The 71,341-nt window shown below is 38.2% G+C and overlaps 6 protein-coding genes across 9 annotated transcripts in view; 3 read left to right on the top strand and 3 right to left on the bottom strand.

Moving 5' to 3' along the window:
• Positions 1 to 4,364: 4,364 nt before the first annotated feature.
• LOC143881270 (UPF0481 protein At3g47200-like) lies at positions 4,365 to 5,784 on the top strand. Its single transcript, XM_077384256.1, has one exon. The coding sequence runs from the start codon at positions 4,372 to 4,374 to the stop codon at positions 5,782 to 5,784; it is 1,413 nt and encodes a 470-aa protein (XP_077240371.1). The 5' UTR covers positions 4,365 to 4,371.
• A 7,215-nt stretch (positions 5,785 to 12,999) lies between these two features.
• LOC143880845 (UPF0481 protein At3g47200-like) lies at positions 13,000 to 14,703 on the top strand. The gene has a single exon (XM_077383823.1). The coding sequence runs from the start codon at positions 13,036 to 13,038 to the stop codon at positions 14,437 to 14,439; it is 1,404 nt and encodes a 467-aa protein (XP_077239938.1). The 5' UTR covers positions 13,000 to 13,035; the 3' UTR covers positions 14,440 to 14,703.
• Positions 14,704 to 15,409: 706 nt separating this feature from the next.
• SWN (SET domain-containing protein) lies at positions 15,410 to 46,264 on the top strand. Of its 4 annotated transcripts, XM_077384664.1 has the most exons (17): positions 15,410 to 15,567; positions 17,497 to 17,592; positions 18,513 to 18,832; positions 27,860 to 28,021; positions 28,857 to 28,941; positions 29,166 to 29,321; positions 29,452 to 29,499; positions 29,592 to 29,663; positions 31,064 to 31,635; positions 33,877 to 34,030; positions 37,223 to 37,443; positions 37,682 to 37,813; positions 42,573 to 42,663; positions 43,659 to 43,706; positions 43,834 to 43,962; positions 45,688 to 45,765; positions 45,834 to 46,264. In XM_077384664.1, exons 1-17 carry the CDS (start codon positions 15,529 to 15,531, stop codon positions 46,017 to 46,019), a joined length of 2,589 nt encoding a protein of 862 aa, XP_077240779.1. In that variant the 5' UTR covers positions 15,410 to 15,528; the 3' UTR covers positions 46,020 to 46,264. The 4 variants fall into 4 exon arrangements, 3 of the variants coding, with proteins under 3 accessions (XP_077240779.1, XP_077240780.1, XP_077240781.1); XM_077384665.1 differs by lacking the exon at positions 17,497 to 17,592 and having other exon boundaries at positions 15,423 to 15,567; XM_077384666.1 differs by lacking the exons at positions 15,410 to 15,567; positions 17,497 to 17,592 and having other exon boundaries at positions 18,673 to 18,832; positions 27,855 to 28,021.
• Positions 46,265 to 48,060: 1,796 nt separating this feature from the next.
• Positions 48,061 to 52,463, bottom strand: LOC143881549 (uncharacterized). Its single transcript, XM_077384667.1, has 2 exons — positions 52,260 to 52,463; positions 48,061 to 48,811 (listed from the first exon to the last, which is right to left on the bottom strand). Exons 1-2 carry the CDS (start codon positions 52,330 to 52,332, stop codon positions 48,192 to 48,194), a joined length of 693 nt encoding a protein of 230 aa, XP_077240782.1. The 5' UTR covers positions 52,333 to 52,463; the 3' UTR covers positions 48,061 to 48,191.
• A 1,587-nt stretch (positions 52,464 to 54,050) lies between these two features.
• Positions 54,051 to 65,762, bottom strand: LOC143881550 (uncharacterized). The gene is made up of 8 exons (XM_077384669.1): positions 65,290 to 65,762; positions 62,768 to 62,979; positions 61,927 to 62,208; positions 61,113 to 61,235; positions 55,793 to 55,943; positions 55,471 to 55,703; positions 54,961 to 54,997; positions 54,051 to 54,341 (listed from the first exon to the last, which is right to left on the bottom strand). Exons 1-8 carry the CDS (start codon positions 65,618 to 65,620, stop codon positions 54,211 to 54,213), a joined length of 1,500 nt encoding a protein of 499 aa, XP_077240784.1. The 5' UTR covers positions 65,621 to 65,762; the 3' UTR covers positions 54,051 to 54,210.
• Positions 65,763 to 66,729: 967 nt separating this feature from the next.
• Positions 66,730 to 71,341, bottom strand: part of LOC143881551 (uncharacterized) — a 12,565-nt gene continuing 7,953 nt past the window's right edge. Inside the window, exons 5-8 of the mRNA XM_077384670.1 lie at positions 69,863 to 70,013; positions 69,541 to 69,773; positions 69,031 to 69,067; positions 66,730 to 67,020 (exon numbers count right to left, since the gene is read on the bottom strand). Of these exons, the coding sequence (XP_077240785.1) occupies positions 66,890 to 67,020; positions 69,031 to 69,067; positions 69,541 to 69,773; positions 69,863 to 70,013 (552 nt within the window). The 3' untranslated portion in view covers positions 66,730 to 66,889. The remainder of the gene's footprint in view (positions 67,021 to 69,030; positions 69,068 to 69,540; positions 69,774 to 69,862; positions 70,014 to 71,341) is intronic.

The following is a 71,341-nucleotide window of genomic DNA, read 5'->3' on the forward strand; positions in this document are numbered from 1 at the left end:
AACAATGCTGTCCGATACCTGCGACTTTCTTTACCGCCTATGTGACATTCATGTACTACTTCATAAACACCAGTGATGATGTACAAATACTTGTGGAAAAAGGTATAATTGAAAACGTGATGGGGAGAGAGAAGGAAGTCATCGAGTTATTCAATAATGTATGCAACAATGTCATCTTCAATGTCAGAGAGGGTTACCTCGCAGAATTCTTCCAGGAAGTGTCAATATATTGCGCTAATGACTGTCACAAGTGGAGGGCAAAGTTGATGCATGATTATTTCAACAATCACTAGTCTTTTCTTTCTTTGGTGGTTGTAACTGTCCTCCTCATCCTCACCCTATTTCAGACCTTCTTTTCCAGCATTCCCAGTCTTCAAAGATTCACCATGCCCACCATTCCCACCCCCCAGATTCTAACCTGGATGCTATTCAGGTAAATAATCTTTGTTTTCTATCTGTCTTATTTCTAATCCCATTCTAATGGGTTGGTATCCAAATTGTAATTTTGATGAAATTTGTGCATAGAAAGACCCAAACTACACTTGAATTGCAATTTGGGTGCACATCCATCCCTACCCTTTTCAATTAATTATGTTTTCTACCCTGTTTCTAATCCTGTTGCAGTGGTTTATTTTTTGTTTGTAGAGTTTAGTGCTGTGTATGAATTATTGTTGCGAATAAATGGTGTGAAACCTTTTGTTTTCTTCACTCTCATTCAGTTATTTTAACATGTTTTCTTGATAAATTGTATGGACACTTTTGAAATTAGGCAATTGTAAACCATGCCATTTGTCTTTTTAACACATCCCAAACTGTCATGCCTAATTTTAAGAGTGTCATTACAATTTGCCTTTCCCATATTCTAATTATGGCTTAATTTTTATTTATTTATTTTTTGGTTGAGAAATGCTATGGGCAGTCATACAACACCCCAAAGGCCGAAGGTTTTGTATGTTGAAACAATCGCTTCGTTTTATAAATAAGAGAGCAATTTGATCCCTATAGCATTATTCTTTTTTGTAAATAAATTATTAGAATTTACAGGATGTTACACCTCCGTTGTGACTAAGTGCTACCTCCATCGTGACTAAAGTATGTTCCCCAAAATCAGCATTTCAATTTTGGTGAATAGTTGAGATTAATGTCACTAAAAATCAAGCATTTCAATCTCATCTCTTTACAAAAAACAAAAATCTAATCTCAAGTTCTCAACTGTTACGTGCTTGTATGGTCCCACATAGGCATGGTCACGTTAGAAATTAGCTAGATTTTCTTTGTGTTAATCTTTTCTTATTTTGATAGGATAATAATTAGCAGTTATGACAGCTATAGAAGTAATTGCTATTTGATAGGGATTTGATAAGGAAGTTACCTATTTAATAGGTGACTAGCCTATTTCGTTGGGAGGGAGCGCCTACTTTCATGATGAGCATCGCGTTTGTAAACATTTATTTAAATCTTGTAAACGGCATTGGAATGAATGAAGAAAGTTATCCCAAATTTGTGTTTTTTGCACAGAAAGGAGGAACGACCCTTCCCTCGAAGTAGGTCAAGAGGCCGACTTCCCTTTGAGAAGATCAATCCGTTGCGATCCGAATCGGGTTCGTAACAAAGTGGTATCAGAGCCAGGCATGGATGATCTAAGGATCGGACGGTTGGAAGCTGCGGTGCACTCTCTTGCTGTGGGACAAGCAAGAATGATCAAAACAATGGAGGAGATGTTTTCTACTGTGAATGCAAAGTTCAACAAGATGGAACTTTCGTTTGGCATGAATACAGAAGAGCCTCTTTGTTTGAAAGAGCTAAATGAAAAATTCAATGAGAGCACCGTCAAGAAGGCTTGTATGACGAAAAAGAAAAGAAGAACTAGGAAAATGGGTGGAAAGAAGAAGAGAGAAAGAAATCAGATTGAAGAGAAAATGCCACAAAAGAAAGGCGTCGCTGATTTTCAGTATCATCGAGTTCGCCGCCGAAAAATCCGTCATTCCTCTCCATCTGTCCAACGTCACCAAGAAAATCCGCATCCACGAACATCAGTGCGTCAAAATTCTAATAAAGCTTCGATGGAGCCATTGATGAAGAGCTTGCTCAATCGGTCACAGGATCATGGCATCCCACTTTGCCGAGATAACAAGCCAATATCTCTAAGGCCTTATTGGTACCCTGACTGTCCAACGTTGTGTGGCTCAACAAAATCATGTCCAATACGATTTGGGATCCCGGTGGAGTAAATTATTTTTTCCAATTAATCCAACCTTGGGGACAAGGTTGATTTCAAGGGCAAAGGAATGTTACGTGCTTGTATGGTCCCATATAGGCATGGTCACGTTAGAAATTATCAAAATTTTCTTTGTGTTAATCTTTTCTTATTTTGGTAGGATAATAATTAGCAGTTATGATAGCTATAGAAGTAATTGCTATTTGATAGGGATTTGATAAGGAAGTTACCTAATTAATAGGTGACTAGCCTATTTCGTTGGGAGGGAGCGCCTACTTTCATGGGAAGCATCACGTTTGTAAACATTTATTTAAATCTTGTAAACGGCATTGGAATGAATGAAGAAAGTTATCCCAAGTTTGTGTTTTTGCACAGAAAGAAGGAATGACCCTTCCCTCGAAGCGGGTCAAGAGGCCGATCTTCCCTCTGAGAAGATCAATCCGTTGCGATCCGAATCAGGTTCGTAACATCAACCGTTCACTAAAATATGAGGCAGATTATTGGGCAACAGTCCTCAATTCTTGGAGATTAAGTGGTTCTTGGAGTAAATATCACCCTTTTGATAGTGGAGGGTGACTCTTCTAATGTAATTGCTTGGGCGAATAATTTGGTTCCCGGTCCATGGAAATTATCAAACATTATTTTGGAAAACCGGGATTGTTGTAGGATCATCCAACCTCAATTCTCGCACATGCTTTGTTTGGATAATGCGGTGGTGGATGATGTTACGGTCCTGAGTGGGGGCCCGCTTAGGTATGGGACTGGGTGGGACCCAGCCTGGTATGGGACAGGTTTAAAGGGCCTTGCTTAACACGTTCCATCAGCTCTGGAGTTTTTGGCGTATTGGTAAGGTACCTAACATTTGGTACAGAGCAGCTACCACGTCCCGTGTTCGTGAAGGGGCGACCTGTGAAAAGGGCTACTTGGAAAAAAAGGCCAGAGTGAAAGCCATCACAGAGTGGGCCGCCGAGGACGGCGGGTGCGGAAGCTTGGTGGAATGTTACGGTCCTGAGTGGGGGCCCGCCTAGGTATGGGACTGGGTGGGACCCAGCCTGGTATGGGACAGGTTTAAAGGGCCTTGCCTAACGTGTTCCATCAGCTCTGGAGCTTTTGGCGTATCGGTAAAGTACCTAACATTTGGTATCAGAGCTCCAGAGCTGATGGAACGCGTTAGGCAAGGCCTTTTAAACCTGTCCCATACAAGGCTAGGTCCCACCCAGTCCCATACCTAGGTGGGCCCCCACCCAGGACCGTAACAGATGACCTCACCAAACATGGTGTGAAGAATTAGGGGATGAAACCCATGGTTAAAATTCTAGGCAATCACCACGATCTTGATGCATAGGTGCTTTCATTAGGTTCTTCTCATATTGTACTTGAGCTAGGAGACTACTTGTTTCCCGCTCAAATCTTCGTAGCTATTTATTGGGATTAATATATTTACAGTTTCTCAGAAAAAAAGAAAAGAAAAAAAAGATCCATATTTTGTTGCAGAGTGAAAAATTGGATATGATTATCTACCCTATCATGGTGCTATTCTATGTTCCAGTAAATTATATTAATAGAAATGACAGTCATTTTTATCACTTAAACAACAGAGCCGTGGGGAGTTTGTCTTCTTCAAAATTCAAATCTGCTTTTGTGATTGTCCTCATAATCGATGGGCTGAGTCTATGAGACTGAATTATGCACTGAAACCGTGGGCACTTTGGTAGGTATTTGCCAAACAGATGGCGTTAAGGATAGTTCCTTCTCTTTTTGTTGGCTGGGGAGACTCTCACTTAATCTCCCAGGAAGTAGTTTATATGGAAGGAATTCTGCCGTCTGTTTTATACGACATGGTGTCTATGGCTTATGACCAAACACATGCACCCACAAAAATAAAAACAAAACTGAACAGCGATGATAGCATTTTATGGCGCTATTCTAATAATTAATTTCTTTTCCTTTCCTTTTCAAACATAGAGGATATATTCCTTTAGATTTGTAAAAGGGATTTCTTGTATAGTATCTGGGCCCCACTAGTTTATCACCCATTTGAGCATAGTAATGTTCGTTGAAAATAACCTCGTATGTAAGTGCCAAACACCATTAGATGAAGCAATCAATCCATCAATTATATCTATTGCTACCCATAAGAGGAGAAGGGGAAAATGGACGAAAGAGGAGGCAGACCTACAGAGCTTGCAGAAGTAGAAGGCTTTAATCTGAGACCCATGAGAGAAAAACTGGAACTGTTTGGAGGTCAGGAACGGCGAAAAGAGCCACCCACTATCTACAGAGTCCCCCATTGGATTCGCAAAGGCCACGAAGATGCCTATGAGCCACGTATAGTCTCGATTGGCCCGTATCATTATAACAACCCAAGACTTGAAGTCATGGAACAACACAAATGGCGCTATCTACATGATTTCCTCTATGGAAATGACATAAGATTAGAAGATTGCATCAAGGAGATGAAGGAATTGGAGGAGAAAGCGCGAAGCTCCTATGCGGAAACCGTGTGCCTCGTGAAGGATGTCAAGACATCGGAGGAGCAAGCTCGAAGTACGGAAACCACACTCCTCACCAAAAGCGAAAGTAATGCTTTCGTGGAAATGTTGGTATTAGATGGTTGTTTCCTCATTGAGTTCTTCCTCAAATTTAAAGATCGTAGGTTATTTAAAGATCCCATGTACATTGCTAACTGGGTCATGCCTTCTGTACTTCATGACATGATACTCCTCGAAAACCAGCTTCCCTTCTTCATCCTACAACAGTTATTTAACCTAATCCAGAATCCAAACTCTTCTCTAATGGAACTCGCTGACAATTGCTTCATCAATTGTTTCAAACTAAATGGAGAAACCCGACCCAGAGAAGTCTTCCATTTGCTCCATTTGTTTCACTTAAAACATCGGCCTAATGAAATTGAGCACACTAAGAAGAAACCTTCATCATTTTACTCTCAACTGTTTCCAGCTCCGAATCCACCGCAGCCGCGGCTCGAAATAACCATCCCTTGTGCCACTCGGCTCAAAGAGGCAGGAATCAAGTTTAAGAAAGGCGTAGAGAAGGATAACTTCTTGGATGTAAAGTTCATAGAAGGGGTGTTAATTCTCCCACCTCTGGCAGTCGAAGATGATACCGAATGCCTCTTTCGGAACCTTATCGCCTTCGAACAATGCGGTCCGATACTCGCGACTTTCTTTACCACCTACGCTGTTTTCATGGACAGCATCATAAACACTAGCGATGATGTACAAATACTTGAGGAACAAGGGATAATTGAAAACTTGCTGGGGAGCGAGAAGGAAGTCGCCGAGATATTCAATACTATATGTAACAACGTCTTCTCCAATGTCGAAGACAGTTACCTCGCGGAATTCTTCAACGAAGTGTCAATATATTGTGGTAATGACTGGAACAAATGGAGGGCAAAGTTAATGCATGATTACTTCAACAATCCCTGGTCTGTTCTTTCTTTGGTCGCTGCCACTGTCCTCCTCATCCTCACCCTCCTTCAGACCGTCTTTTCCGGCATTCCTGTCTTCATCGATTCACCATCCCCACCACCCAGATTCTAATCTGGATGCTATTTGGGTAAATAAACTCTGTTTTCTATCTGTCTTAGTTCTAATCCTTGTTTCTAAACATGTTGATGTGGTTTATTTTTTGTTTGTAGAGGTGAGTGTTGTGTATGACTTATTGTTGGGAATAAATGGTGTGAAACCGTTTGTTTTCTTCACTCTCATTCAGTTATTTCAACATTTTTTCTTGATAAATTTTATTGAAATTAGGCATTTGTAAACCATGCTATTTGTTTTTTTTATTGCTTCTATTCGTCTCCTTCTCAATAAATCTAGTAATTGGTTTGTTTCCCATGAGAAGTGAATATCATGATACAGTATGGAATTACCAATATGTAGTGATCAAGTAATTGGTCCCAAATGGCATGGTTTGAAATTTGTGGGTTTCGGAGGGTTATCTTGTTTCTACTCTTAGGATTATATCCCTGGGCATTTAACACTTAGAATTGGAATATCTAATGAAATATACTTCCTAGATGATTCATGTATGGTTGAATGTGAGTTAGCCTTGTTTATGAAGATCTCTCTCTCTCTCTCTATCACAACCATTTGCTGTTATACATAAATCTTTATGGTTGGATCCCTTTAGATCTTTGGCAATTAAAATCAAAGAAAACCATTTTCTTTGAGAAGGTTAAGAGGTATATCGTTAGCCATGATGGGTCTCTCCTCGTCAAGTTTTTTCCCTGGATGTGTGTCATATCCTTCCCCAAACTACTCTTAGCTCAAGTGAGAAGCGCCCAGAGTCGTTTCTCTCAGTGTAATTTGTGGTGTTTTGATTTTTATTTCTAATCAACCTCTAAAAAAAGCAAGTAATTTTGTAAAACCCAATTCTTGTTAGATTTTGATTTTCAAAATCTTAATTTTTGGTCAAAAGATAGTGTTTGGAAAATGTTTTCTAAGTGTGTTTTGAAAAACGAAAAACTTTTCTTTGGAAAAAGTTGCTTTTTGCAAGAAAAAGAGAAGAGTGCAAAAGTAGTGTGAAAAAGATAGTCCCATACCGACTCATAAGAAAGAAAAAGTTGGGCTTATAAAGCCCTACTCTTTTCTCTACTTTATTATGGTACTCAATGGGTCTTAGCCTTGGGTTGAACCGCGGGACGGTGCAACCGCGGCGTGGGCAATGGGCTATATGACGCATGGTGGCACTTTTTTAGGCGCACTGTACAATTCGAAAATACCCATTCTACATAGAATTCGGATTTCTACTTTGGCATACCCAAAATTGCTATTTCCAGCACAATTCTCTCTCAACCACTACACAGATAATTTCCAACAATTCACCCCCCTCTTGGGTTGCCCCTCAACTGGGATTTCAATTTAGTTTTTACACTCATCGCCATTTGATATTGGATAAACAGAGAATAGGACTAATGGGAGAAAGAAACAATGGCTGGATTCGGATACTTCAGATGATTAAGTAAAGAGAGGGTCAAAACAGATGTTGAAGATGGAAGACAAAAAATTGGGAAAGGTGAGCTTCAATGTGATTATGATGTTATTTAAGTCGAGGCAATAGTGTCATATCATTGAAGGATTGTTAAGCATGGGAATTGGTGAACCGTGCCGCATCTGCAAAAAAAAAAAAGCTTATTTTTAGCAGGTAACAAAATTTATTCCATCAAGAAGCGATTACGAGATAGGGACAAGATGTCCCCAACCTGGGACGAAGCCCAAACAGAAACTAGAAATGCCCGTCCGTCAACCCCATTTCTCGCCAAACCATCAGCATCTGCAAAAAAAGCTTTAATTACTAGTTTCTTGAAAGAAATCAAACCATCTTTTTGTAGGGGTGCAACTTGGGTTGGGTTGAACCTGAACCCGAATTTGGGTTGGGTTGGGTTGTGTTTTTTTTAAAATCGAGTTTGGTTGGGTTGGGAAAAATCAACCCGAATTGGAAATCGGGTTGGGGTGTCGGGCAACCCGACCTAACCCGAAACCCGATTTCCAATTCAAATATGTATACAAATTTTACTTCTATGTTTGTTTTGTCATTATATAACTCAAATTTAGAAAGAAATAAAAAACTTGCTGAAAGTTGTCGTAATTAACCCTCTTGTTGGGGAACATCTAATGACTAGGATGAGATGGAAATACAAGAATAAAATGGAGAAATAAAACAAATGGTGAAATCGGGTTGGGTCAGGTTGAGAAAATTACAAATCGGGTTGAGTCGGGTTGGGTCCAGTCTGGTTGGAAATCGGGTCGGGTTGGAAAAATGGGTTCCTCGGGTTGGGTCGGGTTGGCCTCAACCCGACCCAACCCGACCCGAGTTGCACTCCTATCTTTTTGAAGGATACATGTTAATTCAGGGGAGCTTATCTAGAAATCACTGTTCAGATAATATCAGAATAGTAGTGGGGTGCAATGTTTACACCCATCATTTAAATTTCAAAAGGGAAAGTTAATAACACATACAACCTCAAAACTTTTCATTATGATTAAGACTCCGATTTAGGCAATTGGCATGATTCATAGCATAAAATCATGAAACAAGAGAAAGACAGATTTCGCAACACCGGAAAATCCTCTCCTCAAATAGTGAAACCAAAGTTTACACTAGCCCAAAATCAACAACCAAAGTAGAAAAAGAACAATGCCCAAACAAGATGTAATCTAATATATATGATGGAAGAACACAATACAAGACAAGAACAAAAAGAGAGAAGAAAGCTTCAAAACTAGTTTGCACACAAGAGCTTCAATAGCTTCAATGGAGGTCTAGGTAGATAGTTGAGAATCTCTACCAAAAGGAGTTAATTAAAATATGCTTGATCAAGGAAAGTAAAGAGAAGTAATAGCTTTGGTAGGAGATAGTGGGTATGGAAAAGTGGGGACTTTAATACTAGAATAGTGGGTTTAGAGTTTCAAGTAGGGTTTGAATTTGAAATAGGAAGTAATGGGAAAAGTTGTAGCAAACATGTGTGGCTCACACATGTGCAAGGTAGGCCAACAAAAGACCAAAATGCCCATGGACACAAAATACATATTTCTCCTCACTACATCTCTCAAAATAAAATTAAAATAAAACAACCCAAAAAATACTCTTTAAAAATTAACAATATGGTTGGCCGTAAATAGGTATATAAGGAACGAATCGAATTTAAATGTTCTCGAAGCACAAGTACTCTACTAGAAGCGGTTCGATTTAAAACTCGAATACCAACTACTGTTTGATTTATTAATACTTGCAGTTTTCATTTTATAATTTCCCCTATTTGCGACAACAACTACCAAGGATTCGAGGTGAATGGCGTCAATGACTTATACATTAATTGGACGCCATGAAAGATATAACTATTTATACCAAAGATTTAGATTATTTGGCTCAAATGTGGAGCAACACACGATCTTAAGTTTGAAGTGGAGATCAAAATACCGATTGCCGCTTGATGCACCATAACCGCTAGATATTCAAATTCAAAGCACATAAGGAACTCATATTCACATTTCCAGGATGTGCATATTATTCATATACCCAGACAACAGTTGGAAGGCTGTTAGACTAATTTTTCCACATGTTGAAAGGACAAATACAAGGGGGAAAAGCAGCTACCGGACAGTTAATCTGTAACCACCAGAATCGAGGTGTATGAATACAAAAAAGAGAAGATTGGGGGACTTAGACCATATGGACACCCATGGATCAAAATCCCCTCCCATAATAAGAGTCTAACCCTTTGGCTAAAAATATAAACCGTTGCTTCTTCTTCTTCTCACCGTCGATTTAACGGCTACAAATTGAAGTGTTAGAATTGTCTTGTGTGACCATATATTGATCATAGCCCATCTATAGCTAGTCTAACGGATAAATGGTTTGGATCATTGAACAGGTAGACTAGTACTTATGTACGCTCATATTTTTCCCTATTCACGTTGTTTGTTAGTAGAAGTAAAATAATACCATTTTCTCAAACAACTACCCAAGAGGAATATCAGTGAACAGTGTATGGCAACCCTTTCCACGATTTTTGGTGGGAAACCCTTACAATACAAAAAAAGAAGTGTGAAGTGATATATTTGCCCCTTTTTTTACCTGAGACATCTCCCTCTAGTAGGGCTGCAAATGAACCGAGCCGGCTCGCGAACATGTTTGGGTTCGGCTCGTTAAAAGCTCGGCTCGGGCTCGTTCGTTTACTAAACGAGCCGAACCCGAGCCCAAAAATTAGGCTCGCCAAAATAAACGAGTCGAACTTAAGCTTTGTATAGTTTGGCTCGAAAATAGGCTCGGATCATAAACGAGCCGAGCTTTAAAGCTTGGATTATGTTTGTTTTTTATATATAAAATAAAAGAATGTGGGTAATTTATTACAAATGAAGGTTTGGTCTAGTGGTTAAGGCACTGGATTTAGAGGGGTTTTGGGTTCAAATCTCATACGAAAACTAAACGAGCCGAGCCGAACACGAGCCTTCTTAAAAACTAAACAAGCCGAGCCCGAACACCCTAAGGCTCAGCTCGGCTCATTTGCAGCCCTACCCTCTAGAGTAAAAGAGTAGTCATAAATATACTAGAGGGAGCTTTCTAAGTAAAAAAGAGGGCCGAATATATCACTTCCCGAGAAAACATGAAACCAAGGGTCCAAGACCGTTTGGTTCGTAGGAAAGGTCTTTCCACCCGGAAAGGCTTTCCAGGAAATGCCTTTTCTTTTCTTTTCCTCTCCACGGAAATCTTTTTCGCCGCTTTTTTCTAAGATGCATGTTATTTGGGGAAAAAAAAAAAATATGAACATCAACTAACATTTAGGGGATGATCATAAATTGCATAGTTTCGACCAAAATGGTATGTGAGAGATGAGGTTGGTAAAAAAGTGTTGGTCCGTCGCTAGAAATTGATTGTAACAGAAACGTTTCAAAGTTTTATGCGCTTATCAAGATTGCAATGGGGAACCCAATTACACACCCAAATTGCAATTTGGTTGGCCACCCATATGTGACATTAGTAAAATGCGAAGGCACAGAAAGCCTTAGTCGTTAGGGAGCAAACAACAATAATCATATGGAACATTAGCAATTCAGAAAATGAAAACCACGAAAAGTATTCATAGATACAGATCCAACAACAATAATCATAACTGTGGAATAGGCCCCCTTTTCCAATCCTACAAGGTTGGTTAGTTGTGTATAGCATAGAAAGTTCAAACATGATGACCAGCACAACACATCTCCATGACTCCATTCCATAATAACAAGCAAGGACAGGTCAAGACTCTAAGATCGAGGTGCCCACTGCCATTACAACAAAAATTAGGGTTTAAATAGACCAGATGATCTAAGGCAGAAAAAACCGAGAATTCCCGCAGAAATTTCTAAATAAATTCAGACTTCTATGAAAAAAGGCAAAAAGACAAAACTTCACAAAGAGGAAAACCCTAGCTCTAGTTACCAAAAACCATCCCAAACATGAAATCCAGAAGATAAATCCAAAAAACCCAAACAAGAAATCATAAAATTTTCAAAAGCTAGGGCCTCTAAACGAAATCGTTCTCGGATCAGGCTTTCCAACCAAAAAAAATCTTTCCTTCTGTAACCAAACACTGGAAAGTGTTGAAAGCGTGGAAAAGGCTTTCCTTTCCGTCCTTTTCAGCCGCATTCCTCCGAACCAAACATGGTAATTAAAAAAAGGGGGTTTTGCAAAAGAAGTCCTCTACTATGCTTTATTTGCACAAACAGTCTTCTAGTTTTGCAATTTGCAAATAGAGTCACCACCTTTGAGTGAATTTTGCAAATCAGGTCATGCCATCTATTTGTGACCAAAATGCCCATGATCTTTTTCACTCGTAAAAGACCAAAAATTACTTTTATATAAACCGATGAAAATTACCTAGACACCTAGTAAAAGGACCAACATACCCATGAAGCTCACTTATATGATTTGATACATGGGTCTCACTAACCCAATTCAAATCCATGCATCAAGCGAGGCCCACCAATTTTAGGGGTGCAACTTGGGCGGGCTCAACCCCAACCCGACGGGTTCAACCCGGGAAAAAGTCGGGTTGGGTTGAGTTCGTGTTGGGTTCGGGTTTTCTCAACCCGCGTTGAGTTTGGGTCGGGTTCGGGTTGAGGGCTTAGGCAACCCAAGCCTAGTAAACCCGACTTTTTTAATAAATTTTTTAATTTTTTAAGCTAAAAAACTCGGGTTGGGTCGGGTTGAAGTTGGGTTGGGTCGAGTTCGGGTTGGAAAAAAGGGTTCCTCGGGTCGGGTCGGGTTGAACCTTGTCAGGTTGGAACTCGGGTTTGGGTTCGAGTTGGCCTCAACCCGACCCAACTCGACCCGAGTTGCACCCCTATGCACCATGTTGCCTCGTGCTTTGATGGTAGGTTCTACAGTACAGTCATGTATATGGGGGGCCCACCACTTTACATGTCATGTTTTGTTTTGATGGGGTGGGCCCACTTTTTGACACCCATGCATAAGAATGCTAGTCTATCTAAAGAGGGAAAAATTGCAAATGGGGGACACCACAATATGAGAATTGCCCATGGGGGACACAATTTTGAAGAAAAATTGTTTAAGAGGGACGAAATGGGGGTTATCAAGTATCAACCCTCTGAATGGGGTTATCAAACTCTCAAAAGGGGGTTATCAACCCTCTTTAACAATTTTTCAAAATAGTGTCCCCCCGTTGGCAATTCTCGTATTTTGGTGTCCCCCATTTGCAATTTTCCATCTAAAAATGATATTCCCACACCCTTGATATTTTGGTTTTTTCAACGAGTCAACAAAAATCTAACATGGGTATTTTGGCCAAAAATTGATGGCATGACCTGATTTGCAAAATTTGCTCAAACGTGATGAATCTATTTGCAAATTCTCAAAGTAGAAGACTCATTCTGCAAACAAAACAAAGTACAAGACTTCTTTTGCAAAAACCCCTTCAAAAATTTCAAAGCATATTCAAAATCCCCAAATAGAGCAACCACTTTAGAAAAAAGCGTCGAATAAACTAGAGTGGGCTGTCACAAATTAGAAAAAAGGGGGTCGAATATTTCACTTCCGATAAAATATGAAACCTAAAGCTACTCAATAAAAGTCTTTTCTTAGTTAGTAGTTAACATGGTGATAAAAAAATTTCAAAGTATATTCAAACCCCTCAAATAGAGCAATCACTTTAGGGCTTTAGCTTTTCACGTGCATGAAACATGCAGCTTTCTCGTTATTTTTATATAAGAATGCCAAACACCATTAGATCAAGAAAACAATCCACCAATTCTATCCATTGCTACCCATAAGAGGAGAAGGGGAAAATGGGAGACAGACCAGGTAGACCTAGAGTGCTTACAGAAGTAGAAGGCTTTAATCTGATTCCCATAAGAGAAAAACTGAAACAGTTTGGAGGTCAGGCATGGCGAAAAGAGCCCCCAACCATCTACAGAGTACCCCATTGGATTCGCAAAGACCACGAAGATGCCTACGAACCACGTGTAGTCTCAATTGGCCCATATCATCATAACAACCCAAGACTAGTAGCCATGGAAGAACACAAATGGCGCTACCTACATGATTTCCTATCTGGAAATTACATTAGATTGGAAGATTGTATAAAGGAGATCAAAGCATTGGAGGAGAAAGCACGAAGCTCCTATGCAGAAACCGTGTGCCTCATCAAGGATGCCAAGACAACGGAGGAGCAAGCTCGAAACACGGAAAACCCGCGCATCCCCAAGAGCGAAAGTGATGCCTTCGTAGAAATGTTGGTGCTTGATGGGTGTTTCATCATTGAGTTCTTCCTGAAGTTGAAGGATAATAAGGTGAATAAAGATCCCATGTACACTGCTAAATGGGTCAAGCCTTCTATATTTGGTGACATGATGCTCTTAGAAAACCAGCTTCCTTTCTTCATCCTACAACACTTATTTAGCCTAATCCAGCATCCAACCTCTTCTCTAATGGATCTCGCCGAAAATTTCTTCATTTATTTCAATCAAAACGGAAAAACCCCAACAGGAGAAGTCCACCATTTGCTCCATTTATTTCACTTAAAACTTGAGCCTGATCCAATTGAGCACACTAAACCTCCATCATTTTGCTGTAACCTCCTTCCAATTTCAACTCCACGTCCTGCCCCGACCGAAATGACCATCCCTTGTGCCACGCAGCTCCAAGAGGCAGGAATCAAGTTTGTGAAGGGGGGAGAAAAAGATAACTTCTTGGAGGTGAAGTTCATAGAAGGGGTGTTAATTCTCCCACCTTTCATAGTCGAAGATGTTACCGAAAGCCTCTTTCGAAACCTTATCGCCTTCGAACAATGCTGTCCGATACCCGCGACTTTCTTCACCACTTATGCAAGTTTCATGGACTACATCATAAACACTAGAGAAGATGTAAAATTACTAGAGGAAAAAGGGATCATTGAAAACTTGCTGGGAAGCGAGAAGGAGGTCGCAATTCTATTCAATGATATGTGCAACGATGTCATCTTTGATGTCAGAGACAATTACCTCAAGGAAATCTTCAAGGAAGTGTCGATATATTGTGCTAGTGACTGGAACAAATGGAGGGCAAAGTTGATGCATGATTACTTCAGCAATCCCTGGGCAGTTATTTCTTTTGTGGCTGCCATTATCCTCCTCATCCTTGCCTTGCTTCAGACCATCTTTTCAGGCATTCCTATCTTCCACCATTCACCATCCCCACCAACCGGATCCTAATCTGGATGCAATTTGGATGGCCCAAATTACACCCAAATTGCAATTTGGATACACATCCAAACACACCATTAGTACATAAACTCTATTTTTCTGTTGGTAATAAAAATTATAATTTGAATGCAATTTGGGTATAGAAAGGCCCAAACTACACTCAAATTGCAATTTGGGTGGGCATCCAACCCTGCCCTCTTGAATAAATTATGTTTTCTTTCTTGATTGTAATCCTGTTGCAGTGGTTTTTTTTTTTTTTTTGTGTAGAGGTGAGTGCTGTGTATGAATTATTGTTGGGAATAAATGGTGTGAAATCTTTTGTTTTCTACACTATCATTCAGTTATTTCAACATGTTTTCTTGGTATTCATTTTGTGTTTCTTATGCCCATGCCTTCAATTGAGCATTAAAGCGCATATTCCCATGTGGACTGGCATCTTCCTTCCTTGTCTTTGCGCTAAATTTGGAAATTCTAGCTTTATAACATTCCTTGGGAATCGCTATTCCGTTTAGAGCATAAAAGGGAACTGAAATGACCGTTGATTTGACACTTTTTAACAGCGTATTTATTGCTTTTATGGGGATTTGAGCTCCCTCCATTTATCGTTGATTTGACACTTTTTAACAGCGTATTTATTGCTTTTATGGGGATTTGAGCTACCTCCATTTATCTTTCAGTGGACAAATCGGGATTCGTTTTCTTAGCAGTGCTCAGGTGTCAAACGGGCCGTACACGGCCCATGGTAAACTCGAGTCGTGTGTTGGCAGCAAGGGCCACTCGGGTCGGGCTGACAGGATCGTGACCAGAACCACTGGCCCAACAAGATATTTGCACTGATCCGAACCGTTGATCTCATAATTAGATTGTATAATGATCAGGACCGTTGGACTGGACCGAAGACATAAAAAAGATGATCCTAGCCCTACGAATGTGGGATTTCTATGGGCCCACTTATGCATATTATATAGAAATATAGAATTGCTCTGGAGAAAATATCTTAAAAACCCCACTTTTCTCGCCTCTAAGCCCCCAATAAACAAAATAGAAAATCTCTCTCTCTCTCTCTCTCTCTCTCTGGAATTTCAGGGAGTAGCAACCATGGCTTCTAGGGCTACCGATTCTCAAGTTAAAATCAAGGTACGCCTGTTTTTTTTCCTTTTTCCAATCTTCTCTTTCTGTCTACGTTCAATTTCTCGATTTCGATCTTTTTTCTTACATTGGAATTCTCCAATTTCTTTGAATCCGTCGTCAATACCCGTTGCTACATTAATCAATTCAATCTATTTATTTACTTTTTCCCTGGCTTGACTATTGATGAACTTGCAAAGATTAACCATTTCTGGACCTTAATTTTCCGAAAATTTCCGATCAGAATATCTCTACTTGCTATTAGCAAGTAGTGTCTGGTTGAGATTTTAACACTGTTCGTTTTAGATTGTGAAAACCGATTGTGATGCCCAAAACAATTATACAACTCAAATTTACATTTAGTCTCTGTTTTGGATTTTGAGAACCGATTGTGAGTCGGAAACTGATTATTGGACTCAAATATAAGTTTTAATTTGAGTCCAGCAATCAGTTTTGGACTCAATATCGGTTCTCAAAATCCAAAACAAGAAGGACCTTAAGTTTAAGTCCAATAATGGGTTTGGGTCTCACAATCGGCTGTCACAATCTAAAACGAACCGGGCCTTAGGATTTCTATCTATGTAGGAGATCTCTAAATTAACTTTTTGAGCTGGTCAAAATGTTGCTCTAGTCATTTAGAGCGCCCCCAATTTTTTTATTTATATAAATTACATTCCATGTTTACTTGATTTAGTAGTTTATGTTTTTCTTGTTATCATCGACTGTTGCACGATGTATACTGGGGGCATCGCCACACATCAGAAACCACAAATCCCTGTTCTAATTAGAGCATTTATCAACTTGGATCATACTTCTGTTGAACACCATTTTGCAAGTTAGATGTCAACAATTCAATGTAATGCCTTCCTAGTTTCCTCTTTGTGCTCCACTCTTGAATGATTCTCTGCATTACATGTCTGCAAGAGTGCTCTCTGAAGTCAACAGGTGTATCTCACCAACACATGTGCTTCTCCAAGAGATGCTTTTTTTTCAATCTGACTCTGATTGTAGTTTCCTTTGTGGATTACATTTTCTTGGTTTATTAAGCCATTGATTAGCTGTGACAGGCTACACCCCATCACTTTTCCATCACAGGGCTTGGGTCTCTATATTGCAGTAACACCTCTCATTTTTTATTTTATTTTTATCTTTGAAGGACTTTGTAATGATGTCTTCCATTTGTTATCTTTCAGCGAGATTTTCTAAGCCTTTTAGTATTGAGAAAAAGATATCTGGACCTTGCAAGCTATCAATCTCAAATCTTTTCTTTTTCAGAAGCAAGCTAGAATTAAGATTTAGAAACTGATCTTGAAAGCCTTTTCCGAAGTTGCTTGTTATGCATTTACGTTATTATTATTTAATTATATTGTACTCCAAAATCAGTTTTTTTTTTTTTTTAATGGTCAAAATCAGTTATTTGTAAAAGGTGATCTAAGACATCTATCTATATAAAAAGCTCAAGTCCTGTAATTTGACATTTTTTATCATTCAAGATGTATCACTTTGTGTACCTGGGAGCTCTAATCTTGTAGACTGCCCTAGATTTTTGCTAATAGAAATATTTGTCATGTTTTCTTGCCTCTGGTTTCTTTAATAATCTTGTCCAAATTTGTTGTAAACTTTAACTTACTCATAAAAAACCCCTTAATTATATTACTAATTTAAGGCAATAATAATGATTGAACAATGACCACGGGCTACTCCTTTCCTAGTGGCCTTGTGTTTTCTCAATCCTCAGTAATTTAATGTGAAAAAATGTGCTCATTTTCCATGTTCTTCTTTCAATTTTTAAAGCAAACACACACATAGGAGGCTGGGTGATTACAAAGTATTTATTATCTGCTAAATTTCTCAAGTGATTTCTGGTTCTGAATTTTCAAATAAATTATTAGTTAGAAACATTGGAGATTCATCATATATTGTCTGATCCTTTTGCAGACAGCCGGTGGGGGGCAAGAGTCTCTCTTGACCTTAACATCTAAGATCTCTCATCTGAAAAAGTACATTCAAGCTGCTAGATCTGCTTCAATAAAAGTAAGATATTTCATTGATGCTATTATTTTATAACCGTGGGTGCATTTTAACTGAAATGGGAAATGCAAGAAAAAAAATAGAGGGGAAACGAGAAACAGGAAAACAATAAAAAATCGTACAAGAAACGTCTTAGGAAATACATTAGAAACGTTTCAGAAACGATAGAGAAACATTAATGAAAACTCACGTGAAACACTAGGAAAACATGAAATATATGGTTTTGTAGATTTACATTTTGTTGAGTTCAAATTTCTATTTGGATATTCCTTACTTTTAGTTTTTAGTACGGCATAAGCTGTTGTTTACCTTTTTAATATGTATTCCACAATTTTATTTTTTTTGTGTGTGTTTTTTTAAATGATTTTCGTAAGTTTCACACATCTTTCCCACATGTTTCACATACGTTTTCAACAGGTTTTTCATACGTTTCTCACTTGTTTCATATAAGTTTCTTATATGTTTCTAATGCATTTCGGAAACGAATTTCCCACCTTTTAGGGGAAACGAGTTTCCCACCTTTTAGGGGAAACTAGTTTCTCATATTTCCAAAACGCATTTTAGGGGAAACGAGTTTCCCACCTGCGCAAGGAGTTTCCGGTTACTATGGTTGGAAGCCTCTTTTGTTGGCTTGGCCGGGATTGGGTTTAACTTCACAGCTTGGAGTACCTTTTTTTGACACCTTTAGGTTTACATTGCCTTCCAAACAAAATCACGATCAACATCAATTTATGAGTTACTGAATGCATGCTTGTTTGTAAATATTTCTTGTGTCATTTGTTCTCTATCATGATAACATTCAAACTGCAGTGATTGATATATTATGCATGCATGTGAAGTATGCCTGATGCTATTCAAACCACATGCTTCTGCATTCAGCTGCTAATTTTAAGTTACTAATTTGTATCATTTTTGCTGTGTAGGAAAAACTTGAAAGTAATGGTGAGAATTTAGAACTACACACCTCTCAACTTTTTGCATCAGCAGTGTCAAAGAAAGATCTTTGTTCCACGGAGCAGAAAGGAACCAGAAACATGCTTTCATGTAGAATTGAAAGTGCTCTCTATAAGTTAAGTGGATCTGACCCAGGATCAGGAGATAGAGAAAATATTACTTGCCAAGAAGAAGTTTTGTTGTCAATAGTGCTTGGAAACAATAGTAGCGGAAAGAGTCTTATTCGCCTTATCAAGCTTCCTTATGTTGAAAAGATTCCACCATATACTACATGGATATTTTTGAACAGGTACAACAAAGTTCTATAATTTATGCACATATTCCCTACTTATCTTCTAATTTTACTTCAACGAGTCATATATGTTTTAATTAATTGAAAACTCATTGTAACACAAAGGAAGAGGTAATAGCATAAGAAACTAGCATCATCAATATATAACTGCATGGATGTTAAAAATGGTTTGGTGCTAGGAACAGATTTTGTTCACTACTTCATCGAATTTATTTGGATATCTTTGCTTATAGATCTGGGTAACCTTCTATAAACCATCACATTGACACGATACTATTTGACTTGCTAGAAGTAATTATGAAATATTCGTTGTAATTATAAAGCAAGACATGAAACTGGAAGGCATGTGAGTGAAACTATGAGGCATGTAAGCAACACATGAGAGTGGAAGGCATTCGAGTGGATATATGTAAATGGTTGGTCATGCCCTTTGGTTTGTCTAATGCATCATGCGTGGGATCAACAATGTATTATGACCCTACATTGGGAAATTTTCCATTGTTTAGTTAGTTGACATCCTCACTTGGGGAAACCAGCTGAATCTTATGTATCATGTTGGGTTACTGTTTCTCTTATCCAGGGGACATCTTGTCCCCTTCTTGATCAATAACCGTTTTTCTTTTCATGTGAATAAAATGTTACCTTTCTCAAAAAAAAAGTGAGATGACATCCTCGTCTATTGCTAGAACCCCAACGAATGTATTTCTTATGTAAAGAAAGTCTTAAAAGTTCCGAGGAAAAATAAGTTGAATCTCAAGTGTTTATTTATGAGCAACGGTCTGACCTTCTTGGGATATATTCTGTTGGCCATGGTAGCCGGAAACTCCTTGGGCGGGTGGGAAACTCGTTACCCCTAAAATGCGTTTCGAAAAGTTGGGAAACTCCTTTCCCCTAAAATATGTTTTGGAAACGTTTCCGAAAAATGATAAAATTTTTGGAAATGTTTCCAAAACGCATGGGAAACTTATAAGAAACGTATGTGAAACACATGAGAAATGTACATAAAACTTGTAGAAAACATTTGTGAAATGTGTGGGAAATATGTGTGAAACTTATAAAAATCGTTTAAAAAAAATATGTTTCTCATAATTTTTTATCGTTTTCCCATTTCTCGTTGCCCCTCTATTTTTTTCCCGCATTTCCCGTTTCGCTTCCCGAATTCGTTTCCCACCCCGGCAACTATGGTATTGGCTAATGGGTTTAAAATCGACCCAACCAAAGTTGAGGCCACGAGAAGTTGGCCCTACACCCAAATTTATCGGTGATGTGCGATGATTCTACGGGCTTGCATCATTTTATCAGCGGTTTATTCGTAATTTTAGTTCCATGATGGCACCTGTCACAAAGTGTTTGAATGGTAGTGTATTCCACTAAACCCTTGAGGCCGATCAGAGTTTCAACTTTATTAAGACCAAAATGATGAATGCTCTGATTAAGCACTCTCGGAGTTCAACAAAGTCTTTGAGATTGATTGTGATGCCTCACTTGTGGGAATAAGAGCTATTCTCAGTCACGAAGGATGCCCTATAATCTTCTTGAGAGATGCTGAGCAATGAATGTTTGAGGTACCCAACCTACGGCGTCGAATTTTATGTCATCGTTCAAGCTCTCTAACTTTGGAGTCATTACTTGGTCTGGTGTGATTTTGTGCTGAATTCGGACCATGAATCATTACACTACATTAATTCTCAATGTTTATTGAATAAGTGCGATGGAAAGTACATATTAATGTCTGAAGCAAATATGGGGATATGAATCGCACAACAGAGGCGTTATGTAGGACAGTAGGAGGTCCTATTTGTTTGGGACCATGAGACACGCTTGACTTCCTTAAAAATCAATATTCAATAAATACATTCTTTGCTCCTATTTTGGAGTCGTGCCATTCCTGAGGGATTCGTTATGCAAGAGCCTTATTTGAAAGCATCACAATGGAGGCTTCACAGTTCACTTAGTTCACTTTGGGCAGGCAAAGACCATAACTCTAGTCGATCAATATTAATTTTGACCTTGGTTGAAATGACATGCGATTCATTATGTACGCTAGTGCAGTACATGCCGGTCTTTCAAAGGACAAGCTCATAATGTTGGTCTTTACACCATTACCCATTCCTAATGGATTATGAAAGGATTTTAGTATGGATTTTGTCATAGGTTTACCTCTGACTGATAGGAAGTTTGATTCCGTCTTTGTCGTTGTTGATAGGTTCTTTAAAATGTTCCATTTCATCCCATGTCAGAAAACACGTCTCATGTTATGCAGCTATTCTTTAGAGAGGTTGTACTTTTGCATAGAGACTAGGTCATTCGATTCTGATAGATGCAGTAGGTTTTTGGGTCATTTCTGGAGAATTTTATTGACCACATTAGGGACTATTTAATTCAGTAGTGCTTATCATCCTAGACATATGGACCGACAGAAGTGGTCAATCGCAACCTAAGAAATTTGTTGAGATGCATACTTAGCAATAGACCTCATCGATTGGACTTGAGTCCACTTAAAGTAGAGTTTGCTTATAATAGTTCTATTAATTGTTCCACTAGAAAATCACATTTTAAAAGCATCTATGGATACCTTATTCCTCACCTTTTAGACCATACCCCTTTATCCTACCTTGGGAGATGTAATCCAATGCTGTGGACTTTGTTCAACACTTCAAGGAGGTACAACAAGAGGTATTAGAGTGACGACAAGCCAGCAGCAAGAAGTATAAGGTGGATTCTGACTAGCAAAGAAAAGACCATTCCTTCAGTGCGGGGGATTTGTTGATAGCATATTTTCGATGAAAGCGATTTTTGGTTGTAGCATACAACAAGTTGAAGAGAAAGAAGTTTGGATCATACAAGATCCTCAAGTGGTTGGGTCCAAATGCTTACTTTTAGAACCTCCCTAAGGACATGATAACTTCTCTCATCTTCAAGTGCTGATTTGTGCATATTTCTTGGAGACCCGCCAGAGCCCAATGACATTTCCACTCTACCATTCAAAACGAGCTCATCTTCAGAGGACCAGACTAGCCAGAATATGAATATCAGGACTATGGATACTCGTCGAGGATCACACTGTAGATATCTTGTTCATTGGTGAGATTGACCTTTCACTGATTGCTCGTGGATTGACGAGGCTGAGCTATTCTTATATGGGAGGAACTGATGTGATTTAGTCATCTCAGCTGTTAGATGTTGGTTTTCTATATTATACTACTGAATATATGTTATATTTCTTTTAGGTCGTATTCTATTAGTCTTGTTAGCATTTTATTTAGCCTAGATGTGGGGATGTCCATATCATGATATGACCCACTTACACTTTCCATACCTATCTTTTACCCACCTTTTATATCCTTTTCCAGGGCCCACTTACCCATCTTTTATAACCTTTACCCTTGGCCTACTTATACTCCATTGGCCAAAAGTCATGGCCCGCCACTTAAGTCCCAAGCCGCACCCTATATAAACACCTAAAGGACCCCCTCAAGCCCAATTCTTGAAAATCATGATCGGGCACTCCTCTATTGGACATCTGCACCCCCCCCAAAAAAAAAAAAAAAAAAACACCCTTTTCTCTTTCTCTCCCAATTTACCCCCCTTCTTTGGGTCGACTTCTCCCTTTCTCCCCCCTCTTTACCTTCAATTTCCCTCCCTCTCTCTGTGTCTTCCTATTCAACCTTTCCACTTCTTCTCTTCTCTACTTCCCTCTACTATACTTTCTCCATTTCTCCCTCGTATTCTCCCTACGACCCCCTCGTTCTTCGCTGTCTTGTTCTTCGTTTCTTTCCTCCCTCATACATCCCTACATTATTTTCTCGTCTTCCCTTTTCACTACCCCTTTGGTTGGGTTTATAAACTGTTTCCACTTCCCCATTATCTTTTATCCCTTTCAATCTTCATTCCCCCTTTTACTGATCTTTATCTTAATCTTTTCTTAATCATGATCCTTTATGGATCATGATATTTATTTTTTCTTCATCTTGATCTTTCTGATCTTTATATTTCTTAATCTTGATCCTTCTTTCATTCATCCCCCATTGTCTTGGCTAAGACCAGTCCCTTTTCATGTCTAGTATACCTATCCCTATTCCCCCTCTTGGAGACCACTTGCAACAAAACAATGCACGAGGCCTGGTACAACATCACATGTACGAATCCATCATATTTCTTTCATCGACTTACCTATATCATCCATTTAGGCCTTCTATCCACCTAACTACCAGTTTATTCCCCTAAACCACCCCTATTCATCATCCTTAACCTTTACCTCTCCTTCATCTTTGCCACTAGCCCACAATCCATCCTAGCTTCATTTTGTCATGGTTAGATTATTTCTTTTAAGATCCGTTTTGGTTAATAGATCTAATTAGAGATCTGATTTTCTTGATTAGGAGCCTGATTTATTTGATTTATAGCTTATTGTATGGAACTTGATTGGATAATTCGATTTCTATTGGTGGCCACGCGTAAGGTCCAGAAATCTGAAAATCATTTATTGGCCATAAGGGGCGGTCTTTCCTTCATTAAAAGGAAGCTCCAGGCCATTTTATTAGGGAGGAAAAAAAAGATCTCTTGTCTCAGAGATTAAGAAGATGTTGGAAAACTTTGATAATCCTTCTGACTCTACCACTTCAGGGAGGGAGACAATAGAGACAGGAACAGGAAAGGTAAAAGAGTTTCTAGGGATGAAGATGAGGGCCCTAAGTAAAACAGTTTCTGGGTTTACGACAAAGAAAAGGCTTCTAGAGAATTTCCGACTCGTAGAGAAAGGAGTATGGCCATATGGAAGAAAGATTGGAAACAGTTCAAGAAGGATGCAAGGGCGAACGCTGAGGAGTTCTTTAGACTGACGGGTAGGCACGACCGGAAAGAAATTTTTGTACCAATTTGCAAGCTCCCCCATTATATAGCAGCTCTAGAGGAAGAGTGTAGAGAGAGGCGGTTGAAATGGGAAGCGCAAATGGCTCTTGAGAACTTAGAGGTAGTTCCTCATGTTCCGATGTCTAATGAGGGTTCTAAGACTTCTAGAGACTCTCTAAACGTGGAAGTTAAGCCAGCTAGTTCGGTCGCGTTTGGCTCGGGAGGAATAGTCTAATGGTAAGGAAGTGGAGGTAGATTCTGAGGAAGTCAGAGCTGGAAAAATGCAGGAAGTTGAGTCCGATGAGTTTGACGAGTTGCTATCAGTAGGTGATGTCTTTGGGATCGGTTATGGCGATAATCTGGAAGAGACGAGGAAAATGTTTATGGGAATGGAGGAAAGAGATAAGAAGGAAAAAGAGGTTGAGGAAGGGGGGGCGAGGGTCGAGAGCCCTGAAGAGACTGTTGTCCGGCCCCCTCTTCTGTGAATAGTTAGTTTTTTGGTTGTCGTGTGTTTTTGTTAGGTTTCTCACGTTTTGTTTTTTCAGAATAGGTGGGTTTTTGGCATGTATGGGTACAGATAGTTAGCGAAATGGCGAAGGCCGTGGTGCTAAGAATTTACTACTATCAGTGATTAGAGGTTTGATCTCAGATCAAGTGGGGTTGTAGTTGTGCAAGTGCTATTTTTTTTTTGTATGAAGGTTAGACTCAATAGGTGATGGTATCTTCTGGGTTTTTGTAAGGAGGACGAGATGTTTCTGGTCGGTGTAAGGGTGTTACTTAATTTACAGGGTGTTTCGTTTCTTAAGAGTGTGGATTCCAATACTCTAGAGGAAGTACATGAGCAAATGAGACGATGAAGATCTTCACCATGCTTCGATATCTTTGGCCTTTTTCAGTTACTAACCTTACCTTGGAAGCTGTGGAACATACGCTTGGAAGTTGATTCCATACGCTTGGAAGTTGATTCCCCTTAGCTTGATAGACTTTTTGGTCATTCACTTTGGGTGATATCCTTCCTTAGAGCTTGTACTTGATCTCAAGAAGTTGGGAGTAAAGAAGATCTATTTGTGGATTCGGAAGTTGGCTGGGTTTGTAGACCTGTGTACTCAAAGTTGTAGTGTTAGATCTGGCTGGTGGAATTATTCTCTTTATCATGTTGTAATTAAGAGTAGTTTCTATTTTGTTTCACCTCTAGGATCAGGAGTATGCTCTTGACCAATTATGCTATGTAAATGCAAGTTGGGACCTCTGGGCCCCAATGTAATTCTTATTGTATAAATATATTTTGTCAACTTAAAAAAAAATAATAATAATTCCAAGGGTTTGAATCTTTGCGAAAACCTAACTATCATTTGATTACTACTTGCTGTTTCTTTTGCTATGAGAATGTATGACCATTTTTTTTTTAAAAGATAATGATACTTTATCTATTCATGAATCCCACATTACATGAGCAATTCCCAGAGGGGACAAAATGTCCCCACACCAATACATCACCCAAAAACAGGAAATAAAGAATACAGAAAACCAGAACACTAAACTAAGGCAGTGGAGGAACCATAAAAACGACAACAGTTTCTCCAAGATGTGTCCCCTCCTTTGCTAGAGCATCAGCTTGAGAATTTGCTGATCTCCTCATGTGAGATAGGGATGGACGGATAATTCGAATCCAATCGTGAATCTCGTCCACGACTCCAGCAAGTCTCGATGAGTTGGCACTCCGATTTGCCGCCCATGCGATGTCATTGGCAGAATCACCTTCCACTATCAGGGGACCAATATTGTGATTTGCGTACCACCTATGGCCAAACAGTAGTGCCCTAGCGTCTGATGAGTTGGCACTCCGATTTGCCGCCCATGCGATGTCATTGGCAGAATCGCCTTCCACTATCAGGGGACCAATATTGTGATTTGCGTACCACCTATGGCCAAACAGTAGTGCCCTAGCCTCTGCCTCGTTTGCATCACATGCCCCAACCGGACGGGAATAAGACACGATAGTTTCGCCGTTTGCATTCCGAACAACTCCACCTATGCCAGCCATTCCCGGATTCCCCAAAGAGCTACCATCAAAATTCAGTTTAAACTTTAAACCACCCATCCGGAGGTGGATTCCATCGCGGTTTTAGTCTAGACGATGATCTTCTCTCTGCGATGGCGTCTTTGCCGGCCATAAGAACATGAGTTATCGAATATGGAATCCCACCCGAACTCTTAGACCACGAGGTAATAGCAATTTTTATATCCAGAATGATCCGGTGACGGGACTTGGATGAATCATTGAAAATCCAATTATTTCGCTCCAACCAAAGGGCCCAGGAAACGACAAGACGTATGGAATCCCACACCAATTTACCCAGACACCCGTGGAAACCCCCGCCCCAATTGATGATAATATTTGAAATGCTATTCGGTAACACCCATGTCATCCCAACAAATCTGAATATGGCCATCCAGACTGCAAAGGCAAACGGGCATAATAACAATACATGGTCGAGGGTTTCTTCATGATTGCGACATAATACGTACCAACTAGCAAGACAGACACACCGTTCCTTCAACCTATCACAAGTATTGATACATCGATGGGAAACCGTCTATGCGAAAGCCATAATTCGAGGAGGAATTTCCGATTTCCATGTGAAAACCCGAAGAGCCAGTACCCCAACCCCCTCATTCAACCTTTTGAAAAATGTTGTAACAAAGAAACCCCCTTGTATATCTGGGATCCAAACCCATTTAACCGGTTCATATGATGATAAATAAGCTTTTGATAAACAACTCTACAGAGAGGAAAAAGCATCAATTTCACCATCCTTTAGGTTGCGCCTAAGCCGATTGTCCCAGAAAGAATTTCCAGTATTATTGCCCCGAACCAAATAGTCGTTGATCTTGGCCTCCGGGCACACTAGAGGTTGGAAAATATCATGTGATTCCACAGATAGAGGTTGTATGACTCTATTTTATTTAAACTAGAATCTATATACGGCCCTAAAGTTCCCCAAAAATGACTCACCAACCCTAGGTTTGCACTAGTTGCTTTTGGCGTTGATAGGTTTTATAGAAGGAAGGGGAGATGTTAAGTGGTGGGCCATAACACAGTCAATAGGATATCAGATTGGGTTGGCCAATGAGGAAATAACTAAGGGTTGGGGGTTTAAGTGGTGGGCCATGGTAGCGGCTAATAGGATATAAGGATTCTCTTAGGGGGCATTTGGATTGTCGGAATATGGAATTAGGAATTGGTATCGATCCTTCTTCTGAATATTCCGGCGTTTGGATTGAGTTGAACGCCAGAATTTTTGGCGGAACCCGTAACCATGGTTTAAAATTTCGATTTCAGTGACTGAAATTCCAAAATTTCGACTGAAATTTCAAAATTTCGGTCGAAATTTTGTAAAAATTTAAAAAGAATATTTAATTGATTTGAAATTTCGGCCGAAATTTTGTAACATTTTTTTTTTAAAGATTTCAATTTTCTCGAAATTTCGAACCGAAATTCCGAGATTTCGGTTTTGGTCTCCACTGAAATCCGAAATTTCGGATTTCGGTCGAAATTTAAAACCATGCCCGCAACCCACCAATTGCAGATTCCGCTCTCTCTCTCTCTCTCTCTCTCTCTCTCTCTCTCTCTCTCTCTCTCTCTCTCTCTCATCCCGAAATTCTTTTACCCATGCATTCTCTCCTATGTGTGACTCTCTCTCTCTCCCAAATCTGCCTCTCTCTCTCTCTCTTCCCCTAAAATCACTCCCAAATCTCTCTCCCCCTCTCAAATCGTCTTACGATTTTCATTCTTTTTAATGGCATGAGGATTTTTGTTTTAATCATGCAAATCCTTATATTTAGGGTTTGAGATAGGAGAGAATCTCACCCCCTTATTTTCGGGTTGAAGATCTACGAATCTCCGTTAGATATCTGTAGACTGTAGATCTTTATTAATATGGAAGAAATGAAACTGAAAGAGTAGAGAGGTTGAAGTGGGCTTTCCTGTATATCGTTTGACCTTTCCGTTACTTTTATGGTGGATTCACTTATTGTCGACATTCTTGAATTGAAATATTTTTTTCCTACCCCCACTGATTATGAACTCACCGTTTGGGCATCTTTTCTTTATAATTTCCTATAAAGATTCTTTTTGTTGTCCTTTTCTCAAAATTGTTTCACACAGCACAGAAACCAAAGAATGGCTGAAGATCAATCAGTCGTTGGAAGGAGACGTATTTATTATGATCAATGTGGAAGTGAAGCTCTGATTTGTAGTGATAGTGAGGAAGAGGTTGCAGAACCAGTGGCAGAGAAGCATGAGTTCTCTGAAGGTGAAGATCAGATTTTGTGGTAAGGACATATATATGTGCCATTTATTATTTATTGTTAATTTTTTTCATTTTTTTGTTATCAGGCTGCAACAGAGATTAATATGTTCATTCATAAAAACATGATCCTATGTGTGTCAGCTCACCATTTATAACCATATTTGTTTAAAAACTTGTAATTGGACAACAGCTTGCCAAGGTAAAACCGAGTCAACTTGTGTGGATCAATGCCAGTCCAAGAAGTTTTTTATTGACTTAGGGCCAAAGCCAAGTCATCTCAGGAGAGTAAATGATTCATTCAAGAGAGATTTTAAACAGTAATGACCATTAGTTTCCTAAAGTTTCCTAACTTCTTGATGACATCTCAAGGAATGAAAGATTCTACTATGTTTGATTTGTGGTCTCGCTTTGTAAGAATATTTGAAGTCTTAAACCTCGAAATAATCTGTAAGACTAATAACTCCATAGTTCCTAAAATGGCTATCTTTCATTTTAAATGTTTCTTTCCCTTCAAATTGTGAAATGTATCCAAATTTTCTTTTGGAGAATGAAATATGGTGCCAATATATTATTTTGAGAGTAGTTTGAATCTGTGTAATAAAATTCAATGTTAATTGATAAATCTTCTAAAGTGGAGACCTGGCAGCTGTAGTCAACTCTAAATAGTTTGTAGGTGTTACACATCCATAATTTTGCTTAGGTGGAGCATGCGAGAGGGTTCACTTGGCTGTAACAACTCTTACAAGATATCATGATCAGAGGCTTCCATAATGTTAAGTTTATATTGTTTGATTTTATTAAAGGACATGTTCCAAACATGTTTATGAATTTCTTGTTTCCTATCCTTGCTTTTTCAGGAAAACCGTTGAGGAGTGTGGGTTAAATCAGGAGGTACTGAATATCCTTACCCAGTTTATTGAAGCATCCTCTTCTGAAATACAGGTAACTAGCTAAAGCTTAACATCCTGGCGGAGATTTTATTTTCTTATACTGAACTTATTGGTTTCTGCGTGTTTTTCTTGTAGTCTTCAGAATTGTGGATGTTTTGTTTGCTTTTTATAATTATTTATAATGATCATTCTGTGTCTTTGTCTGTGATTTAGTTTCAAATTATTTTACAAAAGCTGTTCTTATGCGGAGTGGTGTATTTATTTTGACTTTTGCAGGAAAGATATGACACCCTTGTGGAGAAAAATAGGGAGAAAACAATTAAAAATGTTGATAGTGTTGATGAGATGGGATCTGAGAGGAGCATATTCTTAGACAAGAGCCTAAGTGCGGCTCTGGACTCTTTTGATAATCTTTTCTGCCGTCGTTGCTTGGTAGTTTCATTCTCCAGACTGTATTTGGCCTTATATCATTTGTGGAAGACAGGCCTTTATCTACCTTTGTTTACTTCTGAGCAACCGCCAAATGAATTTGATAATTATCTTTTGAGTCTCTATTGTGCAGGTATTTGACTGTCGTTTGCATGGCTGCTCGCAAAATCTTATTATCCCTGTAAGTTGTAGAGCTTTTACATTCTTTAGGGACATGGGATTTGCAGAGTAAGTTCCTTATTTGTGATTTTAAGAGGATTTCATGCTGGGCAGAATGAAAAACTTTCATTTTGGTACGAGCTTGAAGAGAATGGGAATCCTTGCAGTGATCAGTGCTACCTTTGGGTAAGTTTGACTATTCTGGATGGTACCATTTCTCACAGAAAGTGGCCTTCAACCTATAGTTTTCTGGCTTACTAAAATTTTTTGGTTTCATGACATGCAATTACAGATAGTGACATGTACCTTGCACCTGAAATTCTGAATAAATAATGAAGATAGCTTAGCTCAGTTGCCGAAGTTTCAATTGCCTGATACTTTACTTTTTCTTGATGCTTTAATGTCACAACAATCATCTATACCTCTTACTAGACTCTGATATCATATTATTTAACATGTGCACAGAAAATCCTAACGTATATCCCGTCATTGGGATCTCTGCCCATACATCTATGTGGTAACATGGTTCGTGATGATTACATGTCTTATATAATAGTCCATCACAAGCAGTTCATTTGAGAATTTGTAGAGCTACTTACGGAAAAGTTTTTGGCCCATGTTGGGCTGAAGAACTTAGATAACTTTTTCTTTTGAAAGATGTAAAAAAAAAAACCTTGACAATTATAAATGGAACACAGTGATGATAGCTCAGTCAGAAATCTAGTGCCAGCTGAGGTAGGGAGGTTTTTTAGAGATGAGAAAGAGGTTTTTTAAGTGTTCTCTTGTCCAATCATCCGTAAAGATCCTGATGAAGTGGAGGCTAGGGTGCTTCTCACCGTTCCCCAAAATTCCAATACCATGCTTGACATATAGCTGTTTGTGGAGCACAATTCTTCAAACGTCATTGCCCTGGCTACAAGCCATTACCTAGCTCCTTGGAGAGTGGCTCATATTGTGGATGGGATTCTGGATTCTGCTTTTGTAATTTCTTCCCTTTTAATAAATTTGTTTCATTAGCCTTAAAAAAAGATGAATGTAATGTCCTGTATGGAAAAATAAGATATTGCTGACCCCAAATTTTTCTCTTGTATCTAGTTGAATTCTAAAAGGTCCCCCCTCTGCTCTTAATCTACTTGTACTGGTGTGAGACTGAGTTTACTATTTTTTTCTTCCAGACTCCCATTCTATGAAGAGAGACTGAAAATGAGTCACTGATATGCCCAGACCCTCCTCTCTTTCTATTTCACATATATAAGCTACCAAAAACCCAATATGGACCCTAATTGGGTAGCCCATTTGCTGACTTGCTGTTTCAATGTTCTCTTTTTCCTGCTTGCTTTTCTGCAGGGCTCACAGTAGGATTGAATGGACCAATCCGATTATTGCTGTCGAGGTTGATAAGTAAATGGAAAATTAAACAGTGAAATTATTATTCAAATATAAGTAATTTTTCTTGTTCTATTTTATACTTTGCTGCACTATCTTTTATTCTATCAATGCTTTCATTTCATTAATAATTTGGTTTTGATCTTGTGCCATAGAAGTGTTCAGTAGATGTAACTTTCACTTCAGCTCCTCTTTTGCAGGGAAGAAAAGATGTTCAAGACTTGCGTCTTGACCAGTCTCTTACAAATCACGATCCTAGCGCTATTTCATCAGAAGCTCCTATAGTCACTGCTGGGTCTTTTGACACTGATACAATTGCCATGGCAGTACCTCTTCCTGAAAATATAGGGAAGCGCAAGGGCTTAAAACATGGGAATATGCCTCTGGGAAACTCCAAGCCTGGTGACAAATATTTTCGGGGTTATGTTTGTAAGAAACAAAAGAAAGTGCTGGCATCAGATGGAGTTTCGGAGGCTAGTGAAGGTCTGCTAGGGTCAGATCTCATTTCCAATGATGATCAACTTAAAGAAGTTCTAGATGAATCCAGTGAATATCATTCTATGAAATATATTTGGCCTGGTGGTGTTACATCATGTGAGAATAATGATAATACAGTTGAAAATATTGCAAGCAATGACATTGAATTTCCTGTAGTGAAGCTATTACCCAGTTCCGGCAAGGAACAAAATGAAGTAGCTCTAAGTGACCATGCGTGGAACCCTATTGAGAAAGAACTATACTCGAAGGGGATAGAGATATTTGGGAAAAACAGGTATAACATTTTAAAATACCACTTTTGATATTGTTAAATCCGTTACGTATTTGGATCTTTTTGTAGCACAGTATCTAGACCTTGCATGGTGAATTACTTTTGGGGTTCACATCAAGTTTTAAAATTTGTAGTTACAGTATCCAGATTCCAGATTGTACATGATAATATTCTTCTGGTTTTGGCATCAAGTTTTGAAGTCTATATCATTTAACTTGTAGGGGCACAACTTATGAGTATCGTAAAGGGCATGGAGCAGTTCAAAGTAGTTTCCATCTTTATCAACTTAGTAGCATATATGAAGTTACTATCTTTTTTGTTATTCCTTAATTTCTGGATTTCTTGTACTAAGCCCCTTAGTTAAGTTCTGCAGTCTACATAATCTCTAATTGGGTATCATTAACTCATTCATATTTTATCTCTAGTTTCTGTAGCCTACATAATCTCTAATTGGGTATCATTAACTCATTCATATTTTATCTTTAGTTGAGTTCTGTAGTCTACATAATCTCTAAGTGGGTATCATTAACTCATTCATATTTTATCCCTAATCTTTTTATATAGTCATCTGACTCATCTTTTTAAAAAGAAGAAGAGAGAAAACCTATTTATATTTGTAAGGTGCAAATTTCTTGTCAAAACTATTTTCTTGTGACATGACCTCCAAGAATTCGTCAAGAAACATCCTTAGTACCAAAACAGTTTCTCAAATTTAAAAAAACTTAAAGGAAAGGACCAATTCCATCGGGCGGTCAGTTTGGCTAGACCTCAATGGATTTTATCAAGACTCATGATTCACCAAATATGACAAAAGACTTGCCCAAACTTGAAAGACCATCACTAAGATACTCCTTTAATTTTGCATTATGTTAAGTTTTCTTAAAAATTTACTAGATAATAAAAGACCATCATCATGATGTGATAGTATTTCTTCCAAATCTAGAAAATGATATGGATACTGCCACTTGGATTTAGTATTTAGAATGTATTCAGGAATATGCTTGACATGCAAAAGTATTGCTCATTTTTTCACGGTGTCCATATTCATACCCACACGTCTTAAATTACTACATCAGAGCTTGTCAAACTCGTATAACTTTAACTGTCAAATTCAAAATCAAAGTAAGCTAAGGCATAAGAGCTCTGAATTGTTAAACCACAACTTTTATGTGCCAGGTTACTGTTAAATCTTTCCATATGACTCATGATGTAAAGGAACTAAGATTCCTGAGAAAGAACGAGAAGAGAATGACGAAATAAATGGAAGACTATAGAGAAGAGATAACCAAGAAAATAGGAAGCTGGAAGGATCTATGTGATGCATTTATGTAAGAATGAAGCACTAATTTTAGCCATTGGTTCGGTATTCACAGTTAATTTTAAGTATTTCTGCCTAGGACTGTTTTACATCCTCTCTACAATTTCTCCCTGTGTATACATGGTTAGGTTTGAAAGCTTCTAATTATGCAACATTCACATATTTAGAAGTCTAACTTTCACAACTGGCCCCTTCCCTTACGATATTTGGACAGACAGACATTGGCTATAGTGCTATACTACTTACATTCAAATTCACAAGCATTAGTATATGCACTCTATAAGCCTCTAAATTAGTAAAAATAAAAAAAGAAATTGCTGCATATAAAAGCCTAAATAAATTAATTAATTAATATAACTTTATGCAACATCATATTATCAATGCAGTTCCCTTTTAATGTTGAAGCGTGCTTAATATTGACAGTGAATATTCATACCTATGTATGTTTTTAGGGATTTGCTAGCGTCCATCGCAGAAGGCATTTCGCGGATGGCCTGGCATCTGAGAACAGCCACCTCATGAATGAAGACAAAATCTGCTGAAAAGTGGGCCCGTGTGGCTGCTCTCAGATGCAACAGGCCATCTGTGAAATGCCTTCTGCGATGGACGCTAGCAAATCCCATGTTTTTATGTGTGTGTAGGGTGATGTCTACACCCTTGATTTTGATATTTTCACTCCTTTATTTTACATTTTTCTCATAGCTGTTAGAATTTTCAAAAAGCTACCTCGGCCAATATGTTGAACATTATTACACTGTGTAGTGCATGCCGTATGATTGTGATATTTAATAGAATCTAATTTTTTTGCAACTTACTAAAATTGAAAACACTTCCTGGTTACTCTTTGCTTTCTGCGACACTGATTAGCCTGTTTTATTCCATTTTATTCGCGTGCATGTGCTTATGTTCTACGTCATGCTGTGCAGTTGCCTTATAGCCAGGAACTTACTATCTGGCTTGAAGACTTGCATAGAGGTATCCAATTACATGATTGCTGATGGGGCTGCTATGCCACAAAGATCTACAATATTGCCAAATCCAAGCATGGAAGACAATGCCGAGCCTGATACAGATTATACGGTTTGGATTAGAATTATTTTTTATACTTTTCAGAGTATATTATCTAATTTAGATGTAGATTACAGGGAACTATTGGAAGTTATGGTAACAATGGGAACTAAAGAAATAACTGTAAGATCCCATGATTGAGTTTTTGTTATCCTTTTGCTGTAGGATTTGATGACTCGAATCATATAAATCAGGACAAAACACTCAGAGAAGAAATTTGCACCATTGTTTGGGGTGAGAAGAGTTTCTACACCTTGGTGTAGATAACTTAGAGAGAGACATATATACACATGCTTGGTGTAGACATATATACACATAACTTAGAGTTTCTACAATATGAGAGAGAAGAGTTTCTACACCTTGGTGTAGATAACTTATCTACACACTAGCTTAAAATACAGTGGGGGCCACATTGTTTGGGGTGATCCAAAGCATTCATTTGTTGGGCCCTCACATAGATAGGGTGTGCCCAAAAAATCAGCTCCATAGGATCATCCCAACCCTACGATTTGTGGAGGCAAAAATGGACGTGTATAAACCTTCACAAATTTGTCCATTTTTTGTCATTTGTGGGGTTAGGATGATCCTATGGAGATGATTTTTTGGGCACACCCTATGTCAGGGCCCATCAAATGAATGTTTTGGATCACCCAAACAATGCGGAACCACTGTGTCTCTGGCTGACGGAGCAGATAACTTATCTGGAAAAGAGCTGTTCTTCTCTAATTATGGTTATGTGGATATGGAGGCTTTTACTGATGATTGGATAGGTTTTGTAAATGATAAGCATTCTACTATTGATTATTGTACCTTTGTGGGAGATAATTTAGCTTCTGGGAGGAGCATGAAACAACTAGTTGTTGCTAGATCAAGTGTTGAGGCTGAGTATAGGGCTATGGTCCATTGTGTTGCCGAGTTACTTTGGTTACATATTCTTCTATATGATCTAGGAGTGGAGGTAGAAAAACCCTTAAAGCTTTATTAGAACAATAAAGTTGCTATTAATATAACTCATAATCTGGTTCAGCATGATCATTCCAAACGCAGAGGTTGATAGGTTCTTTGAGAGAGAGAGAGAGAGAGAGAGAGAGAGAGAGAGAGAGAGAGAGAGAGAGAGAGAGATGCTTCAAATGAAATTTATTAGCCATTTGTGAAGAAAAGGGATCAACTTGCCAATGCCTTAACTAAAGGGGCTATCAAACCTAAGTTTCTATCTTGTACAAGCTAGGCATAATCCATATCTAGGCCTTAGCTTGAGGGGCAGTGTTGATATATTTCACATTCTATGGGGATCATCATGTGTGACATGCCACTATTTGTGTGAATAGTGATGCAATTAGTAACTCATGAATAGTGAGAATGTGACCCACGAACTCTCTTCCTCTCCTCTCATTTTTTTCCTTCTTTTTTGATTTTTTATGGGGTTAAACCACAATTAGTTGAGGGGTAGTGTTGATATATTTCACATTCTATCGGGACCATCATGTGTGACATGCCACTATTTGTGTGAATAGTGATGCAATTAGTAACTCATGAATAGTGAAAATGTGACCCACAATTATCAACAGTAGTTTTCATAGAATTACAAGCCATAATTATTTCCAGATATAAAACTTTAACCCTTCACCGTTACTCTCATATACATGGGGTAAAGGGCACCATTAGTAGTCTAATAGGTATGCTATCCTATATGTTTTAATTTTTCTCTTCATTTTTTACTGCTAGAGAAACATATTATTTATTGTTCCACTTTGCCTGCCTCGAGCTTCTTGACCTCAAAGGTTGTCATAAATTCCTAATTTCTTAATATGTAAATTATCAAATCATTAAACTCCAAATCGAAGACTCATACTTTATATGCAAATGTCATGTTTAATGAAGAAATGAGATAACTGAAAGTAAGGCACATATTATGATAAAAGATGTAAATCAAGATCCCAGAATGAAGACATTATGGACATTTATCACAAAAACAGAAGTTACATTATATCTTTGTAATTCTATCATTTCTACTATCACAGTTTAGCTTAAAAACCATAAAATTTATTACATTAGGAATAGGAAGTTGGACTTTTATAGCCAAACCGATCACATATAAAATAGGGAAGTCCTTATTATAGGAAACGGTTTTTCTTATAATGTGAAATTATGCAAACACTTTTCCTAGTAACTAAGGTTAACACAAGATGATAAAACATACAGACAATTAAACCCAATGAAAAAGTAACATTGTCATATACAATATGAAACACCTTGTCCATAGAATTTGCTGCCTCAATCTCTACCAAGGTTTTAAATTTCTGTTTCGGTGTCGGCTTTGGTCACCACCGAAACCGAAACGTTTCGGGCCGAAATTTCGGCCGAAATCATGTAAAAATATGATTATGGTTTCGTTTATTTTTTTAATTTCGACCAAAATGTCTAAAATTTCGGTTGAAATTTCAGCTATTTTGGTGGAAATTTCATAAATTTCGGTGTACATTATAAAAAAGACCAAAAATGAAATTTCGGTTTTCAGAATTTCTTTGAAATTTTGGTAAAATTTCGTCGAAATCTTGTAAAGAAACGACTTCATGTGAATTTCGTTTCGGTTTGTGCCGAAATCGAAATATTTCAGCCGAAACAAACGACCAAAATTTAAAACCATGATCTCTACATCAATATTTATAGGGAAATGTTATCAGCAAAATGATGTTTTGATATTTGCACTAACCTTTGTTGTCTTTTAGTATTTAAAGACCTGAAAAAAGGTTATTACAGTTCCCTAAAAGCTCTCACAAGCCACTTAAAGAAGAAAAGACAAGCTAAATGATAGCATTCCCTATTTATAATGTCACACACTTTCACTTTTTTACATGCTTTCTTTACTGATGTTCTCTAGTGCCTTTTCATCATGACCTGTGTGTGAAGTAATATCCTTTTTATTCTGTACTTTTAATTGCATTTTCATGTGCTCGGATGCATGCATGCAAAATACGTTCATGGTTGCAAGTTCCTACTTATCTGGAAATCACTTCACATATTTTCATTTCTTCACATAATGAGAACGACCTCACCCAAGTCATTTCGATTGAATAGGTATTAGAGTCAAATTATGAACTTGTAGTACTAATTTATTTATGGATAATTATTTCTAGTGACAACTTATTTTTTCATATTACTCTCATAATGCGGATTTGTACTTTGGTGTCAAATTGTTATTAGGAGCAAGAGATGCCAACACGAACACGATTTTGGCGTAGAAGGGGCAGAGCACGTAAGCTAAAATATACATGGAAATCTACCGGCCACCCATCAATTCGCAAACGAATGGCTGATGGGAAACAACAGTCATGTAAGCAATATATGCCATGTGGATGCCAGTTGATGTGTGGGAAGCAATGCCCCTGTCTTCATAATGGAACTTGCTGTGAGAAGTACTGCGGGTATATTTTGCTTTGACCTTCAAATGCAATGATTTATTGAATGAAGCTACTGAAATGCACGGATCTTCTTAAAAATGTTTCCTGTTTAATTTTGGGGAAACATAGTTAAAGTCAAATATGCTATTCATTTAGACACTCACACGCCCATCATTTGCTTTCTAAGAATTTCATGTTGAACTCCAAAATTCCTGAATATCACATTTCAATTCATTCAAGGAGCTATCGTCTAATTTTTTAGGTGCTCAAAGAGTTGCAAAAATCGTTTTAGGGGATGCCACTGTGCCAAGAGCCAGTGCAGAAGCCGGCAATGCCCATGCTTTGCTGCTGGGCGTGAATGTGACCCAGATGTCTGCAGGAATTGTTGGGTTAGGTAACATGTCACGCCCCTCTACATCATTTTACAGCTTCCTTCATAAGTTATTGATCAAGAATAAATCCAATTATATAATAAATCAGTTGGGGCATGAGTTGCACAGCAAGTGATCAATTTATTATGCTTTTTTTAATGATAGATCAATATATCATGCTTACTGATTAAATTAGTGTTATCTACATGGTGGAGGAGAGAGAGAGAGAGAGAGAGAGACATAGGCGTGAGAGGGAGATAACCAATAAACGTGAGAGGGTTTGTGCGAATACATTCCATCGCACCCCTCTTGGGTTATTAATATAAATATATATTACATAATGACATTATTGCCCTTATGGCATCTAACAATAAGAAATTCAAGGAACTAGGACTTTGGGCATTTCGTAGAACCGAAAAATCTACTGCTGTGCATAACCACCCAAAAATAAATAAATATAATCCATATTTGGTCATTATCTTGTGATATTCCTTAACATCTGACCGCATGTTTTTGTGGAAGTTCTAGTTTGTTTGGGCGTATATATGTTTTTATGGAAGTTCTAGTCTGTTTAGGTGTATGCGCATTGTTTGGTCAAAGGTAAAATGAATGACATGTAGAAGAAAATAGACACATGTAGTAATATTCTGCACATCTTTAGACATATTTTGAATTGCACACTGTAGACATAGATTTTAATAATTAAAAAAAGAAAGAGGAAGGGGCCAATCCGTTGCACGACCAAGGGATTTGAAAAGGGGGGCTCACATGGTCAAACAAAACAGGTAATGCTGGTCGACCATCTTAAGAGAATGTTTGGATCTTTATTAAAGAATCCATGTAAATCTTAAGTTCTTTAAGCTTTTTAGGTTAGAAACATTTTACAGAGTCCTTTTGGGTTAGAAAAATATAAAAGCCTAAGTTTTTTAAGGATCTTTAAGTGTAAATAGTCCCAAATTTGAAAGCTTTAAGAGCTTAAACCCCTTAAGATTTTTTTTATAAAGAGCCTTACCATCTTGGAACACTTAAGCTTAAAGAGGACTTAAGTTTTTTAACCCGGTATCTTTAAGCATTTATTAGAGTATAAAAGATTAAATAATGCCTTCTCCAACAGCTTAAGCTTTTAACCCAGAAGGGTGTGGCTCTTTGGCGTAAAGTCATGGGTGTGCTCCCCAGTGACAGGCGTTCGAATCCCCTCGTGTTTACCTGATGCCCGTGGTCTTCTGGGTGCCTGCGCGCATCCCTAGGGAATAGTCCCGCCCTACAAAAGTGGGGTGGGGATACCCTGTGGCATCAAAAAAAAGCTTAAGCTTTTGGAGTACAGAGCCAAAGGTCCTGAGCTCAAACCTCCTGGATAGCAAAAATCCACTTGCAATGGCCAAACCCAAAGAGGGGCCACCCACGTGTAGGCCAAACCCAAAAGAGGGGCCACACGTGAGGGGGAGTGCTGGAGTATAAAAGATTAAATAATGCCTTCTCCAACAGCTTAAGCTTTTGGAGTAACTGGTTGTTTCACAGCATTCAATCAACATGTTAAGAACAAAATTCAGCATCATCAAGAATTCAATAAGCATCTTTAATAGATTAAAGACTCCATAATTTAGGAAATTTAGCATCTTAAGAGCTCAAAGAACCGTTTTAAGCTATGGAACTACTCAATATCCTAAGCAGTGTTTAAAAATGCGGATGCGGCACGAAACGCGGCTGAAGAAAATCCTAGCCGACTTAGGCCCGACGTAGGGTTGACCCGGCTGAGTACTTGGTTGACGTGGTCATAATTTGGGAGAGTCAAAGGAATTTTTATTGACTCTATAGGGCAAAACCCGGAATGCAGATGCGGCGCAACGTGGAACGCGGCCAAGGTAAAAGGGAGTCGACGCGGACGCGGGGGAGTTATAAAATTATGATCTTAAGAACTCAAAGATCTTTTTTATAAATTAGCAAACTCAACACCTTAATAGCTCAAAGAGACCCTTAAGTTAGGAAACTCCAACATCGTAATATCTCAAAGGGCCCTACTTAAGTTGGGAAACTCAACATCGTAAGAGCTCAAAGAGCCCTTCTTAACTTAGGAAACTCAATATCTTAAGATCTCAAAGACTCCATAAGTTAGAAAACTCAACATCTTAAAGAACTTAATAACTCAAGAAGTGAGGAGAAGAGGAAGAAGAGAAAAAAATAGGGTTACAGAACGTTAGAATGACCCTGCCCCCCTAATCGTGATTATATTAACGTTGTACGATCAAACAATTACAAGTATACCCTTATTACTCTCATAATTACAAGTATACCCTTCAATAACCTCCCCTCCCATGTTGACGCGTATATCATACATGCCTAACTTGCTCAACTTAGAATGTAGGTTTGGAGTCACTAAACCCTTAGTATGAACATCTGCTGTTTATACAAATAAACAGAGCATTGGAGCTTGTCGCCTATTCTGACTATTACTGGGCAGGATGTAGAGATACGCAGCGCTCTACGCCCTTACTAATAGGGCTTTTGTGTCTTTTTTGTGTCTTTTTTGATCTCGTGGAAGAGCAAGAAACATGACATTGTTGCCAAATCTAGCGCAGAAGCCGAAGTCAGAACACGAGAACGGTGTTGTTGTCTATGAGGAAGGAGAGCCCTCAGGCACCGATGGACCAACTCACATACAATTCTCCTTGCTCCCTGATTATACCACTGTCATGGAATTCAAGGGGGCTTTGACTTTTCTAGTGGGCTCGGCCCAGGTACTTTTTCTATGATGAGTTGACCTGACTCATCCCGTTGTCTGACTCCACATTTCAGTATTTTAGGATGTGAAAAATAAGCGACTGGAGAGGCCTCGCGCATTGCATTCCAAGAGAAAGGGTTCTTTTCGATTTCCGGTTGACAAACTTTTTTGGAGGAAACTCTCTCTAACAAAGTGTGTCCATCTTAATATGTTTGGTTTGATAATGTTGAACAGGATTGTAAGCAATGTTGATGGCGGATTTATTATGACAATAGAGCCGTATTGGTCTTCCAGTATCTATTCAAAGTTCATACATAACAATGCATAACCACAACAATTCTTCAACTCCTTAATCCATTGCATTATATTCAGTTTCTGTAGTAGACATTGCTACGATATGGTTGCCAGAATTAGACCTAAATCGTCGACAGATCCTGCCCAGTCAGCGTCCATGTAAGCTTCCACTCTTAGGTAACCATGTACCGAATGATCATAATAATGGCATATGCGATGTCAGGATGTGTCAATGAACAGTATAAAATGTGACCCACTAGTCTCTAAAACTGCCCCTATCCCTATTGGAGCTCTCCATTTTTACTTAGCTTATGATTAGGGTTGATTGGAGTCTCTATAGCCTTTGCATTAAGTTTTCTTGTATCCTTCAGTAGAATGAGAGTATACTTCCTCTGCAAGATGAATGTCCTTCCTTGACCTCGCTACTTCAATTCCAAGCAAGTATTTCAGTTCCCTTAGGTTCCTTTTTTCTTTTCTTTTCTTTTCTTTTCTTTTTTTTATGATAAGCAAGCTGGGATTGAACCTCCGACCTGTAGGCTGAAGAACACAGCCTTGACCATTGATCTAGACGCTCAATCCCAAGTTCGCCTAGGTTCTTGATATCAAATTCCTTAGCGACGAACTCATTTAGCTGATCAATTTCACAAGAACAATTTCCTTTCAGTACCATATCATGCACATAAATGTCCACATTGTAACAGAACAACCCACACACTTGATGAATAAGGTATGGTCAACATGACTTTGTAGGTACCCCATTTGCTTAATTGCATGGCAATCTCTCGAACCAAATCCTTGGGGACTGTTTAAGTTTGTAAATGGCTTCCTTTAGACGACATACTTTATTTTCATTTCCAGGAGATGAAAAACCTGGAGGCAGCATATACACTTCATATAAATCAGCATGAAGAAACACTTTCTTTACATTAATTTTGTACATGAGCCAGAGAAATTCGTACCTTACTAGGTTGCAACATTTAAGCTTAAAGAGTCCTTAAGTTATTAAACCTGACATCTTGAAGAACTCAATCAACATCTTACGAGAAAAACTCAGCATCTTCAACAATTCAATTAACATCTTTAAGAACTTGATCAACATTTCTGTTTATTATCTCCTCAAAGGTATATAAACAATCATACGATTAGATCCACTTTTTGAGGTGGCTCAATTAAATGAGCATTCCCTGATGGCACCTCATTCAGTAGTCAGGGCATGAAGTCAAAGTAGTAGGAAAGAGACTGGTAGAAAACATTTCACTTGGGATTCATTCCTTGTTGGAGTATGTATAGAAATAAATGTTGTTCTGTGCTCACTATCTCTATTGAGTTGGTTTGGATTTCCTACCATACTGATGTCCGGTTTTTCCTTGTCCTTTACACCATTGGCTTATTAAGTCCACGATCAGTGAAGGTTTCTTTATTCTCTATTCGTTATTTGTGATCTTCATGACTGTATAGAACAACTTAAATGAACAAAGCCCTGTATTTATAAGGTCATCAAAGCAAGCGTTCTTCATGCATATATTGCATATTTTGAACTGTTTTTTTGTTCAATAAGCATTGCAGCATTCATTGTTGGTTATGAAAGGCCTGGTTGGGGATCAATTGCTTTTCATTTGTGACCAAGGATTACCAATTTCAACTTTGATGGTCGACCTACTTCCTAGGAAGATTTAACTATGACCCAGAAAACACAATACCAAGTGCATGGTGCGTCTTATGTCTCTGACGGGTCTTCACATATAATTCGTAAGTTTATTTGTGTGCAGCTGTGGAGGTGGCTCATTAGGAGAGCCACCAGCACGAGGAGATGGGTATCAATGTGGAAACATGAAGCTCCTCTTAAAGCAACAACAGAGAGTGAGAAATGCTTGTTGTGTTTCTTATCTATCTATCTATTTGTATTCTGGTCGATCGACCGGATAACTTATCTGGTCCGTAGACCAGAAACAGAGGGGGGCTCATGTTGTTTGGGTGATGCAAACCATTCATTTGATGGGCCCTGACATAGATCGGGTGTGCCCAAAAAATCAGCTCCATAGGTTCATCGAAGTTAAAATGCATGGGTATAAACCTTCACAAATCTGTCCGTTTTAACTTCCACATTATCGAAGGGTTAGGATGATCCTATGGAGCTGATTTTTTGGGCACACCCTATCTATGTCAGGGCCCATCAAATGAATGCTTTGGATCATCGAAACAATGTGGGCCCACTTTGTTTCTGGTTGACAAACTAGAGAAATTTCTCTAGTCGACCGACTAGACACACTTTTCTCATTATATATATATATATATGTGGGGAAAATGTTTGTGGGCTAGAGCTCATATAAGCTTATATAAGCTAGACCTCACTAACATAGGGGGCCCACATTGTTTGGATGATCCAAACCATTCATTTGATAGGCCCTCATATAAGTAGGGTGTGCCCAAAAAATCAGCTTCATAGGATCGTCCCAACCCTTCCATTTGTGGAGGTTAAAATGGGCAGATTTATAGAGGTTTATACCCGTCCATTTTAACCTCTACAAATGGAAGGGTTAGGATGACCCTATGAAGCTGATTTTTTGGGCACACCCTATCAAATGAATGATTTGGATTATCCAAACAATGTGGGCCCCCTATGTTAGTGAGGTCGAGCTCATATAAGCTTATATGAGCTCCAAGCGTCCATCGCAAAAGGCATTTCGCAGATACCTCTCTGGCTGCTCTGACATGCAACAGAGTATCTGCAAAATGACTTTTGCGATGGACGCTAGAAACTCTCACTCTCTCTCTCTCTCTATATATATATATATATAGTGATAATGGTCTTAGGATTATTGTCAGTGTTGCTTATTATGATTTATTTTGCTCAGATCCTTTTAGGGAAGTCTGATGTTGCTGGTTGGGGAGCCTTTATAAAGGTAGGGAGGTGTAACTGACTCTGTTTCTTTAGGGAGTGTGAATGCTAGCCATATTACGTATAAAATGTGTATGACAGTTTTATTGATGATTTCTTCTAACTAGAACTTCTGTCTTGTGTAATTTCAGAAACCTGTTAATAAAAATGATTATCTTGGAGAATACACAGGCGAATTGATTTCTCATAAAGAAGCGGACAAGCGTGGCAAGATCTATGACCGTGCAAACTCATCATTCCTTTTCGACTTGAATGATCAGGTAAGTTACTGAGAATTAAGGTTAAGCTAGTTATGGATTTCTCCATCAACCTTTAGGACCCTGCATTTGTTCATTAAAACTTAAAAGTTAAAAAGTGTTTTCACTGTACTAGCACCTTCTCTCTTTGTTCAATTAACATGTCACTGTTTAAATGCTCATGACCCAACTGGAGCCTCAAGGCCCTTGACCTGTAACAGTCCTCTTATGAAACTTTCTTGATTGGGCTAGCCATACACTTCACATGTTTCTAGCATTCACATGTAACGCAGTGGATCAAACGAGGAATCGCAGCCGAAGCTTACGATCCAAAATACGCCCTAGAATCCACTAGGGAAGAAGAAGAATCTTAGAATCCACTAGGAAAAAGAGGGAGAAGAAGTAAGAGATAGAGACATAGAGAAAACGTTTTCAATTCATAATAATCTGCCTTCTTCACATCAATACATACATATATAAAGAAAAAGAGAATTCCTATAATACCATAATTACACCTATTTTAATAAAATAAAATAAGTAATAGAATCCTAAAATCCTACCCACTTTGGAACCTTCCAAAAGACTCCCTAGAAAGAAAAAAAAAACGAAACTAATTAGATACTAAAAAAATCTAGAATAGTGTCCTACGTCAACATGGCATCATCAAATGATACAAATCCCGAATAACTCAAATCAATGAACAATCGGTCAAGTTTTCTATGCACTTTTTTTTTTGAATGGTAAGTTTTCTACATATGAAACTATTAATCTTAGATATTTTGAAATGGAGTAATATGCCTATGTCCTATCTGTATATGATACTTCAAATTAAGTTTAAAAGTCATAACCATGCAGTATCCATGCCATATCTGGCAACAATTAATAGTCGGGACTCTGGAATGCGGGCCAAAAAACTTATTGCATTAATTTTCTGGAAAATTTTGGTAAGGAAAAATATTTCTAGTATTTTCAACTTTTTTACACGCGAAAAACGATAACTTGAACCAACCCTATTCTACTTTTACTCAGCATGGCCTTCAATTTATGATTATACCCCTCTTGTATAACCATAATCATATCATTTCCCTCTAAATTCTGGAAAGAAAGAAAAAAATTCCAAGAAAAAAACTTTCTGTCGAAAATGCTTTTCTTGCAATCAAAACGGGGCTTTATTGTTACATATGAAACTATTAGTCCTATATATTTTGAAATGGGGTAATATACCTGTGTCCTATTTGTATATGTTACTTCAAATTAAGTTTAAAAGCCATAACCATGCGGTATCCATGCCATATCTGGCAATTCATGGCGAAAAAACTTAAAATGTATTGCCAAATCTCGAAAGGCTTCATCATGTCCTGAAAGACGGCAAAAACTAATCAGTGACTTTTGAAATCAAACAAAAATGCTCACCAAACTTACTCGTGATTCTAACTGATTATGCTAGAGATTCCAAGTTTTGGGTTTTTTTTCTTTGCTTCAAGTCACAGTTTTAACCCAGAAAAGTTTAAATCATGGAGAAAAGAAGATAAGGAGTCCTTGTAAGGGTCTGAAGGATCAAACTGAATCAGGAAAATAAGTTTCCTCTAATTTTTGACCCATAAATCAATTTGTGACTTATTCTTCAATCTATTCTCTCCTAAATTCCTGGTTTTGATTGTGTTTCATCAAATATACAAGTTTTTTGGCTTTGGACCCGGGCATTATTCCCTATATGAGATCTTAGAACAGATACCTTCTTGTCTGCAGTATGTTCTTGATGCTTACCGCAAAGGAGACAAGCTGAAATTTGCGAATCACTCATCAAACCCGAATTGTTATGCAAAGGTATGCTGATTTAAGCCATGCCATTTCAAATTTTGTTTGCTTCATATATTCAATACTAGGTTGGACAGGTAATGCTGGTAGCTGGAGATCATCGAGTTGGTATTTTTGCTAAAGAACATATAGAAGCCAGTGAGGAACTCTTTTATGATTATCGTTATGGGCCTGATCAAGCACCTGCGTGGGCCCGGAAACCTGACAGCTCAAAAAGAGATGACCCATCTTTCTCTTACGGCCGTGCACAGAAAATTGCATGATGGTGAGTTTGAAATTTCCATCACATTCTCTTTGACAATTGAAGAATATATATGTATGTATATATGTATATCTAGTGTGTATGTAATGTAATATGAAGTAGTGCTTCTGCACTTCATTTTTCATTTTTTCCTCCTAAAAATAATGTCATGGATTTGTATATGTGCCTGCTAACTTGTAGCATATCAAATAAAAATGCAAGGCACAAATTTATATATGGAAATGCTTCATAAAGGATTTGATTGTCTATCCTCTTTTGAAGTTCTTTGAACTACAGTCCATTTTTTTAGGAAGACATTCCTACACGTTTGGCTGCTTATCTCACTGTTGTTCATGGACTGATTGACAGATATAGTTCATGCCATATGTTCTGCAATTCTTACTTCTCTTTTTACTGATGTTCTTTACTTGGCATATGTAGGAGTTTTTATAGAGTGTGGGAACGTAACTGCAAGTATATTTTTTGAAAAAATGTATGGTTTGGATTGCTCGAATCAGCTAACTGGAATAGGCATCCTATTCTGTTTCCACCCAATTCCAGTGTTTGGTAAAAATGAACAGAATCAGAAGGGTGAAAATAACACCAGGGCAGAATTAAAGATTTAAAGAGGGGAAATGCTGGAATCTGTTTCCTGCCTCCAGAAGGTGGTATTCTGATTCCAACCCAGACAGAATGAAATTTTTATTTAAATTTTTTTTTTTTTTTTTTTCATTTCAAAGGCAATTGGAATAGGATTCGGATAGGATGCTGATTTTAATTCTTCATTCCGGCCATAAGGATTTGATCACTTGGTAAATCAGATATAAAATCCTGATCTCGTTAATCCCATTTGCATGCCTCATTGTATTACAGTGAAATCTGGCTCTGTTGAAGCATTCCTTTAGATTTTCAATGGCCCAAAAATCAGTGTAATCGAAACAATCCTAACTATTTAATTAAATTTAATTTGGACCATCCAATGTAGACAATTCCTTTATGTAGTTTTAGTTTTATACCGCCCGCCCATTCATAGGCTCTTGATCAAACAGTTAGGCCATGGAAAATAAAAAACCGATTATTTTTTCACTATTTTTAGGGATTTCCGATGCTCTCTCCACTCACACCAACTCAAGTCTCTCACATTCCTTCTCGATCATAATTTTTCATGGTTGCCAATCATGACTGTCTACCAAATAGTGGAGAATTCTTCCAGGTAATTCCAATGGAGAAGTTGGGAAAAAAAACTGTCTTCTTACTTAATAAACCTGTTTGGATTACAGGATTTTTTTGGAAAAAGCTTGGAAAGAAAAAAATACTTAATTTCCTACCTTTGTTCTCACGAAAAAAATATAATTTGAACCAACCCAATAGAGAGGTGTTCCAATTTATGATGATAACCCTCTAAATTAAATCACGTTATAAGGGGGGTGTGCAAGTACTCCAGGGGGTGAAAATATCATCACCCACTAATCATAATCATGTCATTTCACTCTAAATCATGAAAAAGAAGAAAAAAAATTATATTTCTTGCATTCCTAATAAGTCCCCGGGTCTGTTCTTCCAACCCATCTCATTCTCCATTTTTTAGACCAGGCGAGATTGGAAAAAAAAGCCTAAAAAAGCCACGCTTCTGAGAAATGTTAAAGAACATCAACTATATCTTTATAATGGACCCATCTTGAATATCAAATGGGAAAGAGGAATATCTTGACCCAACAAATCTTAACCGTTCGATCTAGAACTTGAGAACAGGATGGTTTAATGCTAATAGGATCAGCAGGCCACATCCAAAATGGATATCAAGGCTTCTTTGAAAGTCAACAAGTGTGTCATTTTCAAAACTATTATAACCATTATCTTCAAATAATCATATTTGAATTAAAAAGCATATGCTTATAAGATTGGGAAATGATAAATTCACCCCCTTTTCTTCCCTGGGCCACTCCCTCTAGTGTATTTATGAATTATGCTCTTTTTTCACTACAAGGGGTTGGGACGGGGATGAAAGGAGTGCGAATATATCTTCAAACAGTCATTCAAAACAAAAAAGAAGGCCAATCATCTGACTGAAATGATCATTCTACTGTAGCTTAATGGACTGTAATTTTTACACATAGTACAATAATAACCCGAAGAATTAAGAGAAACTGAAAATGTTGCTCATACCATTCAAGAATTCAGCAACCTCACTAAATTACCAGAAAGAAGCTTCAGAAGCTTCAGAGCTCTCATATGAAATTTCTTCGTCACTTGTAACTTCTTCAGGTTGAACAAACTGAATCAAGTAATGAACTCCATTGATCACATCATAAACCATCAGTCCTATCCTTCCTCCCGCCCAACTGCCCAGATGACTTCCCACAAGATAACCCAACCTCCCAAGCCTTTGTTCTCCTTGAAAACCTCCTGCATATGCCCCAAACAAGGTTCCAGTGCCTCTAAGAAATCCCTCGGCTAGGGTACCCCCGTAGTATATAGCTTCGAAGAAGTCCCACCCAGAAGAGATAATTGGACCTATGATGCGTTTGGCTTGTCGAGTTGCCAGCTTCGCAGCTTTTGCCCCAGCTATTTGTGCCTGTTTAGCGGCAGCATTGGCGGCCAAACCCTCCGACAAGGCCTCAGTCACGGCAATCTCGATGGCTCGATGCCTGATTCTCTCAACATGGGCAGCTCTGATGTTGTAGATATAGAGCTTTACACCTTCTTTAACTGCACATGCTAGAGTCCCAGAGCCCATGTCAAAGCAATTTAATATTGTGAATTTCCCACTTTGAGATGAGGCCTCCTCTCCCATCAGTTGCCTGCATTTTTCAGCTGTAACAGAAAATGTGAACTCATGTTCCATACATGTCATATGCAGAAAAATGTCATGAATACAGAAAAGGAAAAAACAGCTGTGTGCATGTGTGCATGTGCAGCTAAAGAACCAACCCAATGATGTTTTTTTTTTTCTTTGAACAGCAACCCAATGATGGTTCATAACTTCTTGAATTCATAGACTAAGTTTCAACATTCCCATGTGTTGAGGGTAGCCAACAAAGTGACGAAAGATAATGCAGACAATAAGAAGGCACAAGACGATAGAGTTGTACACCAAGCCTCAGTCTAACAGGTAGCTGCTGGCAAAAGTCACTGAGGCTGGAAAAATACCAGAAAGAAGAAAAACTCGCACATGCTGGAGAAAAGCAACTAAAGCTGTGTGTTGTCTCTGTTACTTCCGTAATTTCTTCTTTTCTTCTTTTTCTTTCCAAGTTAAATTAATGTTATTGTTCAGAAAAAAGGCTTCATCCTCACCACGTACTTATTTATTAAGCCTCTTTTGTCTATATGGAAATGTTGCCCCTTGGATCATTTTCTGTTAGATTACTCTACATTCACGTTACTACGACAAGTCGACAAGTAGTCATGCTGCTACCCATAGTTGTCAACCTGTGACTCGACTCGTGACTCAATATCATTATTTTATGACTCGTGACTCGTAAGATTTTTTGACAAGAACAGAAATTTAGTTGAAAAAATATAATTATATATCAAAAGATGAATCACATAAATAAAGCACTAAGCCAAAAACATAAATAATGATATGCTTGTAACTTGCATGCACAAAAAAAAAATTAAGTTCTGGTAGGAATTTAATCATGGGTGAAGACCCTACCTTGCTTTAGATTTGTATCCGCCCATGATTTATGGTATGGTTGGAAGGAGCCCAGATTGTCCAAGATTGGGAGCCTCCCCGCACATGTTTTTTTGAAGCTAAACTTTGACGGACCGAGCATGGGGGATCATGGTCCTGCCGAAATTGGAGGAGTCTTGAGGGATGAATTTGGAGCCATGAAATGAGCTTTTACAGGTCTCAGGAGTCGCAGACACTAATAAAGCTGAAGTGTGTACTATATATCGAGGAATAAGGTATCTTAAGAGTGAAGATTTGAATAAGGTGAGACCCGCTCAATGTGATAATGTGGCTTAGTGGCTCTCATTCCTTCCCTTGGAGGTTTGCCTCTTTTTTCGATGAGATCCAAGACAGGGTGGGGGATGCATCGATTTCTTTCCATCATGCCAGGCGGTCAGATAATGGAGCGACAGACAGTTTAGCTAGAGATGGCGTCTCTAGGGAGAGAGTTGAGCTATTTAACTTCCTTCCTCCTTGACTCATGCAATGGGCTTGTTCTTGTTCTTGTCTTTCTTTTTTCTTTTTGTCTCTTTATTTGTATAGACCTCCTCGGCCTTTTTTCGCATTTAATGCAATTGCCTACCATTCAAATAATAATAATAATAATAATTTAGTTCTAAGTTCCAACTCCAAGTTTTCAACCATCAAAACAAGAAAGCGGCCCAGCAACTCGAGTCGACTCGTACAAGTCTTATTTTTTTGAGTCGACTCACAGCGACCAGTAAGAGTCACCAAACGACTCGTAAGAGTCTTCAACAGAGGCGACTCACACATGAGACTCACCTCGAAAGCCCCACGACTCGACTCGAGAGTTAACTTGTACAACTCGTGTGGGTCCATGATACTCAAGGTGTTATTTTTGTTCGATCATTTTTCTACATGATAAACGAGAACTGGTGGGATCTAGTGGTGCAAGAATATGGAAATCCATTGCGAAGCCAAGGGTAATGGTTTTTGCTTGGACAGTGCTACACAAGAAAATCAACAATTCCGATTGCCTAAAAAATGAATGCTTCAAGTAACGAGTGGGCGCATTTTGAAAGGAGACTCTCTAAATCACTTCTTAATCCATTGTCCATTCTCTCATTATCAGGATATGAATAAGTCCTTTGGCTTATCATGGGTCTTCCAAAGGTCCATTAAGAATATCTTGATACACTGGAAGGGTGAACGGTTTGGTAGTGCGGGCCAGACATTGTGGAAATTAGTACAATATTCATTGATTTGGAACATGTGGAAGGAGAGAAAAATAGAATCTTCAAAGAAATGCAGAAAAAGTTGGGATAGAATATCTGTTGAGATCAAAATAGATATAATTTCTTGGGGAAGATAAAAATTGGCCCAAACTTTAGGAGATATTCTAAGGAATTGGCAAATGGTTATGCAAAAGAGGAAGAAATGTGAAAGCTGCACCAAGATGGATACCTCCACCGTTAAAATGGATAAAATTAAATTTAACACTAGCTCAAAAGGAAATCTGGAACGACCGGGCATTGGTGGATTACTTCGTGATTCTAGTGGCAGATTGTAGATTTCCTACTTCCTAACGAGGTGGAAGTTAGAGATTTACTTTGGGGACTAAGATGGTACGTGAACTTTAGCCCTGACCCTTTAATCATTGAAGGTGATTCAACAAATGTCTCGGAATGTGAAAAACAAAGTTAGGGGACCTTGGAAACTAGCAAGTATAACAGCGGAAATCATAGATCTTGTTCGAAAAATCGGACTACAATTCCAGCATATGAAGTGCTCACCCAATAAAAAAGATGATAAACTGGCAAAACATGGCATGGAGAAGGAGGCTGTGGAGATTGTAAATACATTCATTGAAGAAGCAATAGCAGAAATATAAAATGCTTCATTCGATGAAGAAGGGACAAGAAAATTAGTCGAATAGATTCCAACTCATAAACAGTACAAAGTAAAAACTCTGCAGAGAAATTAATATAGCATAATACAGTTGTAGTAACACCAAAATATGATGCAAGTTAGTGATGTATGTCGACTTCCATACCACACAACAAATAACAAAGACCAGTCCGCGAGGAACTGAGTTTTCTCAGCTGTGGGAAGTTGTGAGTTAATACTTAATAGATCCCACAAAACCCAATCACCAGATCTTGCAAGAGACATTGACATTAATCTAAATATCATTTAACTTTCTTTGGACTCGATAAGTTTACAGCGAATATGTTGATGAATCCACATCTCTTGCCAACTGAAAATCATGCCCACTTATCGACATTATTTACCACTTTCTTGGTTTTAATTTCAAGTTCCATCCAAAAATCTCATAAAAAACATGTAGTCAAAATTTTTAAAAAAAAACCAACTTAAACAGGAATAGGATTTAGGCATTCGATATAAGATAGAAATTAAGAGAAAGAAATAGTAGAGAAACAGCAAAAGATAGACAATTAACTGTAAGAAAAATTAGAGAAGCATTTTTCTTCCATTTACAGTGATTACAAGAGATCAATAATTCTCAAAACGACTAGAATAGAATCACTGAAAATCAAAATTTGAGAAATCTATTTACAGAACTGAGTCAAAGAACTGAACAAAATAGTGGTATTTTAATGAAAATACCTCCCATGCTGAGAACGATTATTCCACCGATAAAGAGCATTAATCGGACCCTCCTCTTCTGCAAATCCATCATTTTGACAGCACTAACCCTAACCCTAACCCTAACCCTAGGAGAGGGTTTTTAAAGATGGGAAACCCTCAAGAGGAGAAAATTCAATTCAAACAGACGTCAGAGAAAAGGTTTTACAAGGCTTATTTTAGTAAAGAGAAAAGTCGGCTTACGGAAGGTCGGAAGGAACGAGGAAAAGCAATGATATAATTTGACCCATTTTCTTCCTCGGGGCACACCCTTTTAGTGTAGAAAGAGTGGTCATGATTCTGACTGGGAAAAAAGGGGGAGGATATATCACTTCCCAAAGGGAAATGCTAAAACTAAAGGGCCTGTGAGTCTACGCCTTCAACAGAAATATTTAAAAAGGAAAATGATAAAAATAAAAGAGCATGATATAGGCTCCTTAGGGGGAGTAACCATGGTTTAAAATTTCAGCCTAAATCGAAATTTCGGATTTCGGACAGGGCCGACACCAAAAGTACATAAATTCGGTATCGGCACATATTCCGAAATTTATTTTTATTAAGGTTTCAGCCACTGCCGAAACCAACACCGAAACCGAAATTTAAAACCGTGGGAGCAACATGGGTTAGGCGAGTTCTACCCCATTTTGCTTGGGTTGGGTTGGCATTTCCTCGGGTTGGGTTGGGTTAGTGTTGGACCCGATTTAATTTCGGGTTGGGTTAGGGTTGAGGCTTTGGCAACCCACCCGGCTCTGTGGTCTAATTTTATCATGATTTTTGTTGGGTTCTGTTTTTTCTTGTATTTGTCTACTTGGCCATAGGCGAACGGACTCAACCCAACCAGATTTCAGGTTAGGTGGGTTGGATTAGGGTTCATAGATTTAGAGGCGGGTTGGTTAGGGTTGACCATCCTCAACCAGAGGCTCGAGTTGGGCTAGGGTTCTCAACCCTATCCAACCCGACCCGAGTTGCACCCCTAGTAAACGCTTATTGGGGCCCCCTTGCGTCTCATGTATGTGATTGGTCCGTTGATCTGAATAGTGACCGTACCCCTACTCCAAGGCCGTTAAGATCACTTTGATCAGCTGATCTTAGATCATTGATCCACTTCGTTTAGGGTCCCCTTAAAAAAGCTAAACCATTTCTTTTAGCTACTGATATTGGAACTACTATGTGACTAACTGTGCTCTATTATTTAAACAGCTGTCAAAGGTTATTACAGTGTCCAAAATGTTGTCAGAAGCTAATTACAACAGAAAAGACAAGTTGAGAGTGCAATTATTAAAATATGGCGGTGCCAATATCAGTAGCATAGTTTTTAAGCCGCTGATGTTGGCACTACCATAGTTTACTAATTGTACTAACCCAACTTGTCTTTTCTTGTTAAAAACTGGAATCGAAGTTGGGATTTGCTAGCGTCCATCGCAGAAGGCATTTCTCGGATGGTCTGTTGCATGTGAGAGCAGCCACACAGGCTCACTTTCCAGCAGGTTTTGTATTCATTCACCAGGTGGCTGCTCTCACATGCAACAGACAATCTGTGAAATGCCTTCTGCGATTGACACTAGCAAATCCCCTTCTTCTTCTTTTTTTAAGGATAGGTAAACTGGCATGAACTGACACACTTAGGACTCCAAGTCTCCAACTGAGATAAGGGTTAAAAAAACAAGCAGTATGCAAACGATTAGTAAATCAAACTGAGTAATGTGATTTGTTTTAAAAAATTATATTTTAATTAGAAAAAAAGAAGAAGAAGAAGATGATGACCAAGATGACTATTGCAAAGCAAATGGATTAAATGATCTTAACCGTCCAATTACTAGATACAAGCATCGTATCTGTTTTCTACAAGTATGGGTGGAATATCAAATTGCTCATGAAATATGCACCATTTCATCATCAGCTCCACTTTAACAGAGATGGATTGCAAATGGATTCACCCCAGAAAAACCTGAATCCTGTCACCCATGGCATCATTAAAATCTAACAATGTCCCTCTCTGAGGATTACCACCTGCCTCCTTGGTTGCATCATCTAATATTGCCTTGAGATTTACACCCATCAAACCTGCGGAACAGAAAAAGAGAAGAAAAAAGGCCAAAAAGTTCTGCTTAGTGCTCAGAATTCGAGTTATATCTATCTATCTATCTATCTCTATACTAAGCATGTTTCTTTCCAAGTGTCATTTGCCTTTTCCAGAAAAGGTTTTTCTGGAAAACATTTTCCCCTACACCATGTTTTGATGGGGTGGGGAACCATATTTTATACCCAAGAAAAGCATGGGTAGGGCCCATCATTTTACACTTGATCTGGTGGACCCATCAACTCTATCCAAACCCATGCATATCATGGGAACCACTAGTCTACACCTCAGGCAATGATGGGTTGGGGCTCAATATTTGACGACCATGCCTAGCATGGGGGGCCCCACCGTCTCTACCCAAACCTATGCATAAGGTGAGGCCCACCATTTTACCACTAATGTTATTGATGAGGTGGGGTCCAGTGACTCTACCCAAACCTATGCATTTGACTGGAGCCCACCATTTTACACCTCATGTTTTGATGGAGTGGGGCCCACCATTTTACATCCATGCATAGCGTGGGATTGAATACTTGTGTGTGTGTGTGTGCGCGCGCGTGTGTGTGTGTTTTCAATTATAATGTCTGGTTGAGAATATAATACCTGGAATTATACTTGTGATTCCTTCTAAGAACCCAGCCTGTAAAAATATATTATGGATTATTAGAACGTAATCTTACTAATATGATTATATTGTACTCGTAAAAATGCAGAGTTCAGACCTCTTTGGATGCTGCCAAAATACGTCCTTGTTTGCAAATGAGATTATTTTGAGTACATCTTATTTATGATTGGGACATTAAGGCCTCTTCAGATGCCATTAATCATATGATTTATAAAACCATTTTAATAATTATTCGCAAATCAAGTTTAAATTCAAAATCATGTGTATATAAAATTATGTGGAAATAATTATTGAGGTAAGCAAAGAGGCTCTTCATTTATGTAACTGTATGATTTACTATAGTAGTTATGCATATATTTGAGAATGTTCACATGCATGTGTGCTTCCATGGAATGCACGACTAGAGCAAAAATGGACACACTGTGATCACAAATGAATTGAATGCAATATAGTACATTTGTATCCCTAATAAGAAAATGGAATCTTACAGGAATTCTGACATCAAGCTTCTCAAGTCCATTCCTTCCAGTGATTTTGATTCTCAATGTGCGAGACCAGGTCCCAGAGAAAGGATCTTTTGAATCATCTGTACCATAGTTATCATACACATATGGGTTTATCACTTCAACAACAGGATCTCTCGAGCTTTCATTTCTTTGCTCAGTATCATCTCGGTTTACGGGTGATATACTGAAACGATTGCTGGTAGCTGGTGAATAACCTATATGTAAATGAAATGTAATGGATTAGGAGGGAATTAGGAGAGATGTATTTAGTTGATGCTAAAGAAATGAGAGATCTGCTGTCCACCTCTTTGGAAAGAACGTTGACTGGGAATGGTACTATAGCGCTTTTCTTCTTCATAGTAAGCATTGAATCCTACGATTTCCTTGATTTCTTCGAAAGATGGCAAGGTTCCAGGAGGAGGGAGGCGACCACCTTTTATTGCAGCAAGTGCGTCCTGCAAATATTTCCACAAAGTTGCTTAATCATACTTCCAGAAAAAAAAATAGCAAGTTAATTTGAGTAAAGAGAACAGACGCATGTCCCTCGAAAGAAATTGTCATAAGCTATGTGACACGACAGAAATTTTTTAAAATGTTGCAGTGTCAAATTCACTTCGATTATAGATATCTAGGAAAAACTTTAATTTATCCTTTTTCTTGTAATTTGGCATTAATTTTATACTATTTGTAGTTATGTTTTAGGTAGATACATTGCTCTATATATTTTGCTCATAAACGAATATTTTTATAATTATAAATATTTTGATGTTCCCCAACTAGGTTGGGACCATACTTAGCAAAACTCCGTTTTAAACGGCGTTTTTTTTATTAAAAAAAAAAACTCGTTTTATTGGTGTGTCATTTAATACTCGTGTAAAACTTTTACGTTGAAAAAAAACTCCGTTTTTTCAGGCAAATGTTTTAAACACGTTTAAAATGCGTTTTAAAAGCATTTTTTTGGCCAACTTTCCAATTTTACCCCCACCATATTTTGTAAATGACAAAATTTTAAACTCATTTTCTTGTGTTTCCTTTTTTTTTAGTATTTTTTTTTTAAACCGGTACCGTATTAAACTCGAATTTTTGCAGTCCCATTTTTTTGTCGAATCACGTTTTGCTAACTATGGTTGGGACAAAGGCTTAGTTGAGTTGAGTTGAGCTGAGCTGAGTATAAATATTTTGATGTTATCATATCATACAGGCATGTTACTGGGTCCTGGCTTTCCAGGGTCACAGTGTCAGACACTCAGTGCCGTTTTTGTCTAAGTTTCAAACTGCATAAAAATTATTTTGGAGCTCTCTTTTGGCAAACCTGGAGAATTCAGACTTTAACAGTCAATGAGCCCTGTAGAACAAAAGCTACATGCTTATAGCGAGGTCAGTAAGGAATAGAAATTAGAAAACACTAACAATTGAGAAATTATGAAACAAGCCGTCATTTCTCTCATTAATTCTCAAAAGGCTTACAGTGAAGGATTTAGCAATCCAAAGGATGGATTTAATGAATCATGGCTGGGCCCCACGTCACTACGAGGTCAGACCTAATGGCACTCTTCCCCTGTTTTTACCTGAATATTATATAAGTTTTCTGACCAATAGTTTTTACCTGAACCCCACTGTTTCAACTAGATCAAAGTTGATAATAACACGCCTGAGCTCTTACCATTTTTTAGACCATTCAAAAAAAAAAAAAAAAAAAAGTTTTTACCTGAATATTATATAAGTTTTTTGACCAATACTACAAAATGCTCCCTCCATTGCTAGATGCTTATAGCGAGGTCAGTCGAGAATAGAAATTAGAAAGCATTAACAAATGAAAAATTATGAAACAAGCCTCCCATTTCTCTCATTAATTCTCAAACGGCATACAGTGAAGGATTTAGCAATCCAAAGGATGGATTTTAATGAATCATGGCCGGGCCGCACATCACTACCAGGTCAGACCTAATGGCACTCTTCCCCTGTTTTTTCCTGAATATTATATAAGTTTTCTGCCCAATAGTTCTCTCATCACCCAAATGCCTTTCTGTCTCCTCTACTACAAAATTGCTTAGGTAGGACCGTAGGACAGCCCTACCTTGATCCACAACAAGGGTGGCATCTACCCCTGAAGGGTCAATTTCTGCCCACTATCCCCACACCTGTCATTACTGTCCTTACCTTTATCATACCAATCAGGTCAATAAGATCCTCCTCTGCATGCACAACAAGCTCTGCTGTCAATAGCCTCTCCGACGGGTTCTCTACGACCTCCCCTCATTCAACAAGTCCTGTCAACATATCCTGGACCTCAATGCTACCCTTTGGCTGCTCTCCCAACGAATTCTCAACAGCAGTATTTGAGGTATCAATGTCTTCCTCCTCACTAATGGCCTCGTCATACGGAGGGGATGATGCAACTATAAGGGAGTGCTCCATGAGAAACTTGATCTCACTCATCTTTGTATCAAGACTGGCCTCCCATTCTTGGCGGGCCTCGGCACAACTCAGTGATTTTCTTCTATTAAGCCCAAAACTCAGCCCATTAGTCCTCATGGACCTTTTACAGCCACCTCTGCGAACAGGCCGCAGGACCATATACAGCCCATAGCTGATCAATCTGCTCCATGATGAGATCAAGTTGATCTTACCATTGATCAAGTCAATCACAGATCTCTACCTCAAGTGTCGTTGATATGGCTCGGCTCGCTTTCTGAACTGTGGTAAGTTTCAAACAAGTTCCAGCTCGATGGTCCCGTGCTTGTCACTGATTGGACACAAAATATTGCAGTGTAGCAGTGATTTTGCAAGGACCGCGGGAACAAGCAATCTTTTCTGAATTCTGATGGTTGTTGTCCTCGTAAATTCCAAAATGTTACTGACTTGGAAATCCCTATTCTACTTAGAAAAGTTCATATCAAATCTGGACTCAAGGATAATTTGAAATTCTGGATAATTGAAGAAACTGAAAGCAACAAAATGGCAGATATATCTCTGCTACCAAATTTCAACAATTTTAGCTTTGCTGGTGTACACAGTTTATGACCAAATCTAATTCAGTTCACTCAATTCTGAAATGAGGCTCTTGTAATCCAAGGCGCTAAAATTCTGCATTTCAGCAAACTAATTCAAACTTATTCCATCTGTGGCAGTTGTTCAACTGGGCTTTCAAGCTTCAGATGAACTCCAATGTCGACAAGTTCAGCAAACTAATTCAAACTTATTCCATCTGTGGCAGTTGTTCAACTGGGCTTTCAAGCTTCAGATGAACTCCAATGTCGACAAGTAGTCCAGCAACAAAAACCAAGCAATACTATTTGTCTGTTTCTACCATGAACATTAAACTCGTTTAGTGATGATTAAATTGGTTGTGGATCAGTCCAGGTTTCAGTTCAGATCTGAACTGAAAAAATTGGTTTGCAACTTCATGGTTTATGGATTGAAGGTAGTTGCAATCTTTAGAAAATTTCAACACTCAGATCCAAATTGTAACCAGACTTACTGGAAGTCGAGCAGCAGAAGCATTAAAAAAATTCAAGAACCTCAAAAATCCACTGGAGCTGACAACAACTTTGGGGAACTAGATTGAATTTCCAAAACTACATCTTAAACTGTCGTAGAAAGATCACTTGACCTTACCTCTCAAATCCAGGATCTTGTTAAATTTTCAGGAACTGTAGAAGAGACAGAACTTCTACAAGACTAGCTCTGATACCAGCAGATGTAGACTCATGGAGCGGAAGCTTTGTTTGCAAAGGATGAGACCCGAGCAGTTCTAACTGCACCAGGCAATCAGTTTAAAAAAGAAGCTCACAGTTGTGGTTCAACAGGTTTAGATTTGTACTCAAATTTGGTGGATCTCGTGCAAGATCAATGGGACTAATTGTAGGAATAACCCTCAAAGAATTTCTTTCAGATCTGGATGATCTATATTACTAGGTAACTATTTGCATCCAAACAGACCCTTATGTATTTGATCACGTGCTAGAGCCATCTGGGAGAATATCACTGACCATCACAATATATTATATGGTGTTGGCGCATATACAAGTGGGATTTTAACCATCTAAATGTGGAGATTTTCTTGTGGGTTGTGAATCGTCAGTTTTTTTATTTTCCATCCCTGCATCTACTAGCCACAAATACATCTATCCCTGTCCTGAAATCTGAACTCATAGTGGTCATTGTAGTGGGATCATATGTAGCTATGTACATTTTCATTTTTAAGTCAACATCTTTGCAAAGCGGGAGAGTGCTCCTTGTCTATGGGCGTGTAACGTGATTTGGTCCAAAAGCTTCCCTTGTAACAGGATCCAGTCTGTCAAAACTAAGGGTGTCAATTTTGGCTCGGGCTCGGAAGCTCGCTCGAGCTCGGCTCGTTAAGGCTCAGTTAGGAAAACCCGTATAAAAGAATACTCATAAATATAATTTAAATATAATAAAGTAGGAAACAGCTGGAGGCATAATCATCATAGTTATAACTTTTTCCGTATTTGTCATAACTTACTAACTTTTGTTGGTATTTTTTTGGTAATTGTCATAACTTTACAACTTTTGTGGCTAATTTTTCATTTAAAACTTTACACCCTTCAGCTATTTTACTTTTCTCCGTAATGATTACTTTTTTTCGTTTGCTAAATTGCTAGCCACCTTTGCTAGCCACCTTTTTCTTTTTAATATAACCCAAGCACTTCAGCTATTTTACTTTTTTCCGTAATGATTACTTTTTTTCTTTTGCTAAATTGCTAGCCACCTTTGCTAGCCACCTTTTTCTTTTTAATATAACCCAACCAGCCAAGCTCGCGAGCCTAGCCGAGCTTGACCGAGCCGAGCCGAGCCTGGTTCGAGCCCGAGCCTAACCTCGGCTCGGCTCGGCTCGTTTACACCCCTAGTCAAAACTAACCATATCTACCAATAAAAGAAAAAAGACATATTTACCGGTGTTTGCTGGTTCTAGTCTACACTATATTTAGCTCTTTATATTTTTTCTAATTTTTCATAATTGCCATTCAAGGTCATACCCACTGCCTCAACGATTGAGCCTCACCTCCCTCCAAAAGAAGCACCTTGGACATTTAGACTTAATACCTCACAGGATACAGCACCCATATGGATAGGTCTATCATGCACTAGAAAATGCACAAATTGAGGTAAAAGGCTATAAAATTCTCAATGGAAACTAGTAAACTCATTTGGTCTGACTTATCATAAAGTTAGCTTAGCAATTGAATTGAAATATCTCCCTTCAGCTGGACTAGGTGGCTTACCTCAACTGGATTTAGGTTGAGAATTTTATAGCCTTTTGTACTGAGAACAGTGACCATTCAACCAAGCAATCCCATTAAACCGATGAATACTAAACAATTTTGCAAGGCCAAATTAGTATAGCCAAAATCTCCATAAATGATGTGACAAGATGACATCAAGCTGAGAAATCATGCAATAACTGTCAAATGAAAAACATGAATGAGGTAAATATAGTAGATACAAAGATATTTTCACCGTACCACCATGCTTTAAGCACAAAATTGAATCTAAATTCTGAAGGATAGGATATAAAAACACCCACACCATGAAACATTTAATTCACAGAATTTTATTCAAAAATATTATCAGACCAAGTAAGTAATAGGAAAAGATTTCACCTGCATTGCCTGGATGGAAACCCCAATCAAGGATAGTGGATAGATAACTATTTTAAACCCGATCTCCTCAAGTTCAATAGGATTCAATATTGGAGTCTTGCCCCCACCTTCAACCATGTTGGCCTACACAAGTAGACAAAATGCTTTAGTACTTTTCATTGCATTTTTTTGGTTATGCAAAAATGATTAAGAGAAAATATTTTGATAAAAAAAATTGACACCTTCAAAAAAAGATGGATTTAAGCCAAGTCAGATGAGCAAAGGTTCCAAATATGGTTTATAAACTAGGGATTCTAATATTGAGCGAAGGTTTCAAATTTGGTTTATAAACTAGTGATGCTAATATTAACCGCCACACAAACTGTTGCTGGATTTTGTTATAGCTGGTTCTGGCTCTCAATTATACTGTAGATTCAAAGTGAGGCTTAAGTAGTATTCCCGGTTTGTTAACATTTGTATGGTTGTGATTTTACATGGACACTAAGCATGTATACTTTGTAGAGAAACCACGTAGGTGGCAAATCCAAGACCTAAATCAAATAACTATAAGTATGTTAATCTAATTCTCGATTACATAGACAGTTGAAGGTAACACCACAAAAACCTAGCGTCAATTTTTGTTATGCCTTCATTTATACTAAGAAATTACTAAATTAGAATGAATATGTCACTTCTCCACTACAAATATCCTGTAGTGATGTATGTGACACTCTAATACGAAAATTGGAATATGCCGTTCACATGTTGGATTTTACGAATGAACACATGGTTTATCCTCCAAGGCCAACATCAAGCGAGAGATTAAATAATGTACCATTTTTGGAAGTAGAGGAGAAATCTCACAGAGGGCTTTCATCTCTTCTCTTGAAGAAAGTGCATCAATGAAAAGAACATCTGCTCCGTTATCAGCAAACGCCCGTGCTCTCCAAAGCGATTCTTCCAAGGATATAGCTTGGCGAGAATCAGTCCTTGCTATGATAACAATGTCAGAGCCACACTCCTTTCGAGCATCAATTGCTGCTTTTATACGCATCACTGCCTCCTCTCTAGGAACCACTTTTCTCCCCGGGGTATGGCCGCAAGCTTTTGGCGATACCTTTTCATGATGTAGTAATGTTAGCATGAAAAGACTTAAAGAGAACAAATGCAGAAATAAGACAGTCGTCACACATCTGAATTTTGCCAATTATAGTCAAGATTCAAGTAGTTAAGTATTCTGCATATAGTATGTAGGAATCTTCCACATAGTAGACAAGGGATAGTAACCCCACCCACTTATTATAAAAAAATACATAGAAAATGCAGTGAATTAAGCGCACATAATATTTATTCAAATCTGAATTCGATGAAGCTTTCAGGTTCATTTTGATACCTCTAACTCAACTTGTATATAGTTGAATGAGAAGTATTTATTCAATATGCTTACATGCCAGATTTCGCTAGAATTTGTAAAAAAAATATCATCCTACAAAAATTGTCAACAATTGTAAAAAAAAAAAAAAAAAACAGTAGAACTGTGATCATGATTATGAACAAAGGTATAAAATAGAAAAGGAAAAAAAAACGCACTTAAAAAGGATTAAAACAACTAGCTGTGATAATTGAACCAGAAGAAAAGGATCTTATACAAATAGGAACAGTTACGGAATATGCACCTGGTCTTCAAGAATTATCCCTGCAAAACCAGCTTTAATAAACCCTTTGACAGTTCTCTTCACATTCATATGATTTCCATATCCATTGTCCCCGTCCCCGATTACAGGGATTGATACAGCTTGTGTAATCTGATGACCTTGATTTACCATTTCTCCATAGGAAATAAGACCAACGTCTGGCAATCCCAACCTAGCAGCTGAAACCGAAAATCCTGAAAGAAAATCACATTAGAGTCAGAAACTTTGTCCTCTAGTCTGAAATGGATAGGAATGAAACCTAGCAATAAATTGTAATTTCTCAAAATCTGTAGAAAATATTTTATGACACTATTTGAAGCAATTCGGTCTTCCACAGTTCTACTTAAGATTGGACAGGCCTATGAAAGGATTACCTGCAATTTGTCCACTTTAAGAGTCAGAGCCCCATAAAGGGGTTATGTGAAGCTTAACTTCAATGGCAGTGCACTCATTCCCATGAAATTGACAGAAACTAAAGGCTTGATAAGATTGGTGGTGTTTTCTCAAATGACATAAGTTATCATTTTTTCATTGGAAGAAATTCTTTCTCTTTGTACCCGTGTTTAAAAACGTGGATGCGGGTACATAGGGAAAAACACGGAACGCGGCCAAGAGAAATGGGAGTCGACTCGCAGGAGTCCACAATGGCAAGAGGGAGTTTTAAAACTATGCTCTGTACTAGAGTCAATTTGATTGCACACTTTCTCTTCTCAGCATCTTGGACAGAAGGGGACTCCACGTGTGCATCTGAAGTTGAAGCGTAAAGTGAACTAAATTGTGAATTTTGGCATCTCTTGCAGCTCTATTATGAGTTGGTTGTGTGTGTCCATTGTCAATCTTGATTTTGTGTATCTGTATTTCTTTTGATACAATTTTCTTTTCCATTGATCAAAAAGAAAAAGAAAATGGAAACCTAAACAACGAATCGTCTCCAACCATATATATAGCCTGAAGCAGTATGGGTTGGTACTGTGAATGATTCCAACAGATTCATTCATTACATGATGCAAGTTTAATCCTAGGGTAGGATTCCTACCCAAAAAATAAAGACATTTAATTCTAGATACGCAACCCAAGTGAAAACCCACTTTCCAAAAGTGGGTACGGAATGTTTCCAATGAATATATAACAAGAAATTAGGTCTAGGGATTGACAATCTACTGTGTGTATCTTTCACTGCCCCGCTGCAAAAAAATGATGCTAACAAATTACAATTGACTAGAAAGACAAATGAAAAAAGAAATAAAATAAATTCCATTGGTGGAAAAGATTCAACAGCATACGGATCGAATACAAAATAATAAATGATGTAGAGCGATTAATCCCATGCATGCTATGAATTTATCATCCGACAAATGATAATAGTATTCACATACTAAATTAACAGTATATGGATTCCTTCCATGCCCCTCAAAAGAAGAAAAAGTAAATACATAAAAAGAAAGCATATGTGCTTGCAAAAAAGGAAGGTTTTCATTTGAGTGTTAGACTGTCCCATAATTTGAATTCATTTTAAAGGGCATCTCAAATCTCAATCCTAATGCCCGAAAATTTCAGATTAGTTTTACATGAGCCACTATTCAATTGTAAAAGAGCATGAAAATGCAGAGAAAACCCAGTACAATCTTGGGTTTCTTTGTGTTGGGGTTCCACGCAAACGCAAATAGTCCCACATCGAATAAGTGAAATGGATGGGGATGGGTTATAATGGAATGGGCACCCTCGCTCTAATGGCTAGCTTTTAGGGGTGAGTTCTACCCGGTTAAACTCCCTACAAATGGTATCAGAGCTCAGGTGTGGTAACCCCAGTTTTCCTCCGAGGGCGGGAATGTCCCTCGGGGAAGATCTTGGAAATCCCAGTGTAGTTATCTCATGGTCCCCACGTTGCCGCTGCGTGGAGGGGCGAGATTGTCCACGATGCTTCCGTGTGGAGGGGGAAATTGTTGGGGTTCCACTTTGCATGTTTATATAGACATTTACAAGTGGTTTACATGAAAAACATGAAACATGTGTGTAACTAACTATAACCAACTATATTTGTTCTTTCTAGATCTGATCTAATATATTCTAAAATACCCATTTTGACAAACCTAATTTTTATTTGTTGAAATGAAAAGATACTCTCCCGTGTAAGATTTTCAACCATTGAAATAACAAAGAACAAAAAGGATATTCTCATAGCCAAAATAAAAAGGAAGAAAAGAAAGAAACACATCTAAACAAACACTCATGAAACAAATCAAAGTCATACGTTTATAAGAATACAATAAGAAAGAACAAATTTTCTTCTTTTTATCCGTTTTTTATAATTTCATATTAGTTTTAAATGAGCCACTGTTCAATTGACCCATTTTGACAAACCTAATTTCTAATTTTTATTTTTTGGAATATGTAAGATTCTCAACCATTGAAATAACATTTCCAAGCATCAAAGGCATACGTTTATAAGAATAGAATCAGAAAAAAACAATTTTTCTTCTTCTTAACTAAAAGCAAGCTCATACCACTCATAAAACAGAACTGAAATCCTGCTCTCTCCACAAGTTTTGCACTAAGAGCATCGAAACAAGCAGGGCCCTGATGAACCCCCGGTGACTTGAGAATCCTTCGAAGTTCCTTGCACGGAGAATCCCCCTCTCCCATGTAAGATATTGCTTTCAGACCCCATCTTGCACAACCCTTTTTGGGTTCTTCTAAAACTAGCCGTTGGAAGTGAGACCCACTTCTGAAATTTGAAATCGAAGTTGGCGCTGATCGATTGTTATGTTGAGGGGATGAGAAAGGGATGATAGACGGTGAGAAAATCCCCTCATGGGTTTGGATTGAAAACTTCATTATTCCGTTAAAAAATGATCAACACAAGAAAATCTCTCTCGCTCGTTTTCTTCTGGGGTTGAGAAATAAACGTAAAACGATGCCCATGTTGCTATAGACGAAAGCTTGGTGTAAAAGCCATGTCGACCATCAATGTCCGAACAAATGACCATGAATCTAGACCATCCAATTGGTTCAGTACACTTGTTAAATGAAATAGAGAGTGGGATTAATCTTTGTATGCCAAACATGGTGGGTCCATCCTCGTTATGTCACACCTCTATATGATACAGATTTTGGGCCCATTCTGAGTGTGGCACCCATATGTGAGGTGAAACACAAGATGTGTTCATCCTTGGTGTGTTACACTTGTAAACTAAAACATACTGTAAGCTCACTCTCAATATGCCTCACGCCTAAATTGAGATACCTGGTGCCCCTTGTGTTACTCACTTGTGAAGTGAAATACATGGTGACCTCACTCTCAATTTGTTATACACGTTAAATAAAAGACAGTGGACCTTCTCTTGGCATGTCATAGTTGTAAAATGAAATTCATGCTATAGGCCTTCTCCTGGCATGTCATAGTTGTAAAATGGAATTCAGGGTAGGCTCACCTTCAGTAGTAGGCCTACCTTTGATATTTCACACTTGTTAGTAGGCCCTGTTCCTTCTGGATTTTTAAAACCAGTTGAATATATCATCTCCCTAAATTAAAGGTCCCTGTAATAAAACTCGAACTAAGGTGGTTCAAGTTACTTCCTTTTTCATGTGTAATCATACCAATGGAAATTCTGAAAACCTTTTTCTTTTCCATTTTTTTCCAGAAAATTCAAACAGGGCCTAAGTCTTCTTTTTCCTGTTACATGTATACACATCTAATTTCAACTTGTATGCCTTTGTTTAAGCATGCATTCATATGCATGTGCTTGATATGTGGAGGTGGTCTAAGTTCTTTGGAGACTCCGTTGCTCTAATATTTGCCATTCACATTTTGGTAATGGTTAAGCTAAAAAAAAAAAAAAACAAGCAGTATGCAAACGATTAGTAAATCAAACTGAGTAATGTGATTTGTTTTAAAAAATTATATTTTAATTAGAAAAAAAGAAGAAGAAGAAGACCAAGATGACTATTGCAAAGCAAATGGATTAAATGATCTTAACCGTCCAATTACTAGATACAAGCATCGTATCTGTTTTCTACAAGTATGGGTGGAATATCAAATTGCTCATGAAATATGCACCATTTCATCATCAGCTCCACTTTAACAGAGATGGATTGCAAATGGATTCACCCCAGAAAAACCTGAATCCTGTCACCCATGGCATCATTAAAATCTAACAATGTCCCTCTCTGAGGATTACCACCTGCCTCCTTGGTTGCATCATCTAATATTGCCTTGAGATTTACACCCATCAAACCTGCGGAACAGAAAAAGAGAAGAAAAAAGGCCAAAAAGTTCTGCTTAGTGCTCAGAATTCGAGTTATATCTATCTATCTATCTATCTCTATACTAAGCATGTTTCTTTCCAAGTGTCATTTGCCTTTTCCAGAAAAGGTTTTTCTGGAAAACATTTTCCCCTACACCATGTTTTGATGGGGTGGGGAACCATATTTTATACCCAAGAAAAGCATGGGTAGGGCCCATCATTTTACACTTGATCTGGTGGACCCATCAACTCTATCCAAACCCATGCATATCATGGGAACCACTAGTCTACACCTCAGGCAATGATGGGTTGGGGCTCAATATTTGACGACCATGCCTAGCATGGGGGGCCCCACCGTCTCTACCCAAACCTATGCATAAGGTGAGGCCCACCATTTTACCACTAATGTTATTGATGAGGTGGGGTCCAGTGACTCTACCCAAACCTATGCATTTGACTGGAGCCCACCATTTTACACCTCATGCTTTGATGGAGTGGGGCCCACCATTTTACATCCATGCATAGCGTGTAGGGCTGGCAATTTCACCCGAAAAAGCGGGGATCCGCCCCGCCCCGCCCCGTTTGGGGAGGGGATTCCCCGATTTGAGAGGGGAAGGGTAAGGGGAAGGGGATTTAAAAAATTCCCCGGTGTGGGGAGGGGAAGGGGAAGGGGATGGAGTTGTCCCCTCCCCACCCCGCCCCGTTAATCAATGCCATTTTTTTGTATATTTTTAAGTGTTTTTTTTTTAGGAAAACTACTAGAAACTCTGTGGATCGGCTACAAGATTCCCCCAAACATAGACTTAGCTTGTCTTTTCCTTTTAATTAGCTTCTGAGAGCATTTTGGAAACTATAATAACCTTTTGACAGATGTTGAAATAATAAAGACAAGCTGAGTGAGTGAGTGTATGCAATTATCAAAATGTCGTAGTGCCAACATCGGTAGCCAAAATAAATTGCATTTTATGTATGGCCCGCACCATACGTTGATCCAAACCATCCATTAGATGGGGCACACCCTAAATAGGTTGTGCCCCAAAAATCATTTCCATAGGTTGATCCTAACCCTCCGATCTATAGAGGAATAGGATCATTCAGTACCTCTACAGATTGGAGAGTTAGGATCAACCTAAGGAAATGATTTTTTGGGCGCAACCTATTTAGGGTGTGCACCATCTAATGGACGGTTTGGATCATCCTATGGTGCGGGCCATACCTTACTTTTAATAAAGTCAGGAGTGCGATCATCAGAATACAGTAGTGCTCATAACATTTCCCAAAATTAATGATCCAAAATGGGGTTTGGATGTTGGGTACTCTAAGTGGCAGGCTATAATACCACTTGATCTAAAATTGAAGTTGGATCGAATCCAATTAGCAATGTGCAGAAATCCCATCATCCAACAACAGCTATTGTCGGTCCAATGGGTCCATCCATCCATCGTCCACACACAAATCCCGAATATGGATCTGCCCTCTCTTATTAAATCTTCAAGTAAAAAAACACTGCAAACAAGTGAAATCTGGACGTTCGTTGCTGCCCAGCATTTCAATCAATATATAAAGAAGAGAAGACAAACTTCTTATACCAATCTCTTGCTAATTTAATTAACAGCTAGCCTATCGATTGTTAGTTTATAACATTTTTATATATTGAAATTGGATCAAGTTGATTAGGGACACCCAGCATTAGTGTATCAATGACTAAAGAGTGGGTGATGTTGGGGCGGGGCGGGGCGGGGATTTTATCCCCGAAGGATGCGAGGAGGGGAAGGGGATTAGATATTCCCCGCGGGGAGGGGAGGGGGATTCCCCACCATCCCCGCAGAGGGGAGGGGAAGGGGAGGGGGGAAATTCCCCGCATAGGGGAAGGGGTAGGGGACCCCAACATCCGGCCCCGACCCGCCCCGTTGCCAGCCCTAATAGCGTGGGATTGAATACTTGCGTGTGTGTGTGTGTGTGTGTGTTTTCAATTATAATGTCTGGTTGAGAATATAATACCTGGAATTATACTTGTGATTCCTTCTAAGAACCCAGCCTGTAAAAATATATTATGGATTATTAGAACATAATCTTACTAATATGATTATATTGTACTCGTAAAAATGCAGAGTTCAGACCTCTTTGGATGCTGCCAAAATACGTCCTTGTTTGCAAATAAGATTATTTTGAGTACATCTTATTTATGATTGGGACATTAAGGCCTCTTCAGATGCCATTAATCATATGATTTATAAAACCATTTTAACAATTATTTGCAAATCATGTTTAAATTCAAAATCATGTGTATATAAAATTATGTGGAAATAATTATTGAGGTAACCAAAGAGGCTCTTCATTTATGTAACTGTATGATTTACTATAGTAGTTATGCATATATTTGAGAATGTTCACATGCATGTGTGCTTCCATGGAATGCACGACTAGAGCAAAAATGGACACACTGTGATCACAAATGAATTGAATGCAATATAGTACATTTGTATCCCTAATAAGAAAATGGAATCTTACAGGAATTCTGACATCAAGCTTCTCAAGTCCATTCCTTCCAGTGATTTTGATTCTCAATGTGCGAGACCAGGTCCCAGAGAAAGGATCTTTTGAATCATCTGTACCATAGTTATCATACACATATGGGTTTATCACTTCAACAACAGGATCTCTCGAGCCTTCATTTCTTTGCTCAGTATCATCTCGGTTTACGGGTGATATACTGAAACGATTGCTGGCAGCTGGTAAATAACCTATATGTAAATGAAATGTAATGGATTAGGAGGGAATTAGGAGAGATGTATGTAGTTGATGCTAAAGAAATGAGAGATCTGCTGTCCACCTCTTTGGAAAGATCGTTGACTGGGAATGGTACTATAGCGCTTTTCTTCTTCATAGTAAGCATTGAATCCTATGATTTCCTTGATTTCTTCGAAAGATGGCATGGTTCCAGGAGGAGGGAGGCGACCACCTTTTATTGCAGCAAGTGCGTCCTGCAAATATTTCCACAAAGTTGCTTAATCATACTTCCAAAAAAAAAAATAGCAAGTTAATTTGAGTAAAGAGAACAGACGCATGTCCCTCGAAAGAAATTGTCATAAGCTATGTGACACGACAGAAATTTTTAAAAATGTTGCAGTGTCAAATTCACTTCGATTATAGATATCTGGGAAAAACTTTAATTTATCCTTTTTCTTGTAATTTGGCATTAATTTTATACTATTAGTAGTTATGTTTTAGGTAGATACATTGCTCTATATATTATGCTCATAAACGAATATTTTTATAATTATAAATATTTTGATGTTCCCCAACTAGGTTGGGACCATAGTTAGCAAAACTCCGTTTTAAACGGCGTTTTTTTTATAATAAAAAAAAAAACTCGTTTAAATGGTGCGTCATTTAATACTCGTGTAAAACTTTTACGTTGAAAAAAAACGGAAGGCAAATGTTTTAAACACGTTTAAAATGCGTTTTAAAAGCATTTTTTGGCCAACTTTCCAATTTTACCCCCACCATATTTTGTAAATGACAAAATTTTAAACTCATTTTCTTGTGTTTCCATTTTTTTTAGTATGTTTTTTTAAACCGGTACCGTATTAAACTCGAATTTTTGCAGTCCCATTTTTTTGCCGAATCACGTTTTGCTAACTATGGTTGGGACAAAGGCTTAGTTGAGTTGAGTTGAGCTGAGCTGAGTATAAATATTTTGATGTTATCATATCATACAGGCATGTTACTGGGTCCTGGCTTTCCAGGGTCACAGTGTCAGACACTCAGTGCCGTTTTTGTCTAAGTTTCAAACTGCATAAAAATTATTTTGGAGCTCTCTTTTGGCAAACCTGGAGAATTCAGACTTTAACAGTCAATGAGCCCTGTAGAACAAAAGCTACATGCTTATAGCGAGGTCAGTAAGGAATAGAAATTAGAAAACACTAACAATTGAGAAATTATGAAACAAGCCGTCATTTCTCTCATTAATTCTCAAAAGGCTTACAGTGAAGGATTTAGCAATCCAAAAGGATGGATTTTAATGAATCATGGCTGGGCCACACGTCACTACGAGGTCAGACCTAATGGCACTCTTCCCCTGTTTTTACCTGAATATTATATAAGTTTTCTGACCAATAGTTTTTACCTGAACCCCACTGTTCCAACTAGATCAAAGTTGATAATAACACGCCTGAGCTCTTACCATTTTTTAGACCATTCAAAAAAAAAAAAAAAGTTTTTACCTGAATATTATATAAGTTTTCTGACCAATAAGTTTTTTGACCAATACTACAAAATGCTCCCTCCATTGCTAGATGCTTATAGCGAG

Source organism: Tasmannia lanceolata, unplaced genomic scaffold (assembly GCF_043159265.1).
Source record: "Tasmannia lanceolata isolate RefF3 unplaced genomic scaffold, GAP_Taslan_0.1 ptg000007l, whole genome shotgun sequence".
In the NCBI taxonomy this organism is placed as follows: domain Eukaryota; kingdom Viridiplantae; phylum Streptophyta; class Magnoliopsida; order Canellales; family Winteraceae; genus Tasmannia; species Tasmannia lanceolata.

What these genes read in the sequence shown, in the direction of transcription:
- LOC143881270 (XM_077384256.1), top strand. Translation starts at nt 4,372, where the DNA reads ATGGACGAAAGAGGAGGCAGACCTACAGAGCTTGCAGAAGTAGAAGGC.
- LOC143880845 (XM_077383823.1), top strand. Translation starts at nt 13,036, where the DNA reads ATGGGAGACAGACCAGGTAGACCTAGAGTGCTTACAGAAGTAGAAGGC.
- SWN (XM_077384664.1), top strand. Translation starts at nt 15,529, where the DNA reads ATGGCTTCTAGGGCTACCGATTCTCAAGTTAAAATCAAG. An exon ending in CTAGATCTGCTTCAATAAAA is followed by an intron (nt 17,593 to 18,512) that starts GTAAGATATTTC and finishes TTTGCTGTGTAG; the next exon opens with GAAAAACTTGAAAGTAATGG. An exon ending in AGCCTGATACAGATTATACG is followed by an intron (nt 34,031 to 37,222) that starts GTTTGGATTAGA and finishes AATTGTTATTAG; the next exon opens with GAGCAAGAGATGCCAACACG.
- LOC143881549 (XM_077384667.1), bottom strand. Translation starts at nt 52,332, where the DNA reads ATGATGGATTTGCAGAAGAGGAGGGTCCGATTAATGCTCTTTATCGGT. An exon ending in AATCGTTCTCAGCATGGGAG is followed by an intron (nt 48,812 to 52,259) that starts GTATTTTCATTA and finishes TTTCTGTTACAG; the next exon opens with CTGAAAAATGCAGGCAACTG.
- LOC143881550 (XM_077384669.1), bottom strand. Translation starts at nt 65,620, where the DNA reads ATGAAGTTTTCAATCCAAACCCATGAGGGGATTTTCTCACCGTCTATC. An exon ending in TTTCCATCCAGGCAATGCAG is followed by an intron (nt 55,944 to 61,112) that starts GTGAAATCTTTT and finishes AAATATTTGCAG; the next exon opens with GACGCACTTGCTGCAATAAA. An exon ending in AATCACAAGTATAATTCCAG is followed by an intron (nt 54,342 to 54,960) that starts GTATTATATTCT and finishes TCTGTTCCGCAG; the next exon opens with GTTTGATGGGTGTAAATCTC.